General features: G+C 43.0%; 7 protein-coding genes across 8 annotated transcripts; 1 reads left to right on the top strand and 6 right to left on the bottom strand.

Moving 5' to 3' along the window:
- Positions 1-8,682: 8,682 nt before the first annotated feature.
- On the bottom strand, positions 8,683-10,177 carry hoxa5a (homeobox A5a). The gene is made up of 2 exons (XM_070984934.1): positions 9,595-10,177; positions 8,683-8,933 (listed from the first exon to the last, which is right to left on the bottom strand). Exons 1-2 carry the CDS (start codon positions 10,175-10,177, stop codon positions 8,683-8,685), a joined length of 834 nt encoding a protein of 277 aa, XP_070841035.1.
- A 5,435-nt stretch (positions 10,178-15,612) lies between these two features.
- LOC139346020 (homeobox protein Hox-A7-like) lies at positions 15,613-17,323 on the bottom strand. The gene is made up of 2 exons (XM_070984932.1): positions 16,957-17,323; positions 15,613-15,929 (listed from the first exon to the last, which is right to left on the bottom strand). The coding sequence occupies exons 1-2, from the start codon at positions 17,321-17,323 to the stop codon at positions 15,613-15,615; spliced, it is 684 nt and encodes a 227-aa protein (XP_070841033.1).
- A 4,214-nt stretch (positions 17,324-21,537) lies between these two features.
- Positions 21,538-22,698, bottom strand: hoxa9a (homeobox A9a). The gene is made up of 2 exons (XM_070984949.1): positions 22,146-22,698; positions 21,538-21,779 (listed from the first exon to the last, which is right to left on the bottom strand). Exons 1-2 carry the CDS (start codon positions 22,696-22,698, stop codon positions 21,538-21,540), a joined length of 795 nt encoding a protein of 264 aa, XP_070841050.1.
- Positions 22,699-27,032: 4,334 nt separating this feature from the next.
- On the bottom strand, positions 27,033-29,291 carry LOC139346196 (homeobox protein Hox-A10). Its single transcript, XM_070985149.1, has 2 exons — positions 28,427-29,291; positions 27,033-27,307 (listed from the first exon to the last, which is right to left on the bottom strand). The coding sequence occupies exons 1-2, from the start codon at positions 29,289-29,291 to the stop codon at positions 27,033-27,035; spliced, it is 1,140 nt and encodes a 379-aa protein (XP_070841250.1).
- A 5,840-nt stretch (positions 29,292-35,131) lies between these two features.
- On the bottom strand, positions 35,132-36,842 carry hoxa11a (homeobox A11a). Its single transcript, XM_070984928.1, has 2 exons — positions 36,176-36,842; positions 35,132-35,364 (listed from the first exon to the last, which is right to left on the bottom strand). The coding sequence occupies exons 1-2, from the start codon at positions 36,840-36,842 to the stop codon at positions 35,132-35,134; spliced, it is 900 nt and encodes a 299-aa protein (XP_070841029.1).
- A 10,286-nt stretch (positions 36,843-47,128) lies between these two features.
- Positions 47,129-48,578, bottom strand: hoxa13a (homeobox A13a). Its single transcript, XM_070984912.1, has 2 exons — positions 47,918-48,578; positions 47,129-47,376 (listed from the first exon to the last, which is right to left on the bottom strand). The coding sequence occupies exons 1-2, from the start codon at positions 48,576-48,578 to the stop codon at positions 47,129-47,131; spliced, it is 909 nt and encodes a 302-aa protein (XP_070841013.1).
- A 9,408-nt stretch (positions 48,579-57,986) lies between these two features.
- Positions 57,987-60,572, top strand: evx1 (even-skipped homeobox 1). 2 transcript variants are annotated; one of them, XM_070985305.1, is made up of 3 exons: positions 57,987-58,350; positions 59,310-59,545; positions 60,045-60,572. In XM_070985305.1, the coding sequence occupies exons 1-3, from the start codon at positions 57,987-57,989 to the stop codon at positions 60,570-60,572; spliced, it is 1,128 nt and encodes a 375-aa protein (XP_070841406.1). The 2 variants fall into 2 exon arrangements, with proteins under 2 accessions (XP_070841406.1, XP_070841407.1); XM_070985306.1 differs by having other exon boundaries at positions 59,400-59,545.
- The last annotated feature ends 376 nt before the right edge of the window (positions 60,573-60,948 follow it).

Genomic DNA, 60,948 nt, shown 5'->3' on the forward strand with positions numbered 1-60,948 from the left:
ATTTTTATCGCGCTGTCGTTTTTCTGATCTCCACAAAACCCTCCTACTCCCTGTCAAATGTACAAAGTTGCCTGGTCACGTGCGAAGCGCCACCAATCACGGCGTGTCCTGTGGGCATCATGTAAACAGGAACCAATGGAAAGCATGGCACTGGTACCACCAACACCGCTCGCGCTGGCTTACGTTGGTGTTTTCCTTATTAAATCACAGTATATAAAGCAAAACCAATCAACTAACTTGTTTACTGCATGGGGCCAAACTTATGTGGGTGAGGCTTTTCCTGCATGTGAAAAACAAAAATCCGTCTCCTCTCGACCAGAGACAGGATCTGAAATTCAAGCCCCGAGAAACTAAAGGTTGTTGCAAACAAAAGATTATTTCTGATAGTGGCGTGAATGTATGTTGTTGGAGTTTAAAATGTGCTGAATCCCGTGAGGAGATGAGCAGGGAAACAACGGGATACGGCAACACAACAGCGCAAAGCCTGATGCTGTTTTAGCCCATTCAAACGATCGAAAAAGAAAACTGTGTTAGTGCATCAGCTTCCTGCAAGCACTGACGAGACGCTGCTCTGCGGAAATACAAGCCTGCATGGAAAGCATATGATTTGTGCATCAGTAGAACCTGGTTTATACCCGCTCAGGACACACACACCAACATCACAAAACGCTCATCTCTCACGATGCACAATTGTATACATACATAAGACCCCGCATTTTTTCAGCAATATCCCCAAGACGGAGCAGTAATTTCAATTTTGCTCTCTGTTTGATACCACGTGAAACTTATCTGGCACTGATCGCACGGCCACCCCCTATCATCACTTCTCCTGTGTTAACTATGTTAAACACTGGACAAACACTGGCAGGACGCGCACCTTGCTTTACAGGCAGATGCCAAAACAAAAGCGTGGGATTTGTAACCAGGATGGAACATTTACAGCAAGAGATGCCAGAATTTCTCTGCACAGCACAGATAACCCCACATCTGATGCAGCAGTTGTGAAGAGATTTGGAAATATAGAAAAACCTTTCCCGCAAACAGTTTGCCATCATTTCAGCACAAATCTGTAATATGTCTCTCATGCGCTTCCTGCAGCACCACTTAACTGTCAACAACCAGGCTGAGATAATAACACTGTCATGTGTTGTAACAATGAGAATATGTGCTGAAGAAAAGGATACTAAAAGTTTTAAAGGGACAAATTGTCCAAGGTCCAACAACGATAATAATAACAATAATAATCATTATTTTATTTCTAATAGTAACGTCTAATGTGTTTTTTTAGACAAATAAATTGCACAAATTCAGGATCACCCATTCAGTCTGTCATATATTTAAAGCTAATAAAAAATAATCACATTTCTTTTGTTCTGTATGTTTATACGGTAGAAAATATAAAAGTGTCTGACCGTGTTCCTCGCCATCAGCCATCACGTCCAGGTCGTGTTTCCTGTCCATGTCCGAGGTGGCACACTGTATCTGTGTCCCTGGAAGATGCTGCAGCTCTTCACAAAGCTGATCCACACTGTCCACGTCAACAAGGCCTCTGCATGGAGAAACAAGAGGCCAAACTTCGGAAATATTGAAAGCTTTCTTTTCTCTCCTTTTTTTTCTCTCCCGGTCCCCCCTATTCTATTCGCTCCTCTAAACAGAGATAACTTCTGCCTGACCCCAAAGTGACACCGTTTCCATTTTGTTTCTGATTAATCTTGCCCATTGACAGTCTTTGTTAAACAACAAGGCGTGCCCTCTTTCCAAAGAGGCGACATTTTCATATCTGTTAGACGCAGTGACCTGGGGTTCACCCCGGACTTGGACTTCAGTTTTGCAGGGTCCGTTCAACTCTGTGGAGTTGATGGAACACTTAGCGCGGGTCAGCACCCAGGAAGGTCCCCAAAGGATTTCAAAAAAATGTGCAAAAGACCTCCAGCAATTTAGAAAACCACACGTTGAACCCTTGAGTTAGAATATGCATCTATATGGAAAAGATGCATATCCAGAGATCCGCTGCAGATGGACTGGTATTTAAAATGAAATCTCCATCACTGAACCTCTAGTCTTTGGACTCAAGCAGACGACTTAAAACAGGTGAATTCTTCTTTCCCACAACAATCGGAGACAGGCCTTGGTTTTTTTGCTCCTAAGAAAATAGAAATAAAAAAAGGTTTTTGTTTTCCATGTAAGGACGCTGTTGGTGTGAGGCAGAGCTGCTATACTATCTTATGTATCTTAGAGGCTTTCTCGCACCTAACTCATTGTAAATGGCAGCTATGTGCTTTCCGCCATATATTCACTGTATCCGTATGGCCAAGAGACCACCTGAGAGGCAATATGTCAACATAATGTCAGCGGTAAGACGACTTCACATGATATCTAAATTTACAGTCTGCTGCCATTCTGTTATATATAGGGCCTGTATAAATATGGGATAGATCAGATTGGCTATTATCCACTTACTCCAAGTTATCCTTGCGTGAATAACGGCTCTCTGTTTTTACAGGTCAGTCTACTTGTTGCTGTGGACTGCTTCTTCTTTTTTTCTTTAATGCTCAGCAGTGAATAACTTTATTAAAACATCTTATCAGGAAAGCTCAAGAATCCTGCAAAAGAAGCATTTTAGATAACAGTCCTGGTAATACCTCCGTTATCAAATCCAGGCCTGCAAGGTGCAAGCTGCAATGAAGCATCTGGAAACTCTGTTTGAACAACGCAGCTTGCAGAAAATATAATAAGATAACGATCATCCAATTGACCATTGCTCTAAAGGGAAGCAGTGTTGGCTTACGCTATCTCAGTAATTTTCCACCAAATTTAAAAAACGCTATTTTGCTCCTTGATGTGGACAAAAAAACCGTTACAGCCTCGTGCTGGAGATTTTATTTTAGGACAAAATAAGAGCCAGATCACGGTGTTCCCTTTCAGAGCGTATACTGTGAAGTGAAGGTCTATTTAACCAATATACATCATGCTGACAGTTTACTGTAAATTTAGATTATCAGAGAAGTGCTGTGACGATAGTGACAGATTGCAGATGGCTCTCACAAGGTCTCTTGTCTATACGGAGCCCTGACAGAGGAATAAAAAATCCTCCCTGCATTCAAGATGTGCCAAGGTTTCGGGCTGGAAAACACCTTTCAAAGCTTTATGGAAATATTTTGATATAGGTAAACACTCTTAATAAAATATGTTTTCCTTTCTTTCACAGCGTGTCGCCACGTGGTCTTTACAGCTGGGATGTAGGCGACAGGACGAGCCTTCACAATAACTAAGAATGGACAGTTTACATCTACAGCTGCAAACTTTGATTGGATCAACAGCGCAGAGACGCTCAAGCCTTCAGCGATGGCTCGAACAGAGAGCAGCTACATCCTTGAGGGTGCATGGACAGCTACCTTATTTTTCTGAGTAAACAGGCTAAGACTGAATATTTTAGACAGGGACACAACTAATGTAGATTTCAAAATGTTGAATAAGTTGGAATGTGCACTTTAAGGTGAGTTAAAGTGCTAACAATCAGAGTGAGGACATATGAAATGATGCTTGCTGATGAAAATCATAGCCTGAGTTAGAAATCCTGTGTGAAATAGGCTGATATTTAACTCCGTGACTTTGGATGAACGGATTTGCAGCCTGTATTGATCAGTTTTTACTTTTGAATTTAAAAAAACAAAGGTGTGAATTTAAAAAAAATAAAAAATATCCTCAACTTAGCCGCATTTTCTGAATGTCACTCAATATTGTTTAGATGTGTCAACGCTTGTGTGGTTTACAAAGAGCAAAAGATGTTTAAAGTCACGCATTGTGTGTGTGGAACGTTTCTACACGGGTCCAGTTTGTACAGATAAAATGTGTTGAACATGTCTTAAATGTTTCTTTTCTCTTAATTTCATGTTAAGGCGACAATAAAAAGTTGAAAATGAATGAATAAAATCGAAAGTGCCAAAATAATCCTGATTTTGTTGTTCTTTTTTATCAAAGGGATTCCACATGGTAAGTTTTCTTTTGTTTTACACTGAACATTTATCTATTTATTTAACAGAAAATGGTTGTGAAATTGTGTTTTTGCTGCCGCTTACATATAAGAAGATGTTTAGGCGGTACCCAGTTTTAGGCTTTTTAAGCACATATATAAAAATATTTTATTTTTGTTGTAGATTTTTTTCTTTCATTTCTTTTCTTGGACATTCGGCCTTTACACCTGCAACCAAATGTCCAACACTTTCGTCCGCTTTAAGAAATAGCTACATTCATTTTCCAAAGCGATTAAATAGGCCCGGTGAAAAATAAAACACATGTAAACTATATACTGCCACAAAAAAGAAAAAGATTTTTCCACTTTCTCTCGCAGTCACAAAAACATCTGTCCTGTTTCTGCTTTCTTTAAAAGCTTCTATTCAGCTGATCAGGAAGAGAGGGGCTAAATGTTTTTTAAGGGGTCCGGGGGCTCAATTTGGGGGCTGTGGGCCTTCCCATTACCCTGTGACCGGGTCGAGAGTATCAATCCTCAAAATGCAAATTCTGCCCTCGTCCCCAAACATATCAACTGCAATTTATTCAAAGGAAATTCACCAATCAACCGCCCTAATAAAACGCCAGCCACTCAATCTTGTTGCTGGGGACGGGTGGGGGGTCCCCCTCCCCCGGTCCCGGACGCGAGGTCACCGCGCTTTCAGGGTTCACCTGGAGTGCACCGTGCAACATATGTAATTCAAAGCTATTCTGTCTTTTGTGTGGAGAGTCAAGATCGCTATTATAAGGCATGGCATCAAGCTCCGAGTGAACAGATGACGGAGACTTGTTCAGCGCGTAAACTTTTGACCCCAATTTTTCCTCCTCTTCTGCAGCCATCTCCCTCTCATCTGTCCCAGCCCGCTGAGATATCTGGCCCTCTTGAAACGAAAAAATTGATTTTAACAATGTGCATCTCTCTTGCCATCACGATGATCACTTCCCCAAATTTCATAATTAGAGAAGATGCCAGCGCAAGACCTAAAATGCAATTGTAGCTTCATGATGCTTCCAAAGGGGGAGTGAAAAGATAAATCCAGTAGGCTCCCACTCAAGGCTAATAGAGCTGTAAAATATGCAAATCATTCATTAGCGTTATGGAGCAACCAAAGCAGCCAAAAGTCTTTGTTGGAGGCAACATTTAAAGTTAGACTCCCCCTCTCTCTTTTCCTCTGGTGCAGGATGTTACCACAGGCTCTGTGTCCCTCGGTAAATTCATTTATACGCATTACGCTTATAGGCAACGCCAAGCAAACGTGTCATTAGCGTGAAGGCGCGCGCGCACGTGTGCGTGTGTGATGGTACCGTGGATGTGTGAGCGGTTTCCCTCTCTCTATACAGGAGGGTGACAGTGAACTTGGCCTAAAGCGAGCTCTGCTGGTGGCTCTGAGAGGATGCAGATTTATCTTGGTGCTGTGGCTGACCTCCAGATGAACCTACAGCGCTTCTCTCTCTCTCTCTCTCCGCCTATATGCCGCACATGGGGCCCTGTCGCAATCTCTCCTTTTGAAATATTGACAAGGATTTTAATTTCCAGATAGTCGCATTCTCAGTGTGTCCTGTCCTATTTTCTGTGCGTCTAAAATCACGCAGTAAAGAGTGTGAATCTCTATTTTGTTAAGCTGGTGACTTCTTTACATAACAATGGGCAAATTTGTTAAGCAGTGACCTGAGATATATAAGCAGTATGGTTTGGATTGTTCTGGTGAATTTGCCAATCAGTGCAACTTTCAAACTTGTTATTTCTGTTGGATAAAAAAGAGGAAAAAGATCGATACACTGAGAGTTCCACCTTGTCTGCGCACATCTATTTTCGAAGGTGAACACTCCAGCGTGGGCGGAAATTGATCTTAGACGTTATTCAAAGTTCTACGGCGATAAATACTTTTATTTGTTTTAAGAAATAGCTTCTAGAGAGTATGATAGAGGCCTCTGCACCTAAAATTAAACCTTGGTACTGTATTTAAGTTATCATCTGGCGGACGGTGTCACGTTTGCAAAACAACTTTAAGAAAGCTGAAGAGACATTTGTTCCACTGTTTTTCTGCCCAAAACCCACAAGACTCAAATAGTGATATCCGACTTTTTCTTTTCCTTTGTCCTTTTTAAAAAAAGATATTTCGAGCACATTTGGGTTAGAAGTTTCAGATTAGAAATGGGCACAAAGAACCGCACACCTTTTACATGCGGAAAAAATATGAGGTCATAACAAGAAAAAGAGAAACAACGCATCCAAAAATAAAGAAAGAAATAAGCAAGAACGTTTTGAATTTCCCATTTTCAGCCCATGTATCTTAGCTTCAGGGTCCACTGGTGATCGGCTTTGCCACGGCTCTGATCGGACAAGAGGTCACCATAAAGCGAGAGTGGCTTTCGAGAGGTCATCTGAACTTTTCAACCCCAAACACAAAACGACGTGGCAGACACAAAACGGAATTCCTCTTCAAACGTCTCCCTGTTGCTGTTTGTCCCCATGTTGTGTTTACCTGACACTGTTTACAGCCTGTCCTAAAGCCATACATGGTGCCAACATGTGGAGCGCAGCTCTCAGCAAAATAAAAAACCCCTCCAACTTCCAAAAAGTCATCAGCACATACAGAATTCAGTCAAACGGGGCTAGCTGTAAACCTGTAGGCCTGCATTAGCGCTTAACTTTATCAACTGAAATCTGCACACTCCACACACCCCTTGGAAACTTTCTGGCGCACGGTCTGTGAATTCTCCAATGTAATAAAACGACAACAACTCGAAGTTTGTGGGGGTGGAAATGGACACAGAGATAATTACCCAACATGTAAAAATTGATTATGAGTTACACCACAGATGGAGGGAAACAAGTTACTCGGGGAAGGAAGCAATTAAATAGCCATGAACCGGACCCAACCCTGCGCAACATCTGCCGAGACCAGTATTCAGCACTGCACAACTGACAAATTAGTGTAATGGTCTAATAGGGACGGATAGCGGCAGCGAATACAATAATAAGACTGTTTAACACAGGCTGGCTGTTCTCGGGCTACCGGATAGTCTGCGGAAACTTACCCAGAGACGCGGTCCTCATCCTGGAGAGCGTCCGGTCCACACTGACGCAGACTGAGCAATAGAGACGGTCTGTACCGGTCAAGTAACACTTACAGGCTGCAAAGCGAGAGTCAGACGAAGCCTCGCCGTCAGTGCGATTATATGTTATGTGCAATATACTGTCAACTCCCCAAAACCATAAAACTTACTTTAATGGCTACCACGTGACCGTTTATGGCCAGTGAGCCTATCTGGCCGCGCTCCGGATGATTTTTACGATCTAATTCATAGACAAAACCCCCCATTCATTTAGCACCCAAATGTCAGAGAGCCAGAATCGGCACTAATAAAGTTTAAAGCTTGAAAAGTCGAGCTGATTCTCCGGGAATAGCCCAGGAGTCTGTGCGCAAGGGGACGCCCGACCCCTGCAGCCGGTTAGTGGCCAAGGACCCCCCCCCCAAAAAGCCCCCCCAGCTCCACAGCAAGGTGAGTAAAAGCTTTCATTGAAGGGGACCTGTTGAATTCAAGGAGATTTAACTTGAAGAAACTTTGACAAGAGACTGTAAGCTTTTAGACATCAAACTCTGACTCTTCTCTTCCATGCAGCAGCCGTGGCAAAGGCGCAAATGAGTATGGAATAGTTTTACAAAGACGTACACTCATTGCATTGTTTCCGTTCCAGTAGAAAGTTTATTATAATGGCCATCATCATCATCTTCATTATCATTATTATTATTATCATTATTATTATAGTATATTCTTGACTTCCAGTCTTTGAAAAACATTTACAAAATGCTAATCACGATGGAGTTATACACATAGGCAATGGGATTTACTGGGGGACCCTCCACATAGAAAGAGCTAGAGAAAGCAAAGACAAAAAACACGCTTTTACTAAGATGTCGCGCCCAGGTGAACAACGCAAACAGAAGCTCCTGCAACAAAAAAAAATAAATAAAAAATAAAAAAAATAACCGAGATACAAGGCACAGCTACTGTACATACAAGACTGAGTCGGCACCTCTGTCCATAAATGTGTTCACAACGCACACAATAACCACACAAGGCTTTACGCGCTCTGCTGGCTCTACTTTTGGAAGCAAGTTATCTGACAAGTTGGTACAATACATCAAACAAATAAATACATACATATACAGTACATACATAGAAAACGAAGGCAAAACACAAAGGCAGCTCGACGTCCAGCCTTTGACAGGCCGTTGTTGTTCTGAGTGCATCACACAACTTTTACTGGATTTATTTGCGGTAGGTAGGTAGGTAGCATTTCAAGCTTTCATGTTTTTATTTCTATTTTATTAATTTTTTTTCGTCTGAACAAGAAATAATTTAAACAAACATTTATTTTCATGTGTTTCTTTTTCCTCTAAATCTAGACAGAACTGTACATAATGCATTTTTTTTTTTACGCACATAAGCATTACCACGGTGGAAACAAAAAGGAAATAATATTAAGGAATATAATGGGACGGTTGTTGGACATACTCGGGCTCGGTGGGGTGTCCCCTTGTCCCGCACACAGCCCGTTAACAAAGTCTCTGCGCTTCTGGAAGCAGGAGGAGGAGAAGTTGATATGACAATCTTTGTTTTATTTTCATAGTGCTCGCTATCAGGGGTAGAGAGGAGTGAACATCAAGGCCTGTAGCCTCCCCCGCCTGCAGCCGCCATGTTCATGCTCTTCAGCTTGTTGTCCTTCTTCCACTTCATCCTGCGGTTCTGAAACCAGATTTTGATCTGTCTCTCTGAGAGGCAGAGGGCATGGGCTATCTCGATCCTCCGCCTGCGGGTCAGGTACCGGTTGAAGTGGAACTCCTTCTCCAGCTCCAGGGTCTGGTACCGGGTATATGCAGTTCTGGCTCTCTTCCCCTCTGGTCCTGCCAAATCTTTTACAGTAAGAGAGGAAAAAACACGAGGTACAGTTCAGATGTTAAAAATAATAGTGCAAAAAAAAACTTTTTCTCACTACATCTCTCGCGTTTCTTGTGTTGCTTACATGGTTTCTGCAATCAGGACAGACGTCAAAGTTAGCATACGACTAAGTTTTAAATGACGCTTCATAGAGGCCAAAATCATTAAAAACAAGAAACTGAGAAAGACGCACACCTTTTCAACTGCGCCAATGCGGAAAGGAATTAACAGTAAAAAGACGCAAAATGTGCGCTATCTGATCATAAAAATAAAGAAAACTTAACAGGAAATTCTCATATCCTGCCTATATATCCAACACATTTTTAACTACCTTTAACTTGATATGCTATGTTATTAAATTAGCCCGTACCTGGTCAATGTTGACACTACTGAAAATTGGTAATACACCAGAACAGGTGAGAGGCGCATGTGGCGACACATGCCCCTTTGAAAGTATATGCATTCTCTGCTTTTAAAATGATTTATATCATATAGCTAATGTAAATCTGACATGTTCTGCTTACAGTTAAAAAGTCCCTGACTAGGATATAAGCATGAACACACCTTTGCCAAACAATAACACAGCGTCAGGTCTCTAAAATCAATACAGGACGGTTTTTTAAAAAAGACGTTTACCATGACTTATATGTAGTTTTCTCATCCACGGATATATCTGGGGCTGTGCTGAGTCGGTGACATTTTGAGGAGTTGTCGGTGCGCTTCCCGCGGGTTTCTCTTCCTCAAGGGGGGAAGCTTTGGACGCACAGTCCCGGCTGAGCAGCAGCGTGCCGCCGTTCGAACTCGAGCACGGGGTCGTTACAGAGTTCTTCACGCCTCGGTGTTGAGACTGACTCTCCGTGACCGGGGACGAGCTGGCGACCGAGGAGCACGGCAGTGGGTCAGGTGGTGGCGATAGAGACGATGTCCCGGTGCTGCTGGCGGACTGGGTGTACCTGACCGGCTCCACCGAGGGTGTCGTCGCTGCTGAGTGACTCGGGGAGTAGCCCTGCGTCCGCTCGTTGCCCACAAAGTGTCCGGTACCGGCCCGTCCGATTGTTAGGTCCATCCCGTTGTAGCCATAGCCGTACCTGCTGGAATGCATGGCTGTGGAGTCTCTGTATTGCTCGTTTTCCGTGCTATGGTTTCCATAATTATGTAACTGGAAGTCCGCGCCATTGGGATAGCGACCGCAGAATGAGTTCACAAAATAGGAGCTCATTTGTTGACAATTCCACCGTTTGCTCGTTGTCGGTATTGCTGTTGTTTTTTATTGTTTTTGAAGGTAAAACAGCATAAACCTGTGTGCTTGATTTGTGGCTCTTATGGTTTAGCGCGTCCTATAGCACCCTTGCACAATTTATGATGAATTATGGAAATGAGTGGGACATGGACTTGATTCTCTCTTACGTAGGCACCCAAATATGGGGTACGGCGGAGAATCACGTGCTTTTGTTGACCAGTCGTAAATCCTGCTTGGTGACCTCCAGAGGTAAACTCGTGCACAGAGGAAATACTGGGTGGGATGTGAGGGTTGCGCGCCTCCATGCGCTCGTGGCTAGGGCAAACTGTGAGGCAGGGCTTCAGTGTTTTGAATTGTCGTCGTGCGCCATCCTCTGGCTCAACTGTTGCACTGCCTGTCTGCGGCGCAATCTGAGGCGTGGGCTCCACACGGGGGTCATTCAGAGGTTAACGACCATTGCGGCAAAAACCAACGGGCCCCTAAACAATACAACAAGTGACATGCTGAGAGTGCAATCTCTGCGAGGAAAGTGTACAGAAATAATTCGATCAGAATCTGTTGTGCATGTTATGATGGGCGATGAGTGCAAATAGTCTGCGCAGTTAATAGAATAAAAGCCCATTCAAAACAGGGCTTTTTCCACACTCTTTTCTTCTAATCATAAAACAAGTGAACAAGCACTCATGCGGGAAAAGACTAATGAATAAATGTTTGGGGAAAGATAAAAGCGAAGCACCATGTTGTCGACTAATATGACAAAGAGTGCCATTCAAGGCCTGTCCTTTATGCCACACCGAAGAATTATAACTTTAAATATAGGCTATATATGAAGACACGTAAATACACGTTACTGTCTAATCTAGGCTGTTTAGAATTTAACGATTCCAAACAATAAGTCCCAAGATGATATTATAAGCGTTTTGCATGTGACCCACACTTTATTACGCTCTCGTTTCAATGCGAATCATCGCTCAGATTGACTTTCAAGCAGTCAGTATGTTACAAAATTGCAGTTTTAGTTTTTTTTTTATGTTTGCGAGATATCAACACAAGATCGAAACACGATGTGGAGTTCTCTGCAGTCACTCTGCAATGTAAAGAAACCCAAGAGACATTTGAAATCAGAAAAAATCGAAAAGGGAAGGGATTAATGGATAAAACGAAGCCGATCCATTTGAAATGTTTAATGTGAAATAACCATAACCTACAGATAATAATTCGTATTTTTAGTTGTGCTGTAATCGACACTTTAACCAGAGGCTACAGAGGCAGCATCCCATGATTTTGTGTTCCTTCTCTCCCACTTCCAAAAAAATTTCAAGAAGGAAGAGTAGTAGGAATTTTGAAACAGTTGTTTAATCGATCGATTATAATCGAGCACTGAGAAAAAGGAAAGATGATTATCAAAAATGCTTTTAAAAATATCAAGTCGTTTGACGATTTTATGTTTTAAGAAAATCATTTTTTATATAGACACATATTTTTTGAACAGTGATATCTCTCCAGTATTCTGGCCGTTGCACTTATTTGCAATGTAATGCAAAAGTGTAAATCTGCTATTGTCCATGTTATTTTGAGCAGCATTAGAAAAACAGGAAGATCCGCACAGAGCCAGGTTTATGCACGGAGCCTGAATGGAGGCTTGGCGCCTCGTGCAGTGCTCTCCGTTTGGTGTTCTCCTTGTGGAATTTTTATGGCACCTCCGTCTCTGGAAGGAGCGACTTGTCCTCTGCTTCCCCTCTAACATGCCATTTCTCCAGAGCAGCCCCTTTACCCAGCACAAGCCCAATCATGTGTTACTGACAAAAACAGAGAGATATAGATTATTTATTCTGTCCCAGGTATGTGTACCCTTTGCGGTAACAGACCCCCAGAAGGCACAACATGAGGAAGGGTGAATACCGGGCTCCCACATCCAGCGGGCCCACAGTAAGAGAAGACCTACGGAGTGAGTGTGTGTTGGCTAAACAGACATGCTCCAACAGCTGATTTATGGCTGGCCAATGGCAACAAAGTTCCCACGAAAATGATTTCCCCCAGTCGAGCCAGGACACACCCAGGAGGAACTAAATAAGGACCAAAAAAAAAAAAAAAAAAGGAGAGGAAAGGAATGAGTGCGCCCTGATGTCAAGCGTGTGTTTCTGGGAGCGATGGGACCACTGCCGCAGGAAAAACAGGAGGGCAGTGCACTCTGCAGGCGCCCTCACACACCAGCACTCGTGAGTCCAAGAGTATACAAATAAAACATCCTCATATCTTAATTTACGCCTGCCTAAATATCATTACGCACGGCTGAAACACCGCTCACAGTGGCCTCGGTGAGGCTAATTATGACATTACATTATTATAGAGCACGATGAGCAGAGCAATTCCAATTAATAGTAGCAAACACACTCTTTACCACAGAAAGAGTTTCACACTGGAGGAAACAGCAGTCAAACCATATACAGCAAATAACGTTTTCACACCACATCGATGTAGAACTAGTATTTTTACAAAGAAACAAACGGAAAATAATCAATCTTACACGCAAAATTATGCAAACTGGACGCTGATCATTAAACTGGCTGCATTTAACTATGCATTCACCTTTGAACGATTGAAATCTTGCAAAAGAAATCTCTTCATGCGTTGCATTTTAGATCTTCCGAACTTGGTTGCTTGGCCGACTCATAATTTATAGCACGACAAAGATCACTGCAGAGTCACAATAGGCCTGTAGTATATCAGGCTCTCTGACTGACTGCGCTTTATGTTGTAAGGATGCGCAAAGACAAAGCGCAAAATAATCATTTCAAGGAGAACTGTTTGATATTTTTAAACTTAATTGATAGGGACGTTCCTGCATAAGTCAGAGGTCATTAACGTGGTAAAATAATCTCGTTTTGTTCAGTGAAAATGATCATATTTTATCAGTGTACGGTCACACATGCACACATATGAAGCACATAACTTTGAAGCATTCCGCATGAACACAGAGACAGAACAACTCGCTGTCATTTCCATGTCTGGTTGGAAATAGAGGTCGACAAGTCTAGTGACCGCTTGCAGAAAAACAGGCAGAGCTGCAAACCACAACACCCCCAGTGTCTCCACAGGAGGGCGTCAAAGAGCACATCATTTGGCCACCGTCCACCCAATGAATTTTGCAGGCGAAAGCCCATCCCCATTCAAATCCAACAACAAACAAATAAGGTCCTAACAGCATGCAAAAGCCAGCAAGAAGATCAAGACAGTAGCAACAGCGGTATTAAAGGAGATCAAATTCCCACTCAGATGGATCATATTAGCCACGTAGCATCGGCCATCCACACCATAATAACAATAACACAGGATTTAAACTTCTGCATGTTTAAACAAAAAACACAAATGAGGCGTAATGTAAAAAAAAAAAAAAAAAAAAAAAGGTTATATATTGCCGAAGTTGCCTACGCCGCATATTGATCAAAGAGTAAACACATGCAAGTGTCAGTGGTCTTACCTTGTGAAGGTTTCTGCTTGTAAACACGGGGGATGAGGTAGAGGGAGGCGGCAGGTGCAGACGGCCAGGAACGAAGGGAAGGATCCGACTCAGTCCCCTGACGGAAACTGGGGCTCCCGGGGGTCAGTGACGCACCGGGGCTCCTTCCACTCATCTTGCCAAAACGTGTCAGGAAAGCGACAGCAGGGCACCCAAACGATCCAGTCATGTCTCACACAACGCTCCTGTGTCTGCCCGACCGAGAGAAAAGTCCAAACTCCAAAAAAAAGACATAGAAGGTCGCGTCGTGGAAAGAGCCGCGTGGAAGCCGGAGACCGTTAAATGAAAGGCTGCTCTATTCCGCTATTGGAAATTATATATAAAAAGTTCATGTTCATGGCTCCCTGTCACGTGACAAGCTGTGGCCAATAGGAAGACGAGCCGGGTCGTAAAGTTGTATTGCTATGTTGTAAATTTTCATAAACAACAACGGATTTATGACCCAGCGCTGGAGGGAGAGATGGGGGGGGGGGGGGGGGGGGGGGGCTGGGGCAGGTCACCGTCAGGCGCCATCTTACAGAGAGGAGAGGGAATGCAGAGTTCAACAGTAATTTCCCTTCATCTGCAGCCTGCCCCATCTCGCATCCTCATAGCTCACATTCCCCAGCACCACTGTTTACCTAAGCCTCATAATGGACTGCAGCATTCATTACATGCAACCTCATATTGACCACGGTGAGCGGCACTTAGTGACTCTGAGCTACATATTATCACTCCACCGGCGTGTAATTGCTGTGATTATTATCATGTCTGTCGTGGTTACACAGTGCTATGTTCGCAAATATTGAATGCAAGCAGGCAGACGGCTGAAAGCTAATTGTTCTTGTTTACAGAATCAAGACATCCCCAGAGCTTTAAGACGTTTTGTATTTATTTGTTCACATATTAGTTATAATTCACATTGAAATCGTGGGCACTGAATCTAAATATGTCACAGTATTTGCACATGTTGGATTACAATAGTTAACTCAAGGCACGCTAAAAAAAATAAGCTGAAATGTAATACCGTCTAAATGAAAGTGCATGCATTTACTGTTGGCATTCACAAACACGTATTAAATTTTTGTGCCTGATAAATCTGCCTAAATGAAATGGAACATTTTTCAGTATACGGCTAAGACTTGAAAAAGTTTAACGTTAGGGTGTCTCCTTTTTACAGTATAATAAGCAATAAGTTGGCTTTCTAGGAATATGAGGTAGGTTGCACAAGTTCATCCGCAAAAACAAATATTTCTGTCACTCCTGGGATGGATAGAGGCTCAATAAGTATTGAAAACAGGCATATTGACATTGTGATAGCCTCAGCAGTGATAATAAAATAACAAAACGATACAGTGGTACATTAACGGAAATCTATAGAAGCACCTAAATCACAGCTGGAAGCGTTGAACTAATAAAACACTCACTTTTAATTAGCCTTTATTCAAAGTAAGGCACATTTGCGCAAAATGTTGTATTTGTTCCCTTCAGAAAATACAACCGTCTGTGGAGAAAATATATTCGAATAAGGTGGAAGATAACAATTAACATCCGTTCCAACTTGCGTTGAATCGCTTGTGTTTTTAGGTAGTTTTTCGTTAAGGAATGTTGATTCAGCGGTGCACTGAGGTTAAATTACATATCGTATTGCAGATATAAAAATATAGTTTAGATAGGTAGTTAATGTCGCTGTTCATTTCATGCGGAGCCTTTTATGCAGTTTGGAGTTTAAATGTGGGATACAGCCTACTGTTAAATGCTTATCACATAATTGCCCTCAGCTGTCAATTGATTAATCAGCCTACAAAGCTCTTAGTGCATGAATGTACGTGAGAATTAATCTCAGATATACCTCTAACCCACTCTAAACCCGTGCGTTTCTTTCACTTCATGCTCTGCCTGTCTGTCTCTTTCGTTACTTCGCAGCCGTTTCTGTCGCCAAACCGACGCTCGGGGTGTCTCCAGCTTCGGGCTCTCCGGTCTCTGACACCGCCTGAATGTCACCGTCCTTCGTCCCTGGAGGGATCGTCACCGGCTCCTCCTTGTTGTCCTTCTTCCACTTCATCCTGCGGTTCTGAAACCAGATTTTGATCTGTCTCTCTGAGAGGCAGAGGGCATGGGCTATCTCGATCCTCCTCCTGCGGGTCAGGTACCGGTTGAAGTGGAACTCCTTCTCCAGCTCCAGGGTCTGGTACCGGGAGTAGGTCTGCCTCCCCCGCTTTCGGCCTGGATCTGTGGAAGAGAAGCAGCGCTAGCTTTATATAACTCTGGTCAAATGTTTGTTTTGTTGTTGTTGTTTTTTTTATTGCTTGTAGGAAATATAATGCTGCATGAAGTCTTCATTAAAGTGGTGTTGAATCTGGTGCTGACAATAAAAACTTGCAGTTGAAATTATTCTGGGACTCGTCCATTTATTTGTGATTGCACAATTAATTAATTAATTGTGGCGCATATTTCTACATTACACCCTGCACACACACACACACACACACACACACACACACACACACACACACACACACACACACACACACACACACACACACACACACACACACACACACACACACACACACACACACACACACAAAATTCAGTAGGGGATTTTTTTTTCTGCTTCTATTTAAAGCAGTCCTGCTGGGATCTTTGGCCCATGCCTCCTTTGATACTCTGCATGTCTTTCCAATTAAAAGCCAGTGTCGTTCTGCGCACCGATGGGGCCATAAGTAATTAGATTACAAGCCAAACACCTTCTCCTTCGAAATGATAACAAATGCTAATGTTTCAAATCGCTTGCATTCTAAATCCACTTGACTTTTTTATGCAACCGACAATAGTGGTGCATATTGATCCAGCAATGTATACAGACGAGTTTCAGAAAATACCATATAGCCTCTGCAGTGCAGACCCAATTAGAAAGGAGCTGTGGAGTGCAAGAGAACTGATTTACACAACAGGCCGGTCTTTTTTTACAACCACAAAGGGGAGAAGAGGCTATAAGAGTAATAGGAGTGCAGAGAAAACCCCCAGCGGCAAGGTCTCTGCGTACTGAACACTCAGGAGCGCCGGCCAAATGAATTTATGGCCGCAGAACTCATTAGTTGCGCAATAAAAGTTTTACGATTCTTTCCATGCAACACCAATGGCTTCACGAAATTAATTGAACCACTAACGGCCAGTGGAAGTATCCCAATGTTTTGTAAAAGCATTGACCTGAGGGCTCTGAAAAAGCAGATAAAGCGGCACGATCAGCACATACCTGATGCTCTCATCCAGGGGTACATCCGGTATTGTTTGTCCGGCGGCGAGGTGAGAGGTCCCGGCTCCGGATGGTAGCAGCTGTCGCTGAACAGGCGGCTCTGGTCAAACAGGCTGCAGTGCAGTGTGTGCGCGTCCTGGCCCTGGCCATAGCCCGAGGTAAGCATGGGGCGGCTCTGGTATACTGCATTATTAACGCTGTAAACCCCAGACAGGGACGGTGCAAACGCGATGGCCGCAGCAGTCCGAGCCGAGCCATAGTCCTCTCCACTGGGTCCAATACTGCAAGACGCTCGCTCTGCGTTAGGGAAGAGAGAACTGGCCGCAGTATATTTGCTAAGAAGACCGTCCACATAATAAGAACTCATATTTTTTCTCTCTGATTTGTTGGCCCAGAATCCTCAGTGTCGTTTTTACGAGGTAGTGTGATATATGACAGCAATACACCCTAGATTTACACCAAACCCCATTTTTACTCTCGACCAAGGAACTCACCCACGTGATTCGGGCCTGGCCGCTCTCATCCAATCAGCAGGCAGAGACAGATTTCATGATGGCGCAGTACTGCAGAGTGGGATTAACACTTCACACACACAAACACACACATACATACATATAAACACACCCCAGAGTAACTCACACAATCCCGGTGATCAAGAGGTAATTTACGCAAATAGAGGTCATGTTTACAACACTTATTTTACTGCTTTACGAATAATAGTCCACCTAAAACCTTTACTTTTTAATTTCATGTATTTTCGCGGAAAACTTTTAACCTTATAGTTTTAGAGGTGCTTATCTAAACTCACCCAATAACAGGCTACACTAATATATAGTAACTAATGATAACTGGCTATAATATCTATAATCAAAATAAATAATTATTCCAACAGAAAGTGATTTTGTTGGTTTCTCTTGCGTTTTAACACAGTCTCGTGTTACTATACATACATATGTATATATATATAAACAAGTGTGTGCGTGCGCGCGTGCGGGCGGGCGGGCATGTGTATACTGCAATACTTTGAATATCTTAGGTATCAGTATCAATAGTGCAAATAGTGCAGTAGTGCATCCACGCTGTGTTGATACATTCTATTTGCTTCCTGTCTGGATTCATCATCATAGTTTTATGTGCACTAAAACTGGATTTACGAGGTGAGAGTTTGGCAGGGATAAAATTAAACATGCTCTAATTGCAGTTGCAAATAATAGCTATAATATTACTACTACTACTACTACTACTACTACTACTACTACTACTATGACTACGAGGACGACGACGACAATAATAATAATAATAATAATAATAATGACTCATTGTTTTCACACTGGTATTGCCATGTTACCAAAATGGTTCACAAATGAGAAATAAATGAGCAGAAAGCTTGCCCACACTGAACACACATAAAGACATAAAGATAAATGGCCAGAATTGAAATAAAAAATGTATTTAGTACTATCATCGTTGTTGTTATTACTGCTGCTACTATTTATAATAATAATAATAATAATAATAGTTATTATTATTATTATTATTATTATTATTATTATTATTATTATTATTATTATTATTATTATACACAGTGAATTCGTTATATTCTTTGTGAACCTGCTAAACTATTGATTTTAACTTCACAGCTCTGTCAGCCGGTTATGTTTTGTTTATTGTAATTAAACTGCTGGAAAGGTGCAGCTCAGTTACTACAAGAAAACTGACATGATCTATATTCATAAATGCTGTGAGAAAACCCGTTCACATTTCATCTAGTCTTAACAATACTGCAATTGAACAACTTAAAATGAAAGCCGTATAAAAACATCCCAGAAGCAAGATCCTCTATCTGGGGTTAAAAGCAGTTCTCCATAGCTCGCTGCATGCAGGTGTTTCATTCCAGAGGCGCAGCTTCTGCGCTGAGACTGTAAAAAGGTGTGAAATCATTTTGCTGGACTCTTTAAAATGTTACTACTGTTTGTTCCCCGGTGCTGGTTCATTAGGGACGAGTATTAAAAGTGGTGGAGTGATGTTGTGGAACAGTGTCGCCACCCTCTGGGGGCTTGCAGGGACTGCAGGATGGGACGCATCAGTGCGCAGGCGTTTCTCATTTCTGCTGCATTTCGGGATAAAGTGTCAAGATAAAAGTAAGAGAAATGACGCTCAAAGGTAACTTTCTGTTTCTCGGTTGTGATTTTAAGCAAAGCTGTCTCCAGACAGACTCTTCCAGATGTATTTCGAAAAAGCATCGTGTATAGGCCTGCCACTGTGTTTGAAACTATCTGCTGGCTTTATTGCTCCTTCTCCTTTAGGACGGGCCCAGCAAAGGAGCAGAGGGCGGAAGGTTCCCAGGTAGAAACAAAGGATCGCTCCAAATGACCGTGAGTCCTGCGCGTCCCCGTCGGGGAGAATCCAATAAAGCTGATCATTTCCGCTCGGCCTTTTGTCCAGAGCGCAGTCTCACAGAAAGAGAAGGAAAAAAACAAATGGGTGCCATTCTGGAAACGGCCTAATTGTGTCTGAACGGTCATAAAGCCATTAAAACTGGAATGCCAGACAGTATAGCAGACCAGGCGTTTTATTGCACTGTCTCTGGTGGAGTCTTTGAAGTTTGGGTCCATCTGCGTCCCCTAACGCGTCACAACAGCACTCCAGTTGGACTTAAGTCCGACTTACCTTCTAACTACAATGATCTATCCGTTTCTGTGCAGCCTTTAAGGTGAACTAAATGACCTGCTGTATCTGACAGAGCCGTGAATGGCCCCTATCCACCATCTGACTTAACAGCTAGCTCACATTGGATTTGCTGCTTCTCGTATTCTCTTTTCTGTCTTTGTGCCAAATATTTTCTCCAACGTGCAGAGACTTGAAGCGGCCTCAAAAACGCAGAGGCCATATTTAAAACTAGACCTCTTTGATATACTATTTGAGCTCACGTTGCGTTTTAAATCCAATATTATGTTATATTTCACTATAATTAATTGGAAAAAAAAAACCTCAGTTCTCGGTTTAAATTGATGTTATGCAGATTGGCGCACATGACGGAGCTTTAGGCTGAGCGGCCTTGTCATATCTGAGCGGAACAGGAACACATTCGGCTGCATTATTTTGGGCTTCAGCTGTTGAAGCCCTCGATGTCTTTTTTTGTTTCGTGTCCTCTCGCCTCGCAGCGCTTTGCACCCCATAAAAGGTTATAGCGGTAATTGTCTTTTATGGCTGTATACAGCTAACAACATCCTCTGCCAAGACGCAGCTCTGTCCCCAATCCAGAACACACACACACACACACACACACACACACACACACACACACACACACACACACACACACACACACACACCTATAGGTGTGTGCGTTTTAATTAGTGTGTGTGTGTGTGTGTGTGTGTGTGTGTGTGTGTGTGTGTGTGTGTGTGTGTGTGTGTGTGTGTGTGTGTGTGTGTGTGTCCTCTGAAAATTGAAATGCGTGAAAATATTGACAAAATCATGTCAACGTGTTAATTGGTGCGATGGTCAAATATCAAATTATATATCTGTATATTTTCTTAATGTATTTTTGTGCACGTGCGCGCGCGCGTGTGTGTCAAGTTGACAGCAGGAACCGCCATATTTTTCGCACCAATAAAGACTTTTTGTGCAGAAAAAATTCATGAATTCAGACATGATGAAAACAAAGACTGTTATTCATTTCGGACTGAGCCTAGAATGAAATAAGAGCGTAACGTGCATGCATTCGCAGATATAATTTGTTTTATTTAATAAATAAAGTACAAATTACATTTGTGAACCAAAAGTCAGACGGTCAGCAGACCGTGAGGTATTCAATAAGTAGCCTACAGTGTTTATTTTAATTTTCTCCCACTAACAAACGTTATACTTTCAAAATGTTACTCCCTGAAATTCATAGTTAAGCATCTAATGCAAGCAAACCTACTCTAATCAGTCATCGAAAGAAAAAAAAATAGGTTATTGTAGGTAGTTGAAAGACATAGGTAGTCAATCGTGTCATGTAATATAGCGTCCATAACATCATTTAATTTAGTTTTAGCCTATAGCATTTTCTGAAGAGGCTTTCTGAGATTTATGCACCTAAAACGCGATCAGTCTGTTTCCTACGGCTCCAATGTGAGATTCAAACTCATGATCATCATAGTTCTAGCAGTGAGGGAGAAACAACGATAAAAGTCATACATTTTACAAACTATACGCTCAGGTGACTCTGAGATAGACAACAAATAGAGCTACAAACCAGAACACACACAGCTAGAAACATCCATACACAAACAAGCACAGGGACCAGGCCAACTAATACACAGAACGAGGTATTATGTTAAATCAACATAAGAAAGGAATACATTTAAAAATAAAAAAACAGTGGGCACTGTTAAAATTGTGCAATAGGCTATAAAGGTAGTCGCATCAAACTGAAGCCCAACATGCTTTTTTTTAACAAGACAAATAAGCCTAACAGCTTCTGTTATATAGAACAATAAGACAATGAAGTTTTAAAAACAAGGTCCAGCAGAGTTAAGAGCTTCTGCACACAGAGCTCGCTAACAGCCTAAATACTGTGAATCTACGCTTCAGTCACTCATCTTTCGGTGCGCCGTCTTTATTAAATTTCTTCATCTTCATCCTGCGGTTCTGGAACCAGATTTTAACCTGTCTCTCGGTGAGGTTTAACAGCCTCGCCACCTCGTACCTACGGTCCCTGGTCAGGTAGGTGTTAAAGAGGAACTCTTTCTCCAGCTCCAGGATCTGGTGTTTGGTGTACGGACAGCGCTTTTTTCTCGTGGCACTCGCGTGGAGCCAGTTGGACACTGGGTTATCTGGAAAGAGTGGGGTGGTGTGAGGGCCCGGTACCGAGTGACCAGATGTAGAAACAAACATCACTCATTAAAAAAAATTATATATTCTCATATATGGAGAGATAGATGAGAAAAATGTCTACGCATGTAAACGCATCCAAATTCAACTCCCCCCTATTTCTTTCTCGTGCTCACGTTCACTTAAAAAGCTGCAAAGGTTATCTAATATAGCAATGGGAGCTGGGCCATTAACAGTCCCCATAAGGAAATGGCACGTTCAGAATGGCATCTGTTCAGACGCGCACCCCCATCACGTACCCCAATCCTCACAGCTTTATGTGGTATAAATAGTAGGCTATAAACATACATGACTCTGCAGCGACTTACTTGGATCGAGGCCCGGTTTCTCCTCAGCTTCCCCGCTCATGTCGCCTGCCTGGCCGGTCTGTAAGTCCTTTTCCACCGGTGATGCCGTCGCCACCGTCCCGTTGGCGTAATCAGAGAGCAGCAGCGCCGTGTGGGAGCTGGGCAGCGCGCCGTCAGCTCGCGTCCCCAGACCCTCCGGTTTGATTCCGTAGTGATGGGTCGGCGGTAATCCGGCCATGGGCAGGGAACCGGACATGGGCTCCAGCAGCCACGACTGATAGCGGGTATCTGTATCTGCACCGACCGGGCCTTGGGGATGCCCATAGTGGTGATGATACACAGAGGAGACGGTGCCTGGGAACTGCGCTGGAACGTGGCTCCATGACGGCCCGAATACTGGCGGTTTGGACGGGAAGGTGCAGGTTCCGAGCTCGCTGTGGTCGCCGATGGAGGCGGACTGTCTTGCGTGCTGGAGCCCAGGACCGGAGGGGTATCTCGGCGCAGAGAGCTCCTCGCTCTCGGGCAGAATGAGGGAATCGACGTAGTAACTAGTCAGTGTTCCGGATGTCGACATGGCAGAAAAATTGTACGTTCACATGTACGCAGTCATACAACAGATACATGCAAAGGCAAAACGCGCGCACACACACCACACACACACATACACACGCAGTAAACCCAGCCTCACAAAATAACAATGTGGAGAAATCAAGTAGCAACTTGGCCCCACAGAGAACTACAGTGGGCTTGTAGTGAGGAGTCAGGCTGCCATGCCATTGGGTAGCAGACACACGTGATCATAAAGGCTGAACAATAAAGGATAAATCAATCCCTTTGGTCATTAAATACTCACCCGCTCTCTTATAACAACCTCTAGTTTTAAAGCTAAGAATTATCAAGGTATGAGTTAGATCTGCTATCTGTAAAACGGAAAATATGAATGACTGAATAAAAAAAAGCCATTTACAGCATGTTACCCTACTGCTGCTGTGAAAAGCCCTTCTTGGTTATCCAAAACGATACAGTATGTTTTTGGAAACCTTATTTTACGAGGAACTTTATAGGACACGTAAGCACCCTACCATTGCTGCTCACCAAAACATATTTTAACCACCACTGTATTAAAGAAATGTAGCCTCTCCAAGATGAAACAACGTGTGCACGTCAAATTCACAACTACAAATTACATTCTTTATTATTTTGCTCTTTTTCGGCTTCTTCCAATGTCCGTATATGCTTTTTTTCTGGCTTCAAGCATTTAATACATTTTACAGACAAAAATGACATGCGGGTCTCATCTTACCTTAAACTGATTTATTTTCACTTTAACATTTAGCAAGACAAGATAGGAATATACGTATAATGCTACATGGTCTTATTTTTCTACAATAACTGCATTCCGTGATGTAGACATGGACATTTCATCATCATCAAGTTTTGGAGCTACATCCGCATCCAACATCTAGTAATCCACATAATATCATATGCACAGATTTAACGAGGATAATATAGGACTATGTGCATTTCTCATAGTTGACAAAGAAATCAATAAACATGAGGTATATTTCTGCAGATTGAAAAATATTTTATTTTGAAAATTCTAAGCAGATTAACAACAAGGTTGAGGTTATTCCCAACTTTGTTTTGTTAGTTACACTTTATTTAGTTAGTTCAGTTCTTTTTTTTTTTCGGCTATAGCTGCGGTGTCAGAGCATTTAACAAATAAAATAACACTAACATTTAGTGACTGCATGTTGTAAAATATTAAAAAAAAACAAAAAAAAAAACAGGTGTGTTACCAAATGACGGCAAAAATAGAAAATAAAAAATAAAAAAAAATTCCCAGAATAGCAGATTGAAACGAGTAAATTGAGCTGAATAAATATTGTGTGTATGTATTACTCACTCACTGAATTGATGCAGATAAGCAAATATTTATTAAATATTTTCTAAACAGCAAAGTGGTGGCGGACCCCGGTTTCCCCGAGCTAAACCTGCCGTTTAACCCGCTGATTATTTACACCGCCGTTATCACTTGTATGGGCCTCTATATGCCGCTATCATCACCGCCATCAACAAATTAACTCGAACGCCTGTTTGCAGCGTGTGCCTCGGTGTATCGTTACACTTAAATAGGGCTAAAAATATGCTTAATGTGGTGCTTGTGGTTTCCTCCTTTTAAAATGAAATGGTGCGAGGAGTGGCGAACACAGCAGCACGTTTAATATACACGGAGTGATCGAGACTGTAAAATGCAACAAATAATTACAATTAATTCATTGATAAATACTAAGAAAATCCAGCGTTGTATGTGTTGACGTGAAAAGAAATTGATATAAATCTAACTGGGGATTGGTCGAAATTTTCGGTGAGCACAAAACGTGTTTTGCAGAAAATATATTGATGAAACACAATAATCACAGTATATTGAGAATGTGTGCGCATTCCAGAAAGAAATAACTTAAAGCCAGCGTGGATTGGGCTGAATGTGGTGGCCTTGTGCACATCCATAATATCCTAAATCTCAGCTCACGTTGCAGATCACGTCCACAACGCAGCAACCTTGAGTTCTCACACATTACGCTGCGTGTTTTATTTATTACCAGCAAATAAACGTAGAGCTTGGCCAACACCCCACAAGGCCACAGGCAATTCAACACGCAGTAACACTCGTACCATTGCATTTAGAAGTGGAGCACAGAGAGGGGGAAAAACGCACAAGCTGTCCATGATGTGCATTTTAGTTCCAAGCTATCACCTCACTGGTACTTGCGCATTATTTGGTCAGCAGACTTCAAACAAGCCGAGGGGGGAAAGGAGCGGCTGTGCGCCTATTTGTGCACTAAAAGTTAGAATAGACAAACACCTTCAGAGCAGGAAAAGACGCCACTATGCCAATGGCTCTCAGGCTGTAAACCTAAATCAGGGTGTTTTTTCACCCAGTTTACCGCAGGGGCTATTCACTTCTTTTGCCTCTGCAGATAACAGCCTGTCTGGCGGATCTAAATATCGCCATAAAGCCCTTCCCCTCCTTTTGTCTGAGCCACTATTGCGCAGCGGAAGCATCCGGTCTCATTGCCCACGGAGGTCGCTGTTGCCCCATTCACCTTCCCCTTCCCCTCCACTGCAGTGGTCGTAACCGAGGCCTTGTCTGGCGTGTCTGCGTCACTACTACTCACGGAAAACACTCGCGGATTTACCCTTAATCCCAAGTCCACGACGCATAGCGCAGCTCGGCTTTGATCACGTTTAAATTCAGCACACATGGCCGCTCGGTCTCATTTTAACGGCGAAACACAAGCGGAGAACTCTGAAGAAAACATTACAAGAGACAGGTTACGAATATGCACAACAACCAATCAACCCCCCGACCCTCCTCGATTTAAAAGACAGGGGGGGTTAGAATACGCTTCCATAACACCTCTCCACAATTTTCATCAAATCCCATCATCTTTAAGTCCCCGATTTGCTTTCCTTTCGGTTTCGATGTGTGTAACTGGGGCAATTAAGACAGTTTCATGTTGCAGAGTTAGAAATGTACCCCAACAACATGAAACTACCTAAACCACTCGACAGTCGATCCGGGCCTCAAGTGAAACACAAGCCAATTCATAATGCGCCGTGGTCCCGTCGTCAAGTGTCCAAATAAAGGTCTGTATTGAGAAAGTACAACTGTATTGTACACACTATAGAGTCGCTGCCACAAGGGCGTAAAATGGACAAATGCACAATGATAAATGGACTTACCCGATCCTGGAAATGTTAATCCCAGTATTCCCAAACTAAAGCAGGAGGTAATGTTTTATCCACAGTGTATCTGTACAGTTCAGATTTCTAGCTGAGTGCCGGGCCTCCTCTCCGTCTGAAAGGCTCTCCCACGACTGAAGCTGCTCTTAGAGGAGAGGGAGAAAGCTCATATACCAGCCAGTCATAAAACTCTACAATAGCCGGCTGGGCATGCAGCTAGACGGCTTATAGCCTAATATCTTAATTATTTCCGATGGCCATTACATTAGCCTCTAGAAACATTTCTAAGCTGGTTCGCAAAAAAGGGGGAAAAAAGAAGTGCAGAACCGTCATTGAGTGAGCCCATGTCACTTTGGATTGTGAATTTCAGACAAAGCCCCCTTTTCTGCTTCTGTTGAATACACTTTGCCTTTAAAAATCTATAAATAAACCCACAGTACAAAAATGCAAGCAGCTACTCCTCAATGCGAGCTGATAATTTATTAAGCATTACACAAAAACACAATATGTCATATGTACACAGAAATATACAATAAAAACGTTCCTCCTTCACTTTGCACGCCGCGTTCATGTAAACGTCCTCAATGCGAATAAAGACTCAACGTATACATTTAGCTCATACATAGAAGAGGCCTATATCATGGACTACTCTAACGCTCACAGGTGAATTACTCTTCCCTTGGTGATACATGGGCATTATTTTCCAGAGTAGTTTAAAATTGCTTTTAAAAAATGTAGGATAACTTTATACCATGCAATTCCAATTAAAATAAAATAAATTGATTATTGTTTCATTAAATTTCTAAAGGAGCAATGGGGATGGAAGTGGACGATTTAAGCCACCTTCCAGGGCACTTTTGAAAATTAATTTAACTCCACTTACACTACCCAACGATACGACAGGGGTGACAAAAACAGGTCGACATTACAAAAACACGACATCAGAAAACAATCAAATAGAACCCATAACATTCAATGTTTTCTCCTTTTCTTTTCTCAGTAGCTCACAGCGGTCGATGCGCTGACTTTAAAGCCTCTGGAAATAAAAGGAAGTTGTGCCCCACAGTGAAATGAGTCATTACGTGGACGAAGTGGCGAGAAAGAGTGGACGTCATTGATTCGCACCAATTTTCTTCGAATTCAACGTGATCACCTCGTTCATCACGAAAATCCGTAGTTGGAGGTGAGCTCTCGGATCCTGTTTTCCCGCGTCATTTTCTTCAGTTTCATCCTGCGGTTCTGGAACCAGATTTTGACCTGTCTGTCCGTCAGGTGGACGCTTTTACTGATCTCTAGGCGGCGCTCTCGGGTCAGGTACATGTTGAAGAGGAACTCCTTCTCCAGCTCCAGTGTCTGGTGTTTGGTGTACGGGCAGCGTTTCTTCCGGCCGCTTTTTGCTGTCAGCCAGTTGGCCGTGTTTTCACTTTTTGTGTCTCCTAAAGAAAATGGCAGATACATGGTTTTACGCACTGCAACATGAGGAGCTGGTGTGTGTGTGTGTGTGTGTGTGTGTGTGTGTGTGTGTGTGTGTGTGTGTGTGTGTGTGTGTGTGTGTGTGTGTGTGTGTGTGTGTGAGAGAGAGAGAGAGAGAGAGAGAGAGAGAGAGAGAGAGAGAGAGAGAGAGCAATGGAGAGTTGTATCGAGGAGTGTGTTTATGTTTATGGGTATACACACATTACGGTGACATTTGTGTGTGTGTGTGTGTGTGTGTGTGTGTGTGTGTGTGTGTGTGTGTGTGTGTGTGTGTGTGTGTGTGTGTGTGTGTGTGTGTGTGTGTGAGAGAGAGAGAGAGAGAGAGAGAGAGAGAGAGAGAGAGAGAGAGAGAAATAGAGAGTTGTATCGAGGAGTGTTTATGTTCATTAGCATACACACATTACAGTGACATTAGTGTGTGTGTGTGTGTGTGTATCCCTGTGTTATGCGTAAAGTATGGCTTCTTTAGATTTGGAGGTGAAAGGCCAGCAATAGAAAGAAAATATCACGTAACACTGCATATTGCACATTGTTCACCAATAGTCCAGTGGAACAGAAACATTATGTTTTTAACATAAAGAGTGAATAAATACAAACGCATGAAGGCACAGGAAAAAATACACAGGCTTATACTCATACATGTAGGCCCATGTTCAAGTATATTTTTACGCAGCGCACAAAATAAATAAAAGCTATAGGTATTCAAAACGTGTTATATTGTATGATTACATACGAGAAGAATTCCTTTATTTCACACAATACTTTAGGATTCTATTATTAAACCTGATCTAGCTTTACTCCATAATTCCTGGCAGGTTTTTCTTCATTTTACGCATAATATTTCCTTGCGTAATCATACACACATACATTATTCTAATGCATTTCCAGAATAAAAACTTTGATTATTAGACGTAGAGACAATATGTAAATGAAAGGTTTTCCTGCTCGTGTCTTGACTTGCCACTGCAGTTTAATCAGTCAAATGAAAGTGCCATTAAAGGTGCCATTAAAAAACCTCACTCTACCTGCTTTGCATGCATGCAAAATAGTGCGGGACCACATGTATGACGAACTGAAATTACCTTTAGTGGCTTTTGCTGGCCTCTCTTTGTCGTGTTCTTCTGTCTCCTCAGCTGAGGAGTCTTCTGCATCCGAAGAGTCGCGTGCCTCCTCGGTACCCGGTGCAGCGTGAGACTGCAGGTCGGCGTTTCCCGAGGACACGGGCTCCTCGGTGTTCCTCCCTTCATGCGCCGTGGCTGGAGCAGAAGTCGAGGTTGGTGGTGTGTGGAAGCGAGCAGGAGCAGTGGGGTGTAGGCCAAAATGAGAATGGGAAGGGTTCGGCTGGGGGCCGTTGGTGTTGTAAAGTTTATGAGAATGTGCGTGCGTCTGAGACAAGCGGAAGTAGCCCGGCACGGGCACTGAGCCCCCGCTGCCGCCGCCGCCATCGGTAACAGTACAGGAACTAGAGCCGAGGCCAGTTGACGTTAACCTCGAATATGTAAGATCTTCTGCGGTAGAGGCTTTAGGGCACTTCGACTGCTCATACAGACAGTAGGTGCTCTCTTCCTTAATGTTCTGCGGGAACGAGCAGGGCGCGACCTGGGGACCCACTGGGTGCTCTTGGTCCATTCGACATGACCTCTGCGCGTCCATCCACATCTCCATGCTGGACATGTACGCGCCTGATGAAACCATGTTTTGGGGACCCACATCGCTCCGCTTACCCATACCTGGGAAGTATCCATAGTTGTGTAGTCCGTAAGGCACTTCTGTGGCGGTGCTATGGGGCACGCACACCGCGCTCCCCGTGTAGTGACCTCCGCCGCTCTCGGAGCGGCCACTGATCAGAGAATCCACTAAAAACGCATTTCCTGACGGAGTGTCCGAACATGACATTATTGTGGTGTATTTTGGCGAGGGAAGAAGATAGCCCTTTCTGGCTGACATTTCTTGTGCAAAACATGCTGGATATGATTAGAGGCACCCCCCTCTCCGCCGTGCGGACTGTAAAACCAATGGAAATGCTGGAAGACGGACAGTCCCTCCCACTCCGCGGCTACGTAGCAGCCGGAGCGATATCCATCATGGAGCTGAGGTAGAGAGAGGAGACAGCACAGTAATCAGTGTGTTCCCTCATCTCGCCTTAATGCACCACCATTGCCCCGTAGAAGGGGCGAGGTCCCACGGAACAAACTTTAAAAACACATATTTATTTAAAAAAAAATGTATTTAAAAAGGAGAGGAAGCATTTCATTCAGAGATTCTAGACAGACGCTCAAAGAAAAAATAATAATAAAAAAACACCAGATGAGATCTGTAGCACTGATTTCCCTTTCCTACAAATTAAATGTTACCACGAATCTCAACAATAAGTGCAACACATTTAGAAGGATCAGATTTATACAATCTCACTCCCACAAACCGATACAGAACTCAGGTAAAAGTCGTGGAAGAGAAAATAAAACCCCTTCTCCTTAGAGTCACACTAAAACACAAGTATGTGCTACGGAGAGGTGGCCTTAAGGTGTAAAATCTAATTTCAAAGTACATGGCTGCAGAACCCGCCAACAAAGGCATGCAATAAGAAGCAATGGGTAATAAAATGTTTTAACTATAGGGAGATTTCGCCTTTAGCGAAATGACTTCGCAAGAAGCCGTTTTGGTGTGAAGACTAACGCTGCCTGCAGATAGAATGAGTAATATCAAAAATACATCTTTGCTTTTTTAGATGTTCTTCTATTTTTCCACAGGGAACGTCTCGGAAGTAGTAAATATCAAGTTTATCTCGTTGAACTGTCTTGGCACGCACCTAAAGACTGAAGTGTTGGACCAATATTGAATTATGTAAAATTAATTAACAAAGCTTTCCGCGTGTGCAAACAACGGGGAGCCGCTTTTCTGTCACCAACAATTACCAACAATACAAGTTACACTAACTAGAAAAAAATACCTTTACACAACAAATGAATGGCTTAGTGTTTGACGAATTACTGCATTATTAATTCTTCAAATAACGTATGTAACTGCATATACAGTAACTTCCTCTATTAGAGCCTATTTGGCGGTGGTTTTCTCTTAACGATATACAACATAACTTAATTTACATTTCACATTAAAAGATGAAAATCTAGGCTATTTCATAGATCTATTTGAAATCAAGATTTGTTTAAATCATGTTATTAGTTCTGTTTTTTTTTTTTTTTTGGTTGTTTTTGTTTTGTTATTTTTAACTAATTTGGGATATGGAAACGAGTTCAGCTGTGCACGACTAGTCATTACGCACAACGCAAGCAAAAGGTTAAACCTGCTTGTACTTTCCTGTCGGAACTAAAATAGAATTTTGTTGTCCACGGTGTGTAACTGCCTTTCTTATAAACAGGAAAATATGCAAACTGTGCTCAGCATAAAAATTCTAATTTGTTAAACTGCCAAGATATTGATCACGACGTTGAGAGGGAACAGGCGCAACGTGCTACAGTAAAGCAGGCATAGTGTTTGCACATACAAGTCATCCTGTCGGTCCAATTTGGGGCAATAAGGGCCACAATAAAACTCTCCTTCCATCTCGTAGTGTCCTTGGCCATGTGCACTCTATTGCTCTTTCCAGGTTGAAGTTAATCTCGGCCAGCTTTGCCATTACCAGGCCCAGGTGGCCGCTAGCCCCCCGGGTTTGTTTGCAGTCTGTTGTACTGAAATGAGCAAACTTGGGAGAAATTCATAAATTGAGCCCATTTAGGTTTTCAAACGCTCCCGTCATTGACAGCTCATTTATGTACACTGGCTTAGTTTTTTAGCGCGTCGACGGTGGACATTTGTCACTCCCTCCTGCTCAAAACGCACATATTTCAAATTACTTAAATGACTGCAAGTTGGTTGGCAGTTATTTATGTGTGTATGAATATAGTGCAATAGTCTATTTCAAAAGCAAAATGATATATTACAGAAATGCAGAAACTAAAGAACATTTTCTGCAGACAAGACAAAGGCCGCGCGCCGAGCATTTGCGCCTGTTTGGAAAATTCCCCCAAAAACCATAAAATAATTCATGTTAACCAACTAAACAAACTAACAGCATTAGATCCAAAGCATGTATTCTCTTCCCCACAGCGACCTGGTCCTTATGGGACATATGAGCCAGTAAAGGAAACTAAATACGTCAATTAATTATGTGTGCCCAGTATTAAATTGTTTTGGCCTGCACACTTCATGATGTTGTACTGGCACGGGAGCCTATCGATATCTTTGTGTTACAGTTATTAATTGTAGCTATTAAATCTTCATTTTCACAGCTGCCCGGCTATTATTTCCTCAAAACAGTTTACTCTGACCACTGGCTTTGATCCGGCCCATATAATCGTGGCCGAAGAGGCCGTTTCAGTCGTATCATGTTCGTCCCGAGTGCAGTTATGAACAATAATGCGGCGTTTTATTACATCCAGCGGAAGCATTTATTTTTCACGAGAGACAAAGGAGAAAGAGACTCGGTCCACACACATTAAGGTCCAGAGCAGCCACTCGCCACTTGGACTGACACTGATAGCCTGATAGTGCAGCTCTGAGTCCATGGCAGGAAGGAAAGGGAGACGCGATTGCTGCCCTATCACAATCAAATCGACAATTTTCTAATAGGAGCTTTTGTGCACTTGGCACGTAGAGAGAGTGATGTGTTTTGGAAAGACGTCAAATGTCGTTAGTGAATTTCTTTGAAGAGGAAGAAGACCAAGAAGAATGAGCATACAAAGCCAGCTGCTGTGATTTAAGAAGAGCTCCTTTAGCATGAGTACCATCTGGAAAAGGAAATCATTTGTTCCAGCGCTCACTGCTTACTGTTGCATCGTTAAGATACTTACTGTATCCATTTTTTATATATATAATTAAAGCAGACTCGCCCCGCCCCCTTCAAATCCAAAACATTTGTTGGTGAAATGGGACAGAGTTGCAGATCTCTCCAGGTACAAGCCGGCCATGCTATACTTCAACCATTAAAAAGCTCAAGTTCAGCAAAATGAATAGCACATGCAGCATGAAGCCTTGGCACAGATGTGTTGCCTTATTAGGGCCCCCAGGAAGACTTTCTCTACCGCACGGCCCAGTGAGCACCAGAGAGAAATGTGGAAACTAAACGAAAAAAGCCCCCCCCCCCCCCCCCCCCATTTGCAACTAGCAGGCCTATATATGCAACAGAAGAATCTATGGGCTAAGCATACAGAAGATCTGGTTTTGCCAAAGGGTGAGCTGTTCAAGCTCCAGTCTGTGTTAACAGCAGCTTTTACCTGCTTGCATTCGAGGTGAGCTTGGAGACGAAAAGGTCCACGGCCATGACATTGGTCCCAATAGCGCCGCCCGGTGGTAGAGGAGAGTCTAATCCCGAGTGCAACCGTCCGCCACTAAACTGGTTTTAGGTGGGTAAACCACACGAGGGGGAAAAGCCTCTCAAATGAAGTCGATGCAGCAAGCAAGCGGAGGCTTCTCCTATCCGTCCTCTCCCTGTCGTTGCTCTCGCCTCCTTGGTAACACAGTTAATAACCTTGGGTCTCAGACGGTTTATTGCACTGCACTCCAATTGTACAAATGCCCCAGACTCTCAGACAGCTTTTATGGCCGCGTTGCTGCGGCAACGGGGAGGATGTCCCGTAATTAGGGACGGAATTCCAGAGCGCAGTAAAGGATGCGCAAGGCAAGGCCGGACTATGGCAGAGAGAGGCAACCATAAACTTCAGCCTCTCTCACCGCGTTTATGGCCCTTTTGACTGTCATATATGAACGCCAATGCGCTGCGGCTAGCTCTCATAAACACAGTGATAACAACAGCAAATATGGCGACCCTCGCCAAAGGAGGCTGCTGTTGGAAGAGTGTTTCCAAAACCAATCAGCGAAATGACAGCTTCCACACACATACTACACACATAGAGAAGGAGATAGTGAAAAACTAATGGAAAACAAAGTGAGCGTGCTGAAATGCTGAATGTTTGGGCAGCAATAAATGCGGTGGGTAGAAATAAAGATGGGTCTGCACGCCATCCACGCTGGTTCAGTAACAAAGATTTCCTTCACATGGGATGCAAGAGTTGTAAAATATTTTATATGGGTCAGAATATGTTGAGACGTGGTTCAGAATGATTGGAAAACACGCTAGCACAAACACAATGAGAGCGCAAGGACGACAACATTTCTTTAATCTGTAATTGAACCCACGAAGTACACAACATACAAATATTAAAGAATACCTGATAACAACTTTATCATTGAATTTGTTACTTTGTCACGTTTTATTCTAAAAACTAAAAGTGTTGTGTGTGTGTGTGTGTGTGTGTGTGTGTGTGTGTGTGTGTGTGTGTGTGTGTGTGTGTGTGTGTGTGTGTGTGTGTGTGTGTGTGTGTGTGTGTGTGTGCCTCTTTTGGACGGCTCATTATTTGCATCTGAGCTCTCAGATGTGCTGCACTTCAGTGTTTTTTTAATTACTTTCTATATACCAAAGCACCCACTCGTGATAATTCAATTGCAGTTATTGAGTTATATGTGTGGATCTTTCGTGCGTAAAACGTTTCCCTTTTTTACTCACCAAATGCGTCACAGATGTGCGTTGTCAAAAAGAAAATCTCGTGAAAAAACAACAACAATGACCACGCAGAAATAGATTTTTTTTTTCAATAATCTTTTCATTTGTTTTGTTTTTTTATTTGGAAATATAGTAGAATACACAATAGTTTGGGCATACCAAGCAATTGATTCAATGCGATGACCCTGACCAGCCTTGCCCTAACAGCACACTTGAAAACGCAGCTTTTTTTTAATCTTCTTTAAATTGCAAGTACCAAAGGATCGCGAGTCATGAGAAAAATATTCTGTTATGCGTATCAATATGAGACCGAAGAGGCCCGCTGCATATATACCTGTGTGAATGTGTTGGGCGTGTACCTCAGTGCAACTCCACACGGATCCAGTAGACAAGCTTATCTCTCTGGTTTGGCCTGCATTATCAAAACTCGACTGATAGTCTCCAAAAATCAAAAGGACAACATGTATTTGGGAACTGAAAGATACGCAAAATATAAATACTCATAGCCCTCATTCTGCAGGCTCCAGGAAGAACGACAAAAGCTCGTTTTGAGGTCAGCCCAGACTCAACACGGAATCCCAAAAGCCCGCCTGTAATAATGGACTTTGACTTGGCTAGCCGTTTAAAGGAGATAGTAAACAAGTGGCTACAAAATAAATAAGCACACAAAACAGAAACACGTTACATTCTCATCCGTTCGGACTCATTATTTGGTCACACCAATATAAAGTCACATATTCGCTCTCATCCTAAACTCGCCACTTTTCTGATTTTAAAAAAACAGAACAAAAAAAAGGTAAAATAAATCTTTTGATTACAAAATACACCGAGTCAGTCAATTAGTGACTGTTCTTTTTTTTCTTTTTTCTTTTATTTTTGCCCGTCTGAAAGGAAAATAAAAGTGGCGTCCTGCGAGTCACAATAATATTAACATGGGCCTTCGTGAGCGTACAAATCCATTTCTATATTTTCCCAAATCAGAGTCTGGAGCGCGAAATCGGCAGACTGTCTTGATTCATGCTCACTCTTTAGGTTCTCCAGATCACAGGATACTGTTGTCCTCGAACTTGAAATTAACCATTGAGCGGTGTTGTCCTTGCTGTCGCTGCCATTGTGGTACACAATGTACACTGGGAGAGTCACAGCCGGAGAGTCAGTGTGCCTGTAAACGCGGTCAGTCCCGCAGCAGAGGAGGACTTTGAGAGCTGTGTCGGTGCTGTTCTCAGCCTTAAAGCAGAGGATTAGACGTGTAATATTGTAATCTATCTCTGTTCAGTTTCTTCTCCTTCATGCGGCGGTTCTGAAACCAGATCTTGACTTGTCGGTCGGTGAGGTTGAGCATCCGAGACAGTTGCATGCGTTTTTCCTTGTTTATGTACACGCTGAAAAAGAATTCTCGTTCAAGTTCTCTGATCTGATATTTGGAATACGGGCACCTTTTCTTGCGGGTCCTCTGTCCATCTGGAAGGCACAAAAAGAGTATACGGGTCACGGAAAATATCAACATTTCAAATCAGCCATGCCTATGTTACAAATAGATTTATACGCCTTGGATGTTGCCCAGATTACACGTGAGCGGATTTCCTCTATATGAAGCATTAATAACATATTTCCCATTACAGTATTTCAAGTGTCATATATAGCGATGTTATATTGCACTGGAAAGATGACCAAACCATGGGATCGCTAGACAATACACTTGGGCTTTGACCTTCTCCAGCAAATGAAAACAACAAGCTCACTTTGAAATCTAAGCAGCTAGCAGCTACAGGAACAAGAGACTGGCTTGTATTAGACAGTTTATATGAAAATATTGGTTTTATAGAACGTATAAAGGGGCAAATGTACAAATGGGAACACGAGAGTCTATGATAGCTTTAACACAAGAGCTCCTGTGTGCTAAACCTTAAACCAGAGGCACCACCCTCATTACATGCAAGCGCTCTTTTAACGTTAAGAAACCGTGAAACAAGCGCGTTTATAACACATGGACTGGATGCAGGTCTGTATAGGAATTCACATTCATAACTAGATGATTTTTGGACACGTCAGGGAGTGTTATAGAAAAATCACCGGCCTGATGTCTTTCACGGCCAATTTCAATTCCAAACACGTGATCCTGCAGTTTATAACAAAGTTTTGTTGGGGGTGGGGGGTCTACAGGCCCTCTATAAACCTTATATGCTTATAAAACAGCATATAAAATTTTTAACAGCAGCGCGCAAGATTGCAAACTTTCTCTCATAACCAAGGCGCTGACTTTAATACGTACTGCTGCTGCTGGATTTCTCCTCATTGTTGCCGGAAGATAACTCCGGGCTGCTCGTCTCCTCCCGCGGCTCCTTCGCCTCTGTATCCCTGCACGACTGCGCGTCCTCCGGCGCTGAGCTGGGCTGCTTGGTCGGGGTTTTGTCACCTGAGAAGCCATTTGTGGAAGAACTCTCCGACGCGTTCCCGTACGCCGTCTCGTAAAACTGGTCGAAGGCTTGTGGCAGCACGCCATTTCTGCCCACGTTCCCGTAGAAATTGGTGGAAGCGGAGCCGGCGCTCGTGTGGTGGTGGTGGTGGTGGTGGTGGTAAGCGGCGGCCGCGGCTGCCGGGCTGTTTTTACCGAACATGTCCCCTACGACGGCCGTTTGCGCCGACAGACAGTCCCGGTGCACCATGTCCTCCGCGTTGGGGTAGCACTGGGGCAAATTCCCCCGGTGCGGCCATTTACCGGACGCGTCAATGGCTGCATAGTCCCTGAACGTCACCTCTCTGACGGGTTGGACTTGCGGCAGGTTAGAGGAGTAGGAATATGTCATGGGGCGGGTGGACGGGGTCTGGGATAAAAACGAGGGAAGACCGGAGAAATCAGCCCCCGCCGAGACGTAATAAGTGCAACTGGGCAAATACATGTTCGATCCGACGGGGACCCTTTCGTCAAAATCCATCATCGTAGTTCACCCTCCACTATAACTCTATGTTGGGGTTTGATTCCTCTATAACCGCCCTGAACATGGCTCTGAAGCGCCGTGCCTCCTGCCTCTTTGAAGCAGGTTCGCTAAGCAGAAATTTGGAGACGTAAGCTGACGTGGAGAGCCATCTCCATCCACTCCACGGAGGAGGAGGTCACGTGACCACATGGCAGAAATTGACAGATTTTCATGCTGTGTGTGTACGTGCGTGCTTGTGCGTGCGTGTGTGTGTGTGTGTGTGCGTGTGTGTGTGTGTGTGTGTGTGTGTGTGTGTGTGTGTGTGTGTGTGTGTGTGTGTGTGTGTGTGTGTGTGTGTGTGTGTGTGTGTGTGTGTGTGTAGGAAAGAGAAAGAGTGTGTGTAGGAGTGTAAGAGACATGACTGCTCTGTGTCCTAAAGCTTGACATTGGTGGTTTATCGCCATGTCGGTTTAGAAATGAATTCCTTGACATGCAACGGAGTCAGAGGAAGACAAAACTATAATTTGATGCCGGTTTTTAACCAAGAGAAGAGAGATTTCAATCGAAGCTTTAACCAAACTATCAATATCAATTTCCCAGATGTTCTGTGATTCTCCGCGCTCAATCTGTCCTGGGAAAATAATAGCGCGTATTTTAAGCTTTTCTAGTTTTCCTTGTTTTTGCATTGTGCGTGCAATGCGTGAACAACAATAGGAATCTAGAGAGTAACTTGTTCGGTCCTTACCAAAGAACAACATTAAACCGGCATTACTGTGGAGGAAAGAGACAAGCAGCCCATCTCTAAAGTCTGCATTTAGAAATGTCTTAGTCATCATCATTTGGTGGTTTTACAACATAGCATTTGGCCCAGTGGGCATTTGGTTATCAGGGTCATGTTCAAAGTAGCGGCTATGTTTCAACTGACCACAGCCTTGTGTTGGTACCAGTATAACAAAGACTAATCCGACATTTTGACGAAATAAATAGAGGATACAGTATAAAGATAAACACAATGAAATTTTGGTGGTGTTTGAAACCTGACACCAATATACAAGTGTCTTAAATTGTAATACTTAGATACGTAAATAGCTATGTCTTATTATTGTAATATTTTATATTTACTTGGAAGTTACAACGGAAGAATCCCAGACAGACTTTTCAGAAAAGACCGGAGGCTCACCGAGGAAAACGCGCAAAAACTGACGCCTATAACCATTCAAACAGTCTGCGTCAATAGTCAAGTGTTACAAGCTCTTCGAAATTATAAACTTATTCTATTTGAATACCCCCTGTCTTACGGCTCTGTTTTGCCTCATATGAAACATTTAATGGATTCACTAACAGCTCCAAAAGCCGCAACATTCAAACCCCCTCCCCTTTTACGCACGGCTATTTCTTTACGTTTTGGTGCAAATATTTATTCACATGTGCGTCCTTCAGTAAGATGACAGCTTCCAGAAATTTACAAGACACTTTTATGTTTTGATGAATATTAATTTCCATCAGATCCTTTTTTTTCTGTTTATTTCCTCCACGCAAGTACACACACGTTTGCGTAAATACCATCAATATACACACACACAATCAAGGGGGGAAACCATGTTTCTAAACATAGATTTTTAGAATACTTGAAGCTGTATTTCACAGTCAAAGCTCGAAATATATAAGCAACATTTTGCTCTACAATCTATTTTAAAATCCCTATTGTGAATACACCAAATACCTATGAATAGTCATACAGGAACATGGCAATAATTTTGAATTAAAGGTTTACTTCCCACTAAACTTCAAATAAATCAAGATCACAGATTTTGAAAATGCAGAGATTTCTTCTATTTGATTTAGTAAACATGTCACAGTACACATTCCCTGGCGCTCTGCTCTCAGGCCACCGTGGAGCTTGTTTTGGAGAGGCTGCAACCTGACTCTAATGTGCTGTGAATGAGAGAACTGAGCCCGGATTAAGACCGCCACGGCTGGCCAGGCCCTACAGCCCAGTGTGCACATGGCGATCCAAGGGGCCCCTGATGTCACATGTGAAACGCAACCTTAAAATATCACACACACACTAAGACGGTGAGAGCGCCAACTAACGCCCTGTGATTGTGTCAAAACAAGAAAACAAAACCAAAAAAAAGAAGATGAAAAGAAAAAAGAAAAGAAAAATATGCAGTCCGAGCTATCCACCGGTCATTTTATTTGGATAAATTGCAGGGGAACAAACAACTCGAGTGTCTTTGCGACCACACGCTCCGCCTCTCAGTCAATCCAGACAAATTCTGAGTTGTGCTGAAGCTTTTAAGCTGTAATTGAGCACAGGATGCCCAGGAAAACCAAAGCCAGCTCTGCACAGACCTTCGTTTTTATAGCTGCTATAGTATTCTGCTGTGCTTTTTTTTCCTCCCCGGCCAGACAGACACCACAAAACTGGCCAAGCGTGATAGGAAGTCGCCACCTACACGGACTCAAAGTCAGCAACTGAGGATTTTCAGTGACTCAGAAATCATGTCTGTGCACAACTAAGGTAAGATTTCTACTTACAATAAAATAGCATAGCACAATACCTCCAACCCTTAGATTAAAAAAATCGAATCAAATAAAGAAATTTCCTAAAAATAAAGAAAGACGTTCAAAATTAAAAGCCATTGTTATGTCAAATGTGTTTTGAATCAAATAAAGTCGCTCTGCTGATCCTCTGACCATCCTCCTGCGGTATTTGGTCATCAAACTGCAGTCTGGCGTTGCGTAAAAGCTCTCAAAGCCAAACCTTGGCTGTACGGTCGACTTCAAGTTCGGGGGAGGGAGAGGGTCCTTCACAGAGAGCAAAGGGCCCCCTGTGCCCCGGATGGAGTTCCTTTAATTGCCTTTGCATTTACGCAGGCTTTAGGTTACAAGATTGGCCGATAATGTGAGCCTGTAACTCTGAGCTGAGGAAAAGTCAAATGAACTTCACCTTCGCACTAATTGTCAGAGTATAGTTGGCCATTAAGTCTGGTGGAGGTTGGAATTTAACTCCAAATAGTGCTCTAAATAATAAACAGTTGATGCTAACACATGATGTTACTTAGGAGAATTGTTCTATGAGCCAATTATTATTAATTAAATGTAATTGTATGCGCTTTATGCTAAAAACAAAAAAAACTTTGAGTTTCTATCAAATGTTTCACGAAAAAAGAAACATGAAGCCTAAAAGATAAACACCTACTCATTGACTTTTGGCAATAGACGGTCATGGGGGACTGTTGAGGAGATCTGGTGTGGAGATAGAGAGAATCTGTGTATCTAGGCTATTCAGGGACACTGTTTTCTTGCCTTAACTTACTTCCTTCTCTGTTTTAGCGCGCGCGCACATACATACACACACACACACACACACACACACACACACACACACACACACACACACACACACACACACACACACACACACACAAACAAACAAACAAACAAACGAACAAACATACATTCACATACACAATTGGTTGTTTGAATTAAATCAGACACTACAATACTACACTATTAGATGAATCCACTGATATAAACATAGCATGATGAAACATAGCAAATGAAGCGTAACTCCCGTCCTGGAGGAGGACAGTGTTTTTGTCAGGAAGAGAATGCGACGCACAGATAGCCCAATCCTTGTACCATAAAACCAAGTCAGACAACAAGTAAACAATCAAGTGTGGGGAGGACCTGAAAGTACAGTTTAACGCCACGTCAGGTAGGCCTATAGGCTGTAAAGGAGGCTAAATAGGCGCATTCAGTGTCTTGCAAAGAAACCTCCTGTAGTTTCTTAAGTCTTCAAGTGGAATAAAAGACCCAGAGCTTTAATGGGCTGCTGGCCCTTCTGTTGTTTTCATTCTATGGCAGAAAAATGGGCCACCACACCTGCGCCTCAAAGCATCTATTGACTATATTCTCAATCTCAAAACGAGAACACCGTCTTTAATGCATACTGTGGTGGAGCTGGAGACAATAAGGAGACGGGTGCCAACTGTGACCTTTAAAAGCACAAACTCTTATATGTATATTAAAAGATCACAAAATACGACTTAACCAAAAATAGAGGGTTTGCAGTGCGCACAGCGGTCGAACAACCACGACAAATCTCGGCTGAGCTAATTAATAAATGTATAATTTGCAGTGTATTTACACGTTATATTTGTCTGTTTATACATTATGACAATTTTTCACTGAAGTGTTTTTGAACTTGAATGGCGCATGCTCTTGGCTCATCCGTTATCATGTCGCTGGCTACACGGATACGAGCTTGGCGTTGCGGGGGGATTATAAAACCATCAGACTGAAACATGAAACAAGTGCAGCTCGCATTTAGTGGCGTGCAAATGAACGAGCAGGGAAATATCCGTCGGCCTAAATTTAAACCTGATTCAGCGAACAACTGTTGATTTATCCACAGGTGACAGAAATGTGGGCCGACAGCGGACGGCGACGACAGAGGGGCCATGCGGACCACACAGGGGCCATGCAGGGAAACTGATCAACTCCACGGTCAACGGAAGCACCTCTGACAAACCAGAGGAGACCCAGAGCGCTGGATGAGCCTGCAGAGGGTATCCTGAGAAACAAGGCAAATGCAGGAGCCGAGCTGGACAAAAAGGATTTAAACTGGATTTCAGTCGTGCGATTTTTTTTTACGAAGGAAAAGAGATGGAAGGAAAAAGACAGGTGGAAAGATACAGACCAGCATTTAAGCGTAGTGATAACTATTTGAGCAATGAGCACAACAGCAAACTAGGTTATTTTATTAGAAAATCCATCGAGTCTCAATTGATATTTTGCTATTGATGGTTTTAGAACAAAAACACATTCAGGCGGTTAGAAATTTAATTTGAATTTACGTCCCAGTCCTCGAATTGTGTGCGTGTGCGCAAAAATGACATTTCTGATAAAGAAGAGTCGAATTGAGCACGGTGAACAGTAAATCCTGTATTATTTGTTTTTCTCCTTTGATTTAATAAAAACCCAATATTTGCTTATGTCTGCTTGGCAGCATCTCTCCTGTATTTAACTTTAAATGTGATCTTCTTCAAAAACATAAAACAGAATATTCAGCAGTCGATGATGTTAACGTGGCGAAAATGTTTCAGCCAAGCGGACGCCAACGCCTAATTAAGATTACACATTTTGTAATTCAGACGACATCGCGCCTGTTTTTGCCGAATGAGAAAAGGCGCAATAGACACAGCATATAGTCTCAGATCAAATGTATTGTGACTCTTGGTAAACAGGCTTATTCCACTGAACGATCAACGAAAACGCCGCCGCCGAATTAAACTGTCACCAGAAAAGATATCATCATTTGTATAATCACTTTTGTCTTGAATTTATTTATCCAAGCTCAAATGATGAACGAATATCAAGACCTTAAATGATCCACCTTCTTTGAGAGGATGGACACCGAATCATCACATAAGAACTGTTTCCCTCTGATTGTAGTTCAATAATCTTCTTTATTTGGGGAAAAAAAGAAAGAAAAAAAAAACTTTTGTCATACTTTATCTTGGATTAAATCTAACAATGTCATTCCAGATTACAATCTGGAAACGATACGAATGAGAAGCATCTCGCAGTGGTTTAGAAAACGTTTTCAGGGACACGCAGATTTCCATAATCTTCCATGTCGTTTGTCGATTTAGCGGATCAAACGATCAAGAAAGACGCGCGGTCGCGTACTTACCAAATGCTTGCTTCACAAATTGGCCTCACAATATCTTGTGCAAGTTTATGCTTATTCTTTGACTATAATTAATGTGAAATGTGTATTTCATGTTGAGGATTAGCTTAATCTGTGCTCAGGCAAACAAAAACCACGCAAAGCAAACAGAGCCTCGTTTCCACTGTAATCCATGACGCATTCGGCTCGCTGTGCATCTGCCTCATACCTATACATCCCTCATAAATGAACACAGTAAATTATTTGGCATTTATATATCAAACCAAATGAGATCGGGACAGGAAAAGCCCGTCTGCAGAGGGAAAAGGCGCCGACAGGGACATGGAGGAGGCTTTCACGTAATCTCGGTCAAGTGCTTCTATTTGACCGCTGTCACGGTCTTGGATAAGCTTATGTCTGCTCGGGACTTTGTGGTGTATTACGAGATTATCTCTCAAAGTCGTGGTTTTCAAGCTTGACCAGAGCTTTATTGTTGACTGAGTGAAGGTTGCAGGCCTCGCCTCCATTACGCACAGACAGCGAAGGTCAATGTAAAGAGCACTGCCTGGCTTTGGCCCTGTCTGCGTTCAGCCACGTCTGACAGGAAGCCGAGAGACATACCGAGCTGCTTATTGAATGTGTGGTCTGTCAGTCCCACTCACTGATCCGAAAAGCTCACAAGATATCAGGTTATTACAGATATTTAATACAGAATTTCAGCCTTGATTCTGTGCAGACTGTCTCTGAGGATGCGATATTCTTTTTCAATTAATTTGATGAAAACAAACCAGTATGTATGTTTTGTTTTTTCCTCTTCCTCTAAAAGAGGTTGGTGTAACATGAAATTGAATAGTAAAATGGCATAGGTTTTAAAACAAATTAAACATATAATTGCAATAGTTTGCTTTTATTTTCTTCACTTATTTGTGATTAAAGCAAACGTGAATGATGCATAGAGCCCCATAAATAGCTTTTTTAAGAAAGGTAATTAATTGAGCCCTATTTTTATGCCCTGAAATTAACTGTAGTTCAGTCTTTTGCCTTAGTGTGGCAGCAGAGCTCTTCTTCTCAGTCTTCTTCCTGTGTTTCCTTCCACAGTCCCATCAAAGATGGCTCGTGTGAGGACAGAGGGATAGGCGGAGCATGCTGCTGTGAGTCTTTGTCGCGTTTGTGTCAGAGCAGAGGCGGGACCTGTAGTCTTGTTTTGGTTCTCAGCAAGCCAATAGAACGCTGTCTTGCTCCCTCGTAGCCAATGAGCTGCCACGACGGTCACGCCCTTGCAGTAAACTTCCGCTCTCAGGATGCAGCTCTTCCGCTCTTCTGTGTTTATGGACTGCAGGATACACTAAGCAGTAACACATCTTACTTTTGTGACATCTCTGAGTTTCTTGTATAAGGCGTGCGCGCCCCGCCGTGCCTACGTCAGAGGACGTGGGAGCACGGCGACGCTGCGTTCAGTGCTCGCGGACGTAGGGCCTATGGTGTCACATGGCTGTGGCGTTCCTCAGTCAGCCTGCTGGCCATGTGCAAGTCATAAGCACAAGATATGAGACTGCTCGCTATTAAAAAACTCTAAACAATCTGGATGTGTAGTAAATAATCACGAATCAACGTTTGTTTTGGCAAATTAATGTTTGCAATTTTCCTCATAACTTTGCAGTTCATATCTACAGTACAGTGTTCTTTGAAATGTTGAAAAAATAGGAGGTAGTTTAGTTGGAAAGTAATACAGTACATATGGCTACAACTGAGAACCATAACATTATTTCAATTATAACCACGAAGCCTAACAATGATAGTCGTAATCATAATAAGAATTCTTATGATAATAATTTCGCACCCAGGCTCCGGGTGAAGATTTATACAAGCTCTTTGAAATAATATAGGTTCAGTGAACAATTGGCATATATATGAGTATCTCTCCGAGCCTGTGAGTTTTCAGTTGTTGGGAGAAGTGGGAGAAAAAAATGTATGAACCTCATGTGGGCTACGACAGTAAGCAACGGTGCGTAAGCCTGTGTGCTTGAAATTACTGGGAGAGGACATATAACGCTTGACGCCCTTAGAATTCACAAAACGGCCTAAAAACAATTATACCCGGCACGTAAATCAGCCTAACAGGTGGGGAAGCGAGCTAGAGGAGCTGGAGCTGTGAGTACGGAAGGGTTTGGTTTCACGCCTGACATTTGACTGCCAGGAAGACTGAATCATATTCACGATTGCAGCCAAACCAAACATGCTGGGATGTTGGACTTTTGGCTGCAGGTGTGTTAAAAACTGCACTTAGTCACTCAAGAAGAACACGTTTGAGAACAATGAGTAAATACTCACACCTTCACGCTAGCACGGTACTATCGACAGTGGCCGATGAACAATGAGGCTGACTGAGGACGCACGACACGTCTGACAGCCGGCAGACGCTGCAGGCTTTTCCCCTGCACCATAAAAACATCCATGTGAATGAATTAAAATGCTCTTCACCTCATATTTATAGAGCGCTTATAAGGCTTTTTTGTGTGTTTGTTATTTCGCATTTCCACTCAAAATATTTCCACGAATCGTCTAGAAAAATGGTCTACAAAATATATTAAAATTACCTTTCATCAAAGTGACCGAGAGAAATTTTCGGCCATTTATGTTTTGCTTTTTATTTTTGATGAATCAAATAATCATGAAAAAAGCCTGTACGGAAATGGTAAAACTACAGGCGAAGCAAAGAGATAAAAGGGGTTCAGATTTTTTAGGCCATATCTACACACAGACACACACGCTCATATTTAAAAATCTCAAAAGAGACAAACAAATAACTGTAGATGAGACCCCTACACACTGATCCCCTGCCGCCTGCGCCCTTTGAAACCAGTGGAATAAATGTAGTTAATGATTCAGTTTGACCGAATCCATTCCTCTTTTCTTTTATCAGACTATATTTCGAGCAACGCTCAACGTGTAAAATTGCTGCTTTTCACTCAACGCAACCGATCAAGGCAACGTAAATATTAGCGCAATCTATTAACAGGCTGACGCGTATTTAAAAAGTAAGCTAAAAGAGTATGGATTTCATGTATTTATGCACGTGTTTATGAATAAAACCAAAGCGGTAAGAAATGCATTTGGAAAGAAAAATACACGAGTTTGCCTCAGTGTCCTTGAAGATTAAATGTCATTGCACCCATTTCAAATGCATAGTCAGCCATCCAACAGTGAGTACGGGGAATATTTCACAACGTTTAATATAAAATAAAATAAAGGTTTTCGTGCACTCTTCGCCAGCCTCTGTTTATTACGACTGACGCCTGGGTGAAAGCCAAAGACAAATTATTATTATTATTATTATTATTATTATTATTATTATTATTATTATTATTATTATTATTATTATCCAGTAGGCCTTTAAGTTCTGTATGGGAAATGTGACCATTGACCCACTTGTGCATGTATCACAGTCGTCGCTAGATGGCAATGTCCGCCTACATTTCAGCACACACCAGCCTCAACTGACTCGTTTCCTCTTTTCCCAGAACTCAGCTACATATTGCAAATATTGGAGTTTCTAAATAGAGTTTCTGCGTTTTTCATGATAAAGAAATCTGCTAACAAACACAGCAAGACCACTACAAGACAAACTTACTGCTGAAAGCTGATTAGCCCCATGCAGCGGGTGTATGGGCCTTGAGGAGTATTTTTCAAGTGTTTGCGATAACAGAAGATCAACAGATGAAGTGGATGGATGTTAGAATATAAACTGAGCTATGGTCGTAGCGTTTTCGACATAACGAGGATAAAATTGCGCCAAGTCCATATTTTATTTGGATGGACTTCCACAGCGAAACACTGGACTCACACACAAATAACCTGGATATCATGCCGGACTTTACTTTATATACAACCACATGAATACGCACACATTATAAAAGCTATGATTGATATGAACACATATCCCGAACGATTATCTAAGCATTATAATAAGAAGAATTGCACCATGGACTGGATATGAATGAGAGCACGGATTCATATGATGAGACTAAACTTCATACAAGCTAAGCATGTGAGTAGGTTTTAAAAGAAGAAGAAGAAGCCAGGAGAGATTAATATTTAACATTCCCAAGGTCCAAATCCGTTAACATCGTCACTTCCTGTGAATCTTCACGTTTATCACTCTCGATAAGTCGCAGATAAAGGCGTAGCTCGGTGGCGCACACCTTTCTGAGCTGGGGTCAGTTTTCCTGTACTGAGAGTGAGCATGCCAAAAGGAAAAAAAAAAAAAAGTCACACATACTGCAGTTTAATATTCTCGCTTTCCTCCCCCCACTTGACTCCTAAAACAATATTTAACAACAAGTGGCAGGAATTAGAGGGTCCGACATTCAGAGGCCTCCGAAATTTTGTTCCAGGAGCTCCGAGAAATCATTTGGCAACATACAAATAAATCATGTTCAGTCAGAATGGAGTTTTGTTGCTCCGATCCATGAGTCCACAAGCGTGCGTGCGTGTGTGTGTGTGTGTGTGTGTGTGTGTGTGTGTGTGTGTGTGTGTGTGTGTGTGTGTGTGTGTGTGTGTGTGTGGGCCTAGTAGTTTTATCTCCCACAGATATTGTCCGTAATAAAAAATAAAAATAAAAAAAAAACTAGCTGATGGTTTTCAATTTGTTGACAACTTTCTTCTCCTTTACGCGTCTGTTTTGAAACCATATCGTGACCTGTCTCTCGGACAGGTTGGTCTGGGCAGATATCCTCCTCCTTTTGTCCTTCGTGATAAATTTATTGGCGGCGTACTCGCGCTCGAGTTCCTTCAGTTGCACCTTGGTGTATGGCACGCGCTTCTTTCTTCCGCGTCGATAAGAGCCAGAGTCTCCTCCGGCGTGGGACACCGCGTCTGACAAGTAGACAGAGACAAAAGAAACTGTCAAAAGGTGCTTCTCAACAAGTGGGTGCCACCTCACGTTTACTCCCAAATTTGTGTGGCATTTTTACTCCAATAAATGAGAATTTGTTCATCAGTGAGCCCCACATTTCCACATTTTGCTTTCAAATAAAATCAAATTATTCAAGATTTGCAGTGGAATAAAGTGTTACATCCCTAGAACAAAGAAAAAGGGGAACTACTCTGTGACGACAGATGATTTTTTTTTTTTAATTCTCCAACATTTTTTCTGAAAAAAAAAAAACAACTTAAGAAATAACGTGAACGCATTATGTTTTTCACTTCTTTTAAACTAAACACGTTCTGTGGATTATTTCAATCATTTTACCGCAACCAAATGAACATACTGTTGTGCTGTTTGCTCTGCAGGTTGACACAGCAACTGACATTTCATACACCTCCCAATCTATACAATGTGCATCCTGTTCACTGAGTGGTAACATGTCAAACAGCTCTGCTCTCTAAAGGCTGGACTCTGGGGGAAGTAGCCTACCTGGTATGGAGGGTTTCCACATGTGTCCGGGCTGCGGCTGCTCCTTGGCGCAGTAAACCTGGCCGTTCCAGCCGTTGGCGGCGAGAGTCCACGGTTGATAGCTCTCCATAGGCAGCAGGGACTCGTGTCTGGCCTCTGACGGTGCGCTGATAGTTGGCACCACAGGAACGTCCAGGTAACTGGGGACAGGTTGGTATGGGCCTGAAGGGTAGGTCGGATAAAAAGCGAATTCCTTTGCCCGAGAGGTGAAGTCGTCGCCCGCGGCGGACGTGTCCATGTATTTCTCTCCATACGCGGAGGGGGGCTGCGCTCCGCACGACTTTATGCTGCTGTGATGCGACATTCTGCACGGATAATAGCCGCTACCGAAGTACCCATACGGCAGGGACGCGCTGGAGGAATTCTGAGCCGCAGAGCAAGGGCTGCACTGTTTCACTGGCTCGCCCATACCGGAGGTGGGCACGTCGCTGGACGAGTAAGCCGTGCTGGGTGCCAGGGACGCGGGGTGCGCCATCAGATTCCTGCACTGGTTCGCAGCAAAGTTGCCACCAGCAAAACCCTCCATGTTCTTGCTCACTTCATCGGAACCTCCGCCGTTGTCGTAGAGGAACATCACCGACGGGTCGACCCAGCGAGGACGGAGGAGCAGTGACGTTGTCATAGCACGGCATCCAACATTGAAGCTTCTGGCTCTTTTTTAAAAAGCCCAGAGACTGAAAAAAGGAGATACTGGTTCCCAGAGAGTAATGCCACTCTGACGCGCACAAGAGCGCCGAGGTCGCGCCGTCATTGGCCCAGATGTTATCACGTGACGGGGCTATGCAAAGAGGACGGTAAACATCACCCAGTACAGATAATTAAATGGAGAAAAATGCGGCGAAGTAAGGTGACCGTACCTATAAAGGGATTTCGCTTTTGTCGCGTCTGCTTCAGTTGAGATTGATTTTGTGTCTGTATTTATTTTAAAAAATTAAGATACATACGAACAGCCTACTTTTGATTGATTAAGGTTAAAATCCATAATCCAGAATGCTCGAATTGGATAATATTGGCTTGAAAATGCTTATCTTTATGTGTGAGTTTCAAATAAGAGTCGATTACTGGAAAGTGGTCAACAATTTTAAAAAGAAACAGCTAGGACTCAACCATCTACATATGACTAATGTGCGTAGCCTTATGGCCTTTACGCACGCACACATTGACCAGCCTTTGTCTGCGTCGCTATATGAAGTGAGTATCATTAAGCAGTCATTAACCAAAGGAGGTTTTCATTTCTAATAACATAATGTTATAGCATATTGTATTCCAGCGTTGCACATAATAAAGAAGGAATTAAACATACTTCTGCGCGTGCAGATGCATAGACACTTTGTGTTATACTCGTCCGTGCGTACTCTGCACAAAACACCGCATTCAGCAAAATGCTTTAGAAAAGTCGACACATTTCAAGTAAATTCATCTGTGCATGCACATATTTTTAGAACCTCAGTCAGAGGCACCCTCCCCTTTGAATGCCTCCATACTCATTTCAGGTAGAAATCAAGAAAATCGAGCGTAACGTCATTGTTTGAGGTGAATATTCCATACGCTCCACTTCCGACATGTTTACAATATGCAAAGAGAGAAAACAGCTCTCTGCTTGGCAGTGTGTAAGTGTTTTCACATAGGAGGTAGACGCGGCTGGAGGCCAAGGTCAAGTTGAAAGTTGCTGTCTAGCCATCCAGCCCGTCGGGCTATTCAGGCTTTGAAGGGACCGTCTGAGCTCTTGAAAAGAGCGGAAGAGGGGTGAGAATTCCTGTCCAATGAAAGCTATTGGAGGACATTAACTTTTACTATCATTTTGTTTTCTCCAACGTTTATGCTCACGAACTAGTCCTTACCCGCTCCGCTTGGGTGGTGCGTACTTTTGTATCACAAGGTTGAAAATATAAAAGGAATGTCGGTGTTTTTTTTTTATGTGCTGATCTTTTGGAGGTTTTCTTTTGGCAGGTACGTGTGAAAATGATGTTGATCTCAGAACAGAGGGGACGGGGTAGACGTGTCGTGTGTGTGTGTGTGTGCGCGCGCGTGTGTGCGTGTCTATGTGTGTCTAGTCTACTGGTTTGTGTTTACGACCAGTGGCTCTCCGTCTATTCTGTGTTGGAGGAAATGGACCTGGTGGAGCTTTCACTGGTTTTCTTACCAGACTTTGAGAATCCAGCATGGGTTTTGGGCCTAGTTGAGTTTTGTAATTGTGCTGGTGTGTTACCTGCTGCTGGAGGATAAAAATCAACCAAACAGAAGCTGCCACTCAAGCGCGTAAACACTAATGCAGACGTCTGCTTTTCAGCCTATAGACGTATGATGTTTATATAAATTCTTTAAAAGCTTCTTGGGTCTCATCTGCTTCCTTTGATTTATCAAAAGATAAACTTACACGTTAGCAAGTCCCAACATAAAATCACCGTTAATAACACTGCAAATCATTTGAATTAGACTGATTTTTTTTTTTTTTTTCAAAAAGCCTGAATATATGCTAACTTCCAAACTACAGCACATCAAAGCCCCAAATTATTAACTGTGAGCGCTGATGTACTCTATTCGCAGTTTTCTACATGAATTTGGGGGTTTGTGTTATACGCCTAATGGCACTGGGGGAAAAAATCATACTGTGCAAAAAAGGCGCCGTACACAGCGAACAATGGTGGACTAAGGTTGTTTTACTTTACAACAACCAAGACTGAAAGGTGGTGTGTGTTGTAGCAACAAAATATGTATATGTGTTTTGTCTCTGGGGGAGGTGCATCATTTCTGTTAACTATAATGGAACTACATAGGACTGCATTATTTTTGTTTTTGTTGTTTTTGTTATTTGCACTTATTTCATGGGGTAATATCTCAAGTTTAATCCAAATAAAAGGAAAATTACTAGGTTTACTATCATGTTCTGTGTTTGATTAAAAACTGTTTAAAAGAGTACCCTACTAATACAAGGCCGTTTGAAATAACAGCCATTAAACACAACCTTATGCTTCCTATTATAGTTACTTATTATATCAGGCATTAATCGTGCAGAAATGAAAAGAAAAGAGCAGAAAACACAACAGGCTTCTGTTTGTCTTTGGGGCTCAAAATGCAAACTACCTTCTTTCTTTCATTAGCATTACAAACACTGCTTCAAAAATGTATTTCTGTTGAAGGCATTAAAGAATTTTCCATGCACCATTCCTCAAGATTGCAATTATTCAAACTGAGCGTGATTGTATGCAATTTTCTTCGTAACCGAAATTTGAGCAGCTGCGTTGTTTGGCGAGTGAAATTATGATATGCTTCAAACTATGATCAAAATAGCCTGGATGTCTCTTGACGTTATCGCACACACAAAAAAAGTTTATGTCATGAAATCATTCAGCAACATGCAGCAACAGCTGTGAGTCATGGAGTAACTGTACAAGGCCTAGCCTGTTGCGCACTGCCCTGTGGCGCTTTCTTCAATGTAGGCAAATCCAGCTTCAAAATAAACACGAATGCGTTAATCATTAACCATTCCTTACGCCATGGTTGTCAAGTTAAATTGTACATCATCTATCAGCATGATAGTCATGTGAAGTCCAACAGGCTCCAGCGAGGTGTTTTCATTCAGTGCGTAAGTTTGATCCATGATAAGAACATTATTTTGTTTCTCCAGTCCTGCAGTCGCAACAAGCCTGCGCCCTCGCCAAGGTGGCCGCTGGCGCGCACATGTGGTCAGTCCAGACGTGAGACACCCCAAAGTACAATGAACACACACACACACACACACACACACACACACACACACACACACACACACACACACACACAATAAGACCGGCGCACACGTTGTCCCGCCAAAGAGACGCACGTCTTACTAGAGTTAAATTCCTGCCTCGTCAGAAACAGAAACGCTTATTCATTGCTCATATTTGGCACAGAATTCTCATTCAGCTGTCGGCAGGAAATGTATTGGAGATAGCAATGATCAGACTGAATAAAGTTCTCAGCGAAATAAGTCAATGGTAGTGAATTTAAACGTTTCCTTGTTTTCATATGGATCCCCTTCCTGGTCTATCTGAAGGATGCCTGGAGGTTCCTGCGACTCTGGGGGCTTGGCAGCACAGCCTGGAGGCTTTTCTCTGAGGTCATTATCAAGGTTCAACCCCCTGTTTGTACTGGCAACCAAATTACGCAGCGCCGGGAAGAAAGAGCGCATTTATTCCACGGCCTCAGCGCCTGAAGCCTGCATGGATGAAGTTGGGAAAGGGCCATATAAAGTTATGCGCAGCAATAAATTTCTATCTTTAATAGCATAAACGGTGTTATAACCGGGCTGCTAGGACGAACTACACGCAGTCAAATGTCAGACGTGTCGGTGACACGTGTTTAAAGTAGACGGCTGTCAAAAAGTTGTCAAAACATAACAACCAATATGTTTCTGTGGTCAAAGCAGCGAACCGCAGGGCGGTCACACACTTGACTTTTCCATATTTTCTGGACGGTCGCCTGCTGTGTGATTATGAAGGATTGCGTAAAAATAACAAGAAAAACTGACCCACTTCGTTCTCAGACCCACACACAGGAAGCCACCTAAAGGTCTACGGTTAACTGGGAAATTTCACTCCCAAGGTGTTCCTGATGTGTGCTCGTGACTGACACGCTAGCTGTACGTTTCAGCCTGTTTCTGTTTCTCCAGCAGAAGTCTTAAATGTTGCGTTAACAGCCTGCTAAAGCTACAGCCTGTGAGCTGCATGTGAACTCATTTATTGGCATACAGGAATCTCCAATTGTAAAGGTCTGCAGTTTGTTTCATTGAAAGTGACACATCTGTGGTATTTTTGGTTGTACCCAAACTGGATAGATGTAGACTATGATGGAGGGGAAAATAGTGACTACTTTTTAAATGGCATCATTCTGGAAAAATGTGTGTCTGTGTGTCATTCTGAGCCCTGCTCTGTTACGGATAACCAGAAAAAGGGAGGAAATATATAATTTAAGGCCCACTTTTATATTTATTCTCTGGAATCTCTGGCTCACTTCAAGTCTCATCATTATCATTATTATTATTGTTGTTGTTATTGTTGTTAATATTACCATTATTATCGTTACTGTATCTTTTGTTCATTTCCTTTATCGTCATCAGGATACGATGTGATCTAATCTGCCATTTCGGCCTTTCGTCATTTGCATCCAGCACGAAGGCCGATATGAAAGAAAGTGTTTCTGGGTGCATCTTCAAGAGCCTTGCGCACCATAAATATAACCTACAAATAAGCTACATTAAATAGAAACTTGATGTAGCCCAAGTCACGCGTAACTCAATGCACTGCTGAACGCCTCCACTTGTTATATCTCAGATGATCTGCTGTTTTTTTATTGGGGAAAAAAAATCATGCGTGTACAGTGAACGCATGCATATGAAGATACTGCGCTGAGCTGAATTTAGCACCTTTTTTTTTTTTTTTTTGCTCTTATAGAGAATCAGTCGATACTGAACGAAAAGAGTGGCAAAAGTTAATTAGCAGCGTTCAGTCTTTAATTATCACCGATTATTAAAATATAAAAATGAAAAACGGTGCAAACAATTGACCTGGAAACGTTTACTTTGAAATTGGCTGTAGAAGATTTTTAAAGCAGAGTAAAACAAGATATCTATTTTGGATTTTATTTATCTATTTTTTTTAAGTTGCCTAAATACAAAAGCATAGCTCATGTCTTGGAAATATTGCTAATTGTTTTCATAACTTCCACATAAATATGCTTGTCTGTTTCGTGATCGCCTCATTTTATTAAAATGTTGTTTATTAAATTACGTCTGCACACTTATTGATTCATTCATAATGTAGCTGATTAGAGCTTCTCTAAAAACATTTTTTTCCCGTCAGTTATCTCTATTTCCCGTGTTCTATTTAAATGAGTTAAATATTGTACCTTATCGGGGAATATGAAAGATCGAAACGCAGTGATTAATTTCAGCCCTCTATCGGCTCTATCTGTAACACACTGTCTGTCACATGTAAATCAGTCGGAAGCCAGTCTGAATGTTGCATTATACCCGCACGACATCACCACCTGAACGCATCGCACAACGCCTGCAGTTGGAGAATTGTTGTCGAAAGGCGCAATTTTAGTAGACATAATCAAAACAGAAGGACGTTCACTTGCAATGAGACTGATGACAGAAACACTCTCTAAAAATAAAAACCCATTTGCAAGCAGAGACAGACTTGTAAATATCGCCTCTCGCAAAGATGCCAGGGACGCACCGACCAGCCTAAAGAATTACACGCACTCTTGTGAAACGTCAGGGCTTTGCACCTGGTGTGTTGCCTTACTGCTGCTGAATTGGTGGTAAGCCATACCCCATGATGTTTTTCCCTTTAATGGGGTAATACAGGCCTGATCTCAGTGGCTTGCTAAGCCCTTGGTGTAATAGGGTGTTCAGGATGGAGCGGGGAAGAGTGATAAAAGCGAGTCTTACAGCGCAGAGATTTCCAGCTGTATAGTCATCAGGACATGTTTCGCTCCAAGGTCAGCGAGTTAAACTCTCTGGTAGCTGCGTCATCCTGTTTCAAGGCCAAGTTGAAGCAACGGAGACGGGAGGGGCCACGATAATGAAGGAGAGGCTAAATGTTATTTTCTTCCAGGTTCTGGCTCCTTGTGTGAAACGCGGTGCGCCTCAGCCAGCGGCACAGCGACCATCTACCAAACCCATTCATGCACCATTCTATCACACACTCAAACACTTTTTGTGCCAACAGCAAAATATTCTGACAGGTCTGCACTGCCAGGGCCGCGGATTGGATTACATGCCTACTGCGCAGACTCCATGGTCAAGTTCAAGTTGGGCTGGCTAGTAAAACTGAGGGGCGCATTCTGCAGTGTCTGCCGCGGGGGGCGCTCCCCCTCTTTGATCTCCCCCTGCAAAACTAGACACTGAAGCAGGGCCACTGCACCTCAATGTTCACCAAGAATGTGCAGGATGTGGACCAATTGTGTGTTTTCGAAATATCTGTTCTGCATATCGTCATTCCTTCATGTATAATCAGCACTCTCCAAACCCGTCCGCTGTCCCTCGCTATCTAAAACACACACAATATAAGTGACACTACTGTAAACCCACAAGGTCATTCATCTGTTGCGCAAAAGCCTCTCTAAGTGTTATCTCCGGATGATCACAAGATCCCATCTGCCCCGGCCAAGACCTATTGCATAATTCGTGGTAAGTAACACAACAATGGGACCTTTGCCATCTTTGGACGTCTCACTAAAAGACTGTATGGTAAGCCATCTTTATGATTTTGAAAGTAAATCACGTCTCTCAAAACAAAGGAACTATTGAATCAGCCGAGTCGGATGTGATCTGCCAAAATCAAATAAGCAACATGCAAACTGCACTAAATATTGGCCACACAAAAACACCATGAGAGGAAATACACAAGGTTAACCATTTATCAGTTCACGTGTACGTCAGTTCAACTAATCCGGAATGAAAATCAACATTCCCTTAAGTTACGCACTAACTCTTTCCTCTGTGCCACAAAGACCGGAATGAAACAAATTCAATTTCCCTTTTCCCGTCTGACTCGAGAGGATATTTATGGTTCGACTGAGACCTTTCTTCAGAACGTTTCATTCCGTTTTCCATTAGTTTATGGTTCCTTATTAAGGATTTTCAGATTGATCTTTGAGTCTGGTGCTCTTGGTTGAGTCTCAAAAAACTCCACCAGAATTTACGCCTCTAAAAGACACTAATTAATTAAAGACAGACAGACAGACAGACAGACAGACAGACAGACAGACAGACAGACAGACAGACAGACAGACAGACAGACAGACAGACTATGATAAAATCTAATTGTGCTTTTGCAAACTCTTAAAAGCTGCAACATCAAGTCGTCAGCAAGAGGGGGGAAGAAAGAGAGGTGTGTGTGTGTGTGTGTGTGTGTGTGTGTGTGTGTGTGTGTGTGTGTGTGTGTGTGTGTGTGTGTGTGTGTGTGGTGGTAGTGTTGGTGGTGGTGGTGGGGGGGGGGGGGGGGGGGGTTACTTTTTTCCTTTGCTGGCCAGATGAAAGACTCGAGGGAGAAAGCCAAAGGAATTTCCCTCAATCCCTGTTTGGGGGGAGGGGGCGGCCGCCGTTGGGGCCTTTTCCCTCATTCGGACAGGCGAGGGCGCACAAGGACAGCGGAGGCTGCTGGAGCTCCACAGTCTGTCTCCCTCTCCTCTCTTTTGAGACCACATGACTCCACCTCTCTACATCATGGCCGTCAAAGTGTGCCACCATGGCCTTCAGCAGCGCATCTCCAATCTTGCCAAAAATCGGAGGAGAGGCTGTTTCTGGAGGCATCAGGTATGCTCGGGTCCTTGTGATGCAATGCCATTTTTCACCACAGCTTGAAACTCTGCATGATATTATTTTGACATTATTACAGGTCATATGTTAAGGTAGGTCATCAGGTGCAGATCTTGAAAATATGACCACATCACCACAAGTGCACTGATAGTGAGAGCTCGCTTAATTTTTGCCAATAGTCCCCACCTACACTTTGTATTGGTGATGAAACATAAAGATAACATTTACAGTCACTTAGGATCAAAGAAGTGAATATTTGTCGTTGCTTGAAGGAAGTTGGAGCAAACACTGTGAACTTGATCACTGCCTGAGGAGGCATTAACTTCAGAAACCTTTCAGTGGACGCTGTGTGCACTGCATCCTTCACAGTTTCTCATCGAGGATATAATGAGACTAAAATGTGCCACAACTGTGTTAAATCCGCATTAGGCCCGTGATCCCAGAGAGAGGCTATCTCTGTTCTCTAACACACAGGAAGTTAATGGGTGGTGAGCTCATCATCTCCGCCTCAGCCCCTACAAGAAATACATGTCGTGTACTGCAACTCCGATATCGTTGCTCAGTGACTTTTTACTGAATGATCTCTCTCTCTCTCTCTCTCTCTCTCTCTCTCTCTCTCTCTCTCTCTCTCTCTCTCTCTCTCTCTCTCTCATTGTCACAGCAGCACACCATGATGTTGTATTTTTTCCTCTTTTAAATGCATGTAGCTGAATGAGACAAGGGCTCACTTCTGATGTCTAGATATTCATTTAAAGTAAAGCCCACACATACAGTTGTTATGGTAATAATAGGCTTCATAGCTTGTTTAAGAGGCACAAATAATGACTTGCTGGAGTCCACATTGTTGGCTTCAAGGACTTCATGTCAAATGGTGTGTTATCTAAACTCTGACCGTAAGACTTGACCCTTGAGGACTTCACTTGACTCCACTTTAGGTGGAGTGGAGGTGGTGAGAGAACGGGGAGAATGGAGACGGGGGTTGTAGACTAAAGTGCAAGCATATAATACATTTTGATTGTTGATTGAGGTGTTCGCTTTTATCATTAAAATATTCTACAACTCCCCACTAATTACAATCAGATGATTTAAAGATAAATTTCATGCAAAATTGTGAATTAAAATTTTATGTTATTGGTGTTTTTCTTTTTTATTACGTAAAACAGTCATTCAATATGTTTGTATTAACTCAGTGAAGATAGATAGATAGATAGATAGATAGATAGATAGATAGATAGATAGATAGATAGATAGATAGATAGATAGATAGATAGATAGATAGATAGATAGATAGATAGATGTGTTTTTCATAGCTGCTTGTTGTGCCCCTTGACGCCCCTCACCTTCCTCTCGACACTGACATGTCTCCGTCTGTTTACCCATATCCAATCAATGCGTGTCGTCATCAGGGGGGGGACCATCATGACGACGGGCCTATTAAGAATGACAGCTCTGGAGAAAGAGAGAGAGAGAGAGGGTAAATGGTGATCCCTCCCAGAGCTCCCTCTGCGCACTCTGGAGCGCTCTTCTCTCAGGGTCAGACCGGATTGCATCCCCTCTTTTTTCCAGAAGCCTCTCCTTCTCCTCGGGACTCAACCCCCCCACCCGCCTCCACCATCATCACCACTACAACACGCACACACCCCTCCAACCTGAAAATCATCGCCTTGGTTTTTGACGGCTCGCACTCTCCCGCGTAGTCGAGGTTTTTAAGTCGTGCTTGTGATGGAAAGCAGAGAGGAGATGGTGATGCTGGCGGAGGGAGGTCAGCTTGGCAAGAGCGGCTCTAAATTGACGGAAGCCATCGGGAGCCCCGTGCGAGAACCGCAGGGGAAGCCGGGCCACAGGAGCTGTCTGAGCCCCGGCGCTGCGCCCTACTCCCGGGACAGGACGGAGGTGGTGATAGAGGAGAGCGCACGGAGGAATATGTGCGCCGATATGAGGCCAGTTGGCACGTCCTCCTCCGGAGAGAGGCACCGGACTGATCATCACCACAAAGACGGCAGCAGCTCAGACACCGAGTCGGACTTCTACGAGGAAATTGATGTCAGCTGCACGCCTGAGAGCATGGACTACCCAACAGCTAAAGGTAGGTTTGGGAGCTGCATGCCACTGCGGCTTTTCTGTGACTGCATGGTTGTGCTAATGAGTTGATTGAACGCCAGCGTGGATTATGTCAATCGCAGATGTCAATATGCATCCGGACTCAAAACATAAAAATCAAATAAAACGCATAATTATGTGCCATGAAATCGAAATTTCAAACGACACCATTTTAAGACAGTTTAGCGTCAATAACAGCACGATATAAGTGCAGTCGGTGCTGCACAGCTGTTCTGTCAAATGACCAGTGTGGCTGGAGGCACGCTGAGGTGACACCCACAATCTAACCAGGCATTTTCCCCTCAGTTTGACAGTGAGTCACTCGTACAGCAAATCAGCCGAGAGCCTATATATTTACTGCATGAGAAGGAATGCAGGATTTTATGTAAACCACAAGCAAAAACGTGAAGGGAAGGCCACTAACATGAGGGTTTGTGTCCATCCGGCGTCGTCTAAGAAGCAAACATTGAAGACTGTCTGCTGGAAATGTGTTACATCCCTTATCGAAATTAGACGTAAATATTAATAGACACATATGAATCATTTGTGGTTGCTGTTCGCCTCAAACCAAAAGGATGACAAGAAGACAAATGAATGGCAACAATACAAGCTCATGATGCATCATTTTAGTCAACTAAATATGCTTCAACATAACACAATCTGGAAAATAATACTGATAAAAAATAGCAGTTGTTAAAACTGCACAAAAGAAGACAAGAGCTGCCGGAGCTGAACGTCAAGAAGGCCTTAAATAACAAAAGTGAAAGAGTAGTAAAAATATTTAAATCGTCTTCAAATGCCACCTCTTAGAAAATATCAAATATGAAACGAATGAAAGAAATAAAACGTCCAATGTGTTGTTCTTCCATTTAAATGATTCTGCTTCATGATGTTTGAATCTGTATGCTAATCATATCTGATTAATCATTCTGCGTACTGATTCAGGTCGAAATGGGGATTCTCCGGGTCATCCGAGTGAGACCGGTGCTGACCCGGCTACGACTGTCCCGGGTCAGGGCTCTCTGTCCTATTCAGCGGATCAGATTCGCCGGTACCGGACAGCGTTCACCCGGGAGCAGATCGCACGACTGGAGAAGGAGTTTTACCGGGAGAACTACGTGTCGAGGCCGCGGAGATGCGAACTGGCGGCCGCCTTAAATCTACCTGAAACCACAATCAAGGTGAGATATTACTCTGTCTCGAAGGAGCAGAGCTGAGGCTGGCCTCCAGTTGCGAATACAGGCTCATGTTTTGTGGGCGCGTAAAGGTCTATCAAAAGTAGAGTCCTGTTAAAATAACTGATTCTGATAGGTGATTTTTTTTTTAAATACCGGGAATATACAAAGAAATTAGAAAAAAAAAACGCATAAAGACCAAGAATAGCTCCAAAGTAAATGTAGAGAGGGAACAGACTAGCAGTTTAGGGGCAGAGGCCTTGATTGCTTTTTCGATTTTTTTTTATTCATTAAAAAATTCAAATGGAACAAGAACAACAGTGAAATTCCACTTAATTCGCAAGACAAAATCAAACAAATGCAAAAACTCGCTGTAACCCAAATTCAAATCGGTGCGTAAAAGCGGAACTACTGTATGAGCTACATATCTGCTTTGTTATTGTGGTTTGTCTTTGAACCAGTGGGGGACGTAGTTAATATTTGACTCGGTGTGTCTCTGTCCCAGGTGTGGTTTCAGAACCGCAGGATGAAAGACAAGCGCCAGCGTCTGGCCATGACGTGGCCTCACCCCGCGGACCCGGCCTTCTACACCTACATGATGAGCCACGCGGCGGCCACGGGGAACCTGCCCTACCCCTTCCCGTCCCACCTGCCGCTACCTTACTACTCCCACCTGGGCGTGGGGGCTGGCTCGGCTCCGGCCGCCACCCCTTTCTCCAACCCCCTGCGTTCCCTTGACAGTTTCCGGATGCTGTCTCACCCCTACCAGAGGCCGGAGCTCCTGTGCGCCTTCAGACACCCGTCCCTGTACCCGGGTCCGACCCACGGCCTCGGTCCCGGAGGAAGCCCCTGCTCCTGCCTGGCCTGTCACTCCAGTCAATCCAACGGTATCTCAGCCAGGCCCTCCGCCTCGGACTTCGCTTGCTCCCCAACTAGCAGGACTGACGCTTTTGTCACTTTCACGCCTTCAATTCTCAGCAAATCCTCATCTGTGACATTAGACCAGAGGGAAGAAGTGCCTCTGACCAGATAAAACCAAAACAAACCAACCCTTGTTCTCTATATAAGCCTTTACCATAAGCTTTTAACCTAACATATTATATGATCAGGACTGAAGCAGCATGAAGAGGTAGCCTGTAAGCAGTGAAAGCCACCTTAAACTTGGGGCAAGATAATTAGCCAGATCTTCAGCTTTGTGACGCACAACGGATCTTCCCATTACCGAAAAATAATAATCCCATTGCAGAGCCAGGACAGTGGTCTGAAATATGACGGCACGGACACAAAAGTAGATTTGATTTTTAGAAGATTAATGTGATGTGTGAGAGAGGGGGGATCCAGAGAAACGTTTAAATCTCCGTGATGGATGGCATTAAGGTTTTTATCATTTCTTGTCGTCTCTTTACGCG

The sequence above is a fragment of the Chaetodon trifascialis genome, chromosome 17 (genome assembly GCF_039877785.1).
Source record: "Chaetodon trifascialis isolate fChaTrf1 chromosome 17, fChaTrf1.hap1, whole genome shotgun sequence".
Classification (NCBI taxonomy): Eukaryota; Metazoa; Chordata; class Actinopteri; order Chaetodontiformes; family Chaetodontidae; genus Chaetodon; species Chaetodon trifascialis.

What these genes read in the sequence shown, in the direction of transcription:
- hoxa5a (XM_070984934.1), bottom strand. Translation starts at nt 10,177, where the DNA reads ATGAGCTCCTATTTTGTGAACTCATTCTGCGGTCGCTATCCCAATGGC. An exon ending in AAAACTACATATAAGTCATG is followed by an intron (nt 8,934 to 9,594) that starts GTAAACGTCTTT and finishes TTACTGTAAAAG; the next exon opens with ATTTGGCAGGACCAGAGGGG.
- LOC139346020 (XM_070984932.1), bottom strand. Translation starts at nt 17,323, where the DNA reads ATGAGTTCTTATTATGTGGACGGTCTTCTTAGCAAATATACTGCGGCC. An exon ending in CCCCTGGATGAGAGCATCAG is followed by an intron (nt 15,930 to 16,956) that starts GTATGTGCTGAT and finishes TCTCTTCCACAG; the next exon opens with ATCCAGGCCGAAAGCGGGGG.
- hoxa9a (XM_070984949.1), bottom strand. Translation starts at nt 22,698, where the DNA reads ATGTCGACATCCGGAACACTGACTAGTTACTACGTCGATTCCCTCATT. An exon ending in GAAACCGGGCCTCGATCCAA is followed by an intron (nt 21,780 to 22,145) that starts GTAAGTCGCTGC and finishes CACTCTTTCCAG; the next exon opens with ATAACCCAGTGTCCAACTGG.
- LOC139346196 (XM_070985149.1), bottom strand. Translation starts at nt 29,291, where the DNA reads ATGTCAGCCAGAAAGGGCTATCTTCTTCCCTCGCCAAAATACACCACA. An exon ending in GCCAGCAAAAGCCACTAAAG is followed by an intron (nt 27,308 to 28,426) that starts GTAATTTCAGTT and finishes CATTTTCTTTAG; the next exon opens with GAGACACAAAAAGTGAAAAC.
- hoxa11a (XM_070984928.1), bottom strand. Translation starts at nt 36,842, where the DNA reads ATGATGGATTTTGACGAAAGGGTCCCCGTCGGATCGAACATGTATTTG. An exon ending in GGAGAAATCCAGCAGCAGCA is followed by an intron (nt 35,365 to 36,175) that starts GTACGTATTAAA and finishes TGTGCCTTCCAG; the next exon opens with ATGGACAGAGGACCCGCAAG.
- hoxa13a (XM_070984912.1), bottom strand. Translation starts at nt 48,578, where the DNA reads ATGACAACGTCACTGCTCCTCCGTCCTCGCTGGGTCGACCCGTCGGTG. An exon ending in GTGGAAACCCTCCATACCAG is followed by an intron (nt 47,377 to 47,917) that starts GTAGGCTACTTC and finishes TCTACTTGTCAG; the next exon opens with ACGCGGTGTCCCACGCCGGA.
- evx1 (XM_070985305.1), top strand. Translation starts at nt 57,987, where the DNA reads ATGGAAAGCAGAGAGGAGATGGTGATGCTGGCGGAGGGAGGTCAGCTT. An exon ending in GGACTACCCAACAGCTAAAG is followed by an intron (nt 58,351 to 59,309) that starts GTAGGTTTGGGA and finishes GTACTGATTCAG; the next exon opens with GTCGAAATGGGGATTCTCCG. An exon ending in TACCTGAAACCACAATCAAG is followed by an intron (nt 59,546 to 60,044) that starts GTGAGATATTAC and finishes TCTCTGTCCCAG; the next exon opens with GTGTGGTTTCAGAACCGCAG.